At 44.6% G+C, this 72,089-nt stretch overlaps 1 protein-coding gene and 1 pseudogene across 2 annotated transcripts in view; one reads left to right on the top strand and one right to left on the bottom strand.

The window, feature by feature from the left end:
* Positions 1 to 19,214, bottom strand: part of LOC120036073 (myelin-associated neurite-outgrowth inhibitor-like) — an 85,811-nt gene extending 66,597 nt beyond the window's left edge. For both annotated transcript variants that reach the window (XM_038982529.1, XM_038982530.1), the window contains exon 1: positions 19,082 to 19,214. The gene's annotated coding sequence lies outside the window, so the exon portion shown is untranslated. The remainder of the gene's footprint in view (positions 1 to 19,081) is intronic.
* A 23,192-nt stretch (positions 19,215 to 42,406) lies between these two features.
* On the top strand, positions 42,407 to 50,195 carry LOC120036059 (annotated as a pseudogene).
* The last annotated feature ends 21,894 nt before the right edge of the window (positions 50,196 to 72,089 follow it).

Below are 72,089 nucleotides of genomic sequence, written 5' to 3'. Positions count from 1 at the left end.
ACCTACCTCCACCTCTCCTCTCACTTCTCCACCTCTCACTTCTCCACAGAAACCTCCCTCCACCTCTCCTCTCACTTCTCCACAGAAACCTACCTCCACCTCTCCTCTCACTTCTCCACAGAAACCTCCCTCCACCTCTCCTCTCACTTCTCCACAGAAACCTACCTCCACCTCTCCTCTCACTTCTCCACAGAAACCTACCTCCACCTCTCCTCTCACTTCTCCACCTCTCACTTCTCCACAGAAACCTCCCTCCACCTCTCCTCTCACTTCTCCACAGAAACCTACCTCCACCTCTCCTCTCACTTCTCCACAGAAACCTCCCTCCACCTCTCCTCTCACTTCTCCACAGAAACCTACCTCCACCTCTCCTCTCACTTCTCCACAGAAACCTACCTCCACCTCTCACTTCTCCACAGAAACCTACCTCCACCTCTCACTTCTCCACAGAAACCTACCTCCACCTCTCACTTCTCCACAGAAACCTACCTCCACCTCTCACTTCTCCACAGAAACCTACCTCCACCTCTCACTTCTCCACAGAAACCTACCTCCACCTCTCACTTCTCCACAGAAACCTACCTCCACCTCTCACTTCTCCACAGAAACCTACCTCCACCTCTCACTTCTCCACAGAAACCTACCTCCACCTTTCCTTTCACTCATTTAGTACACATGAACAGAACACACAATAATCATCCCTTCACACACACACACACACACACCCACCCACCCACCAGTGGACAGGACAGGTGGCTAAACTAGCTCTGGGGGTCCCATCCTAGGCCCCCATGGTACCTCCCAGCTGTCACCCCCAAAGACGGGTGAAGTGTGTGTGTCAGAGTATGACTATGAGTGTGTGTGTGTGTGTGTCAGAGTATGACTGTGTGTGTGTGTCAGAGTATGACTGTGTGTGTGCCAGAGTATTACTGTGAGAGTGTGTGTGTGTGTGTGTGTGTGTGTCAGAGTATGACTATGAGTGTGTGTGTGTCTGGGGCAAGGGAAATGGGAGTGTCTTCATCGAACAGCCCTTAGTTTTAAAATGGTTGATGTTGAGTGTTTTTGGTCCCTTGGTTGTGAAAAGCCCATTCTTCCCCTAAGCCCTCCATTCAGCAGACCACTACCTCCATTTGTAAAGACTATTCTTCACAGGACAATCACACTGAACCAACACAGCAAAAACAGATGGAGATCTTTAAATTCCTACAGGCATCATGAGTGATCGACACCTTTCTTTGTGTCAGAGCTCTAATTCACACAACTACAATGTCACAGAACCACACGATTGGACATATGAGGGGGTCACGATTAAGTGTAACACACCTGATCCCAGACTCAGCAGTGCGGTGGCCCTCGGGGAACAACAATAACAGAGAGAGCAGCTGTTCCTAGCCTGGTGATGTGCATAGCTACATGCTAACAGCTACCACTGGAAGAAAAAACACTTAGAGGTTAAGGTTTGTGTGTGTTGGGTTTATGTGTGTGTGTGTGTGTGTGTGTGTGTGTGTGCGCAGGAGCAGATGTTTTTTTTGTTTAAACTGGCCTACGGTTCTCTAGTGGACCTAGTTGGTAGCTATGGAAGGGGAGGGTGAAGAGGGTAGTTGGAAGGGGTGATTATGGTGAAAGGATATAAACCTATCACGTACAATTCTCCCCCCTCCTCCTCACCTATCTGGGCACAATGACGTACTACTATTCACATCCACTCCTCCCTCTCAGAAATAACCCGAGAGCGTCAGTAGCACTGTACTACAGTTATGTTACAGACACACTTTCTTGTTCATCCATCAAGTGGATTAAGAGAGATGATTATTACAAACGTGATTACGTTTCTGATCCAGAGATAGATATTAACTTTATAGTCTAGCTGCTTACATTCTGTTCCAAGTGCCATGTTCAACAATATGTCCAAATTACAATAAGGTGCCGACAGTATTTTTGGGGTTTTGTTATTTCTTATATTATTTGCTAAGAACATTTCTTGTATTATTACCTACAGATGAAAACAACTTTTGGACATTAGATTGGCGGTCACTCACCAGTAATTCAAGCAGAAATTCAACTTCCCTGACCTGGATCCTGTTTGAACTACCCAAGCCAGCTCTATTCATCCCGGGGGCTGTACCAAAACGCTGACACCGGAGAAGAGGAAGAAGTGGGGCCCTAGTCAGACTCAGGCGATTTGCAAACCATCCACCGCATATTACTCGCTAAAGTTCAGTCCCTGGACAATAAAGTACACAAGCTCAGGGCGAGGATCTACTTCCAGAGAGACATCAGAGACTGTAACATACTCTGTTTACGGAATCATGGTTCTCTCAGGATATTTCGTCCCTGTCCATTCAGATAGCCGGGTTCTCTGTCCATTGCGCAGAATACCTCACCATCAAATGCTGACCACATTACCTCACTAGAAAATGTTCTTAGGTCATTGCCACTACGTTGTAGATTTCCCAGTCTGTGATTGAAGCGATGTTCCTGGTCGCCTCAGAATAGTATCGATGTATACACTGACCCGGTTCATCAGGAAGTGCATAGACTATGTTGTTCCCACTGAGGTTTAAAACTTACCCAAACCCAAAAATAATGGATAGATTGCAGCATTCATGCCAAACAAAGCGCGAACCACAGCTTTTAACCATGGTAAGGTGACTGGAAACATGGACGTGCACAACAGACCAGCTATGTCCTCCAAATAGCAGAGGCAAAACAGCAGTACAGGGAAGTGGAGTCGCAATTCAAGGGCTCAGACACGGGACGTATGTGGGAGATCGTGGACTGCAGGAGACTGCAGAGAGAGCACGCCCCCATCCACGGGGCTGGAGGGGAGAGGGTCAAAGGATTCAAATTTCTTGGCATGCACATAACTGATGACCTAAAATGGTCACTTCACACACAGTGGAGACGGCGGCGCAACTCTAAGGACAATTCAAATAAAAAATCCTTCGACATCATGGCTTGGTTTTCGTTATTATGGGGTATTGTCTGTAGATTGATGAGGGGAAAAAATGGAATCCATTTTACAATAAGGCTGTAATGTAACAACATGTGGGAAAAGAGAAGGGGTCTGAATACTTTCCAAATGCACTGTTTGTATGCATGTATGTAGAGTTGAAGTCGGAAGTTTACATACACCTTAGCCATATACATTTAAACTCAGTTTTTCACAATTCCAGACATTTAATCCTCGTAAAAATCCCCTGTCTTAGGTCAGTTAGGATCACCACTTCATTTTAATAATGTAAAATGGCAGAATAATAGTAGAGATTTATTTCTTTCTTTCATTACATTCCCAGTGGGTCAGAAGTTACATACACTCAATTAGTATTTGGTAGCATTGCCTTTAAATTGTTTAACTTGGACGAAACGTTTTGGGTAGCCTTCCACAAGATTCCCACAATAAGTTGGGTGAATTTTGGCCCATTCCTCCTGACAGAGCTGGTGTAACTGAGTCAGGTTTGTGGGCCTCTTTGCTCGCACACGCTTTTACAGTTCTGCCCACAAATGTTCTGTAGGATTGAGGTCAGGGCTTTGTGATGGCCACTCCAATACCTTGACTTTGTTGTCCTTAAGCCATTTGCCACAACTTTGGAAGTATGCTTGGGGTCATTGTCCATTTGGAACACCCATTTGCGACCAAGCTTTCACTTCTTGACTGATGTCTTGAGATGTTGCTTCAATATATCCACATAATTTCCCTCCCTCATGATACCATCTACTTTGTGATGTGCACCAGTCCCTCCTGCAGCAAAGCACCCCCACAACATGATGCTGCCACCCCCGTGCTTCACGGTTGGGATGGTGTTCTTCGGCTTGCAAGCCTCCCACTTTTTCCTCCAAACAGAACGATGGCCATTATGGCCAAACAGTTCTATTTTTGTTCCATCAGACCAGAGGACATTTCTCCAAAAAGTACAATCTTTGTTCCCATGTGCGGTTGCAAACCGTAGTCTTGCTTTTTTATGGCGGTTTTGAAGCAGTGGCTTCCTCCTTGCTGAGTGGCCTTTCAGGTTATGTCGATATAGGACTCGTTTAACTGTGGATATAGATACTTTTGTACCCGTTTCCTCCAGCATCTTCACAAGGTCTTTTGCTGTTGTTCTAGGATTGATTTACACTTTTCGCACCAAAGTATGTTCATCTCTGGGAGACAGAATGCGTCTCCTTCCTGAGCGGTATGACGGCTGTGTAGTCCCATGGTGTTGATACTTGCGTACTATTGTTTGTACAGATAAACGTGGTACCTTCAGGCATTTGGAAATTGCTCCCAAGGATGAACCAGACTTGTAGAGGTCTACAATTTTTTTTCTGAGGTCTTGGCTGATTTCTTTTGATTTTCCATAATGTCAAGCAGAGGCACTGAGTTTGAAGGTAGGCCTTGAAATACATCCACAGGTACACCTCCAATTAACTCAAATGATGTCAGTTAGCCTATCAGAAGCTTCTAAAGTTATGGCATAATCTTCTGGAATTTTCCAAGCTGTTTAAAGGCACAGTCAACTTAGTGTATGTAAACTTCTGACCCACTGGAATTGTGATACAGTGAATTATAAGTGAAATAATCTGTCTGTAAACAATTGTTGGAAAAATGACTTGTGTCATGCACAAAATAGATGTCCTAACCGACTTGCCAAAACTATAGTTTGTTAACAAGAAATTTGTGGAGTGGTTGAAAAAGGAGTTTTAATGACTCCAACCTAAGTGTATGTAAACTTCCGACTTAAACTGTATGCGCATATATATATATATAGATATATATATATATAGGGTACCTGTCAAAAGTTGACACACCTACTCATTCAAGGGTTTATTTTAATTTTTTATATTTTCTACATTGGAGAATAATAGTGAAGACATCAAAACTATAAAATAACACATATGGAATCATGTAGTAACCAATTCAAAATATATTTGCCTTGATGGCAGCTTTGCACACTCTTGGCATTCTCCCAACCAGCTTCATGAGGTAGTCACCTAGAATGCATTTCATTTAACAGGGTGTGTCTTGTTAAAAGTTTGTATGTATACAGCTCTGTAAAAAATTAAGAGACCACTGCAAAATTACTATTTGGGTAAAATGAAAATTTTTGTTCATCCTCCACCAATTTTCACAGTGGGTGCGAGACACTGTGGCTTGTAGGCCTCTCCAGGTCTCACACCCACTGTGAAAGTTGGTGGAGGATCGGTGATGATCTGGGGGTGCTTCAGCAAGGCTGGAATCGGGCAGATTTGTCTTTGTGAAGGACACATGAATCAAGCCACGTACAAGGTTGTCCTGGAAGAAAACCTGCTTCCTTCTGCTCTGACAATGTTCCCCAACTCTGAGGGTTGGTTTTTCCAGCAGGACAATGCTCCATGCCACACAGCCAGGTCAATCAAGGTGGGGATGGAGGACCACCAGATCAAGACCCTGTCATGACCAGCCCAATCTCCAGACCTGAACCCCATTGAAAACCTCTGGAATGTGATCAAGAGGAAGACGGATGGTCACAAGCCATCAAACAAAGCCGAGCTGCTTGAATTTTTTTGCCAGGAGTGGCATAAAGTCACCCAACGTCAATGTGAAAGACTGGTAAAAGCTGTGATTGAAAATCAGGGTTATTCCACCAAATATTTATTTCTGAACTCTTCCTCAGTTAAAAAAATAGTATTGTGTTGTTTAAAAATGAATATGAACTTATTTTCTTTGCATTATTCGAGGTCTGACAACACTGCATATTTTTTGTTATTCTGACCAGTTCTCATTTTCTGCAAATAAATGCTCTAAATTACAATATTTTTATTTGGAATTTGGGAGAAATGTTGTCAGTAGTTTATAGAACAAAACAAAAATCTTAATTTTACCCAAACACAGACCTATAAATAGTAAAACCAGAGAAACTGATAATTTTGCAGTGGTCTCTTAATTTTTTCTAGAGCTGTATATATATTCCGGTGCTCACTCTGATATTTCTTAATTTCCTTCTTTTTACTTCCTTCTTGGATGATGTGCATATTGTTTTGTATTGGTCTTCACTTCCGGGTTGGAGCGAGTAGTCGCATTCCGCATTCCGCTTCGCTCCACAGGTAGTATTACCATTTCATTTTCATTTTCATTACAGTACAACGGTTTGATTTGTTTGATCTTAGCTGGCTACATAGCCGTCTTTGTATCAAAGATAATTGTGTAGTTATTGAGGTTCGCTAGCCAGCTATTTTCGTCCTAACGTAACGTAACGTAGTCAACACTGCTAGCTAGCCAGCTAGCCACCGAATAGCAGCACTGTAGAAACGATTACATTACAACGGAACGACTTGATTAGTGTAGTGTTAGCTAGCTACACAGTTGTCTTTGCTATCTTTGATTTGTTTGATCTCTACATAGCCGTCTTTGTATCAAAGATAATTGTGTAGTTATTGAGGTTTGCTAGCCAGCTATTTTCGTCCTAACGTAACGTAACGTAGTCAACACTGCTAGCTAGCCAGCTAGCCACCGAATAGCAGCACTGTAGAAACGATTACGTTACAACGGAACGACTTGATTGCGTAGTGTTAGCTAGCTACATAGTTGTCTTTGCTGTCCTTGTATCCAAGATAATTGTGTAGTTTAGAGAAATTTAGAGAAATTGTCGAGGTTACCTAGCCAGCTACACTTTCAAACAAAGTCAACAACGCAGCCACTGCTAGCCAGCCTACTTCACCAGCCAGCAGTACTATATCATTTTAGTCAATAAGATTTTATCTTTTTTTGCAACGTAAGCTTAACTTTCTGAACATTCGAGACGTGTAGTCCACTTGTCATTCTAATCTCCTTTGCATTAGCGTAGCCTCTTCTGTAGCCTGTCAACTATGTGTCTGTCTATCCCTCTTCTCTCCTCTCTGCACAGACCATACAAACGCTTCACACCGCGTGGCCGCCGCTACTCTAACCTGGTGGTCCCAGCGCGCACGACCCACGTGGAGTTCCAGGTCTCCGGCAGCCTCTGGAACTGCCGATCTGCGGCCAACAAGGCAGAGTTCATCTCAGCCTATGCGTCCCTCCAGTCCCTCGACTTCTTGGCACTGACGGAAACATGGATTACCACTGATAACACTGCTACTCCTACTGCTCTCTCCTCGTCTGCCCACGTGTTCTCGCACACCCCGAGAGCTTCTGGTCAGCGGGGTGGTGGCACTGGGATCCTCATCTCTCCCAAGTGGACATTCTCTCTTTCTCCCCTGACCCATCTGTCTATCGCCTCCTTTTAATTCCATGCTGTCACAGTTACCAGCCCTTTCAAGCTTAACATCCTTATCATTTATCGCCCTCCAGGTTCCCTTGGAGAGTTCATCGATGAGCTTGACGCCCTGATAAGTTCCTTTCCTGAGGATGGCTCACCTCTCACAGTTCTGGGTGACTTTAACCTCCCCACGTCTACCTTTGACTCATTCCTCTCTGCCTCCTTCTTTCCACTCCTCTCCTCTTTTGACCTCACCCTCTCACCTTCCCCCCCTACTCACAAGGCAGGCAATACGCTTGACCTCATCTTTACTAGATGCTGTTCTTCCACTAATCTCACTGCAACTCCCCTCCAAGTCTCCGACCACTACCTTGTATCCTTTTCCCTCTCGCTCTCATCCAACACTTCCCACACTGCCCCTACTCGGATGGTATCGCGCCGTCCCAACCTTCGCTCTCTCTCCCCCGCTACTCTCTCCTCTTCCATCCTATCATCTCTTCCCTCTGCTCAAACCTTCTCCAACCTATCTCCTGATTCTGCCTCCTCAACCCTCCTCTCCTCCCTTTCTGCATCCTTTGACTCTCTATGTCCCCTATCCTCCAGGCCGGCTCGGTCCTCCCCTCCTGCTCCGTGGCTCGACGACTCACTGCGAGCTCACAGAACAGGGCTCCGGGCAGCCGAGCGGAAATGGAGGAAAACTCGCCTCCCTGCGGACCTGGCATCCTTTCACTCCCTCCTCTCTACATTCTCCTCTTCTGTCTCTGCTGCTAAAGCCACTTTCTACCACTCTAAATTCCAAGCATCTGCCTCTAACCCTAGGAAGCTCTTTGCCACCTTCTCCTCCCTCCTGAATCCTCCTCCCCCTCCTCCCCCCTCCTCCCTCTCTGCAGATGACTTCGTCAACCATTTTGAAAAGAAGGTCGACGACATCCGATCCTCGTTTGCTAAGTCAAACGACACCGCTGGTTCTGCTCACACTGCCCTACCCTGTGCTTTGACCTCTTTCTCCCCTCTCTCTCCAGATGAAATCTCGCGTCTTGTGACGGCCGGCCGCCCAACAACCTGCCCGCTTGACCCTATCCCCTCCTCTCTTCTCCAGACCATTTCCGGAGACCTTCTCCCTCACCTCACCTCGCTCATCAACTCATCCTTGACCGCTGGCTACGTCCCTTCCGTCTTCAAGAGAGCGAGAGTTGCACCCCTTCTGAAAAAACCTACACTCGATCCCTCCGATGTCAACAACTACAGACCAGTATCCCTTCTTTCTTTTCTCTCCAAAACTCTTGAACGTGCCGTCCTTGGCCAGCTCTCCTGCTATCTCTCTCAGAATGACCTTCTTGATCCAAATCAGTCAGGTTTCAAGACTAGTCATTCAACTGAGACTGCTCTTCTCTGTGTCACGGAGGCGCTCCGCACTGCTAAAGCTAACTCTCTCTCCTCTGCTCTCATCCTTCTAGACCTATCGGCTGCCTTTGATACTGTGAACCATCAGATCCTCCTCTCCATCCTCTCCGAGCTGGGCATCTCCGGCGCGGCCCACGCTTGGATTGCGTCCTACCTGACAGGTCGCTCCTACCAGGTGGCGTGGCGAGAATCTGTCTCCGCACCACGTGCTCTCACCACTGGTGTCCCCCAGGGCTCTGTTCTAGGCCCTCTCCTATTCTCGCTATACACCAAGTCACTTGGCTCTGTCATATCCTCACATGGTCTCTCCTATCATTGCTATGCAGACGACACACAATTAATCTTCTCCTTTCCCCCCTCTGATAACCAGGTGGCGAATCGCATCTCTGCATGTCTGGCAGACATATCAGTGTGGATGACGGATCACCACCTCAAGCTGAACCTCGGCAAGACGGAGCTGCTCTTCCTCCCGGGGAAGGACTGCCCGTTCCATGATCTCGCCATCACGGTTGACAACTCCATTGTGTCCTCCTCCCAGAGTGCTAAGAACCTTGGCGTGATCCTGGACAACACCTTGTCGTTCTCAACTCACATCAAGGCGGTGACCCGTTCCTGTAGGTTCATGCTCTACAACATTCGCAGAGTACGACCCTGCCTCACACAGGAAGCGGCGCAGGTCCTAATCCAGGCACTTGTCATCTCCCGTCTGGATTACTGCAACTCGCTGTTGGCTGGGCTCCCTGCCTGTGCTATTAAACCCCTACAACTCATCCAGAACGCCGCAGCCCGTCTGGTGTTCAACCTTCCCAAGTTCTCTCACGTCACCCCGCTCCTCCGCTCTCTCCACTGGCTTCCAGTTGAAGCTCGCATCCGCTACAAGACCATGGTGCTTGCCTACGGAGCTGTGAGGGGAACGGCACCTCCGTACCTCCAGGCTCTGATCAGGCCCTACACCCAAACAAGGGCACTGCGTTCATCCACCTCTGGCCTGCTCGCCTCCCTACCTCTGAGGAAGTACAGTTCCCGCTCAGCCCAGTCAAAACTGTTCGCTGCTCTGGCACCCCAATGGTGGAACAAACTCCCTCACGACGCCAGGTCAGCGGAGTCAATCACCACCTTCCGGAGACACCTGAAACCCCACCTCTTTAAGGAATACCTAGGATAGGATAAAGTAATCTTTCTAACCCCCCCCTCCCCCTTAAAAGAGTTGGATGCACTATTGTAAAGTGGTTGTTCCACTGGATATCATAAGGTGAATGCACCAATTTGTAAGTCGCTCTGGATAAGAGCGTCTGCTAAATGACTTAAATGTAATGACTTAAATGTAAATGTATTGCTAGGGTACAGCTAGAAACAAGCATTTCGCTGCACCTGTGATAACATCTGCAAATGTGTGTACGCAACCAATAAACTTGGATTTGGTTTGATTCAAGAGGTGAGCTAATTTATTCCTGTTTGGAAAAGCAGGGAGCCTGAAGCTGTCATATTCTGGGAAGGACAGCTAAAGAAGATGACATGGAGCTGCACTAATCAATTATAAATCAAACAGGCCCCTAGATGGCTTCCACTTAGACCTGCCCAGGGCTGGGCCTGTGGGCCTGCTAAAAAACTACTGGGAGCCAACATGGCTCCACCAGGGAACCTGAATGAGGGTCGGACAGAAGCGTGTGAATCAATTATTAACTCTTGGGGTTCTTTAAAAACAGGGGCCTAGACTAACATCAATATTCATATTCTTTACGCTTATGGGGTGTCCTGATTCAGGGTTTCCGTTAGGCGGTAATTGACGGCCGTTAAATGAACATTTGATAAATTGTATCCGGCCCGGGAGGAAAAACATCATTAGATAGGCCATCAGCGTTTCACCCAACACTTTACAATATGAGCTGGAGACAGTATGCATTTTGAAAACATACTTAATTGTTTGAATATCCGACCATAGAAAGGTGTACGCAATTATTTTATAAAGACTTCATAGGCGGCGGGTGAGTTTCAAGTTTGGGGAAGCATACAACTTATCCTACCATTTCTACCAGTCTGCGTGTCAGTTATGATTTTCATATGTGCATTTTTGTGGAACAGTTTCATTTCAATAATAAAGTTTTTCGATCCTCAAAATCATTGTCACGTGGTTAATCCTAAAAATCTTAATTAAATGATAAAAATATAAACGCTAACAATCAACTAAAGCACCAGCCTCTGCCATATGGACACATTGATACGCCGTAATCATTTTTTATTTTAGTAGGCAAGTCAGTTAAGAACAAATTCTTATTTTCAATGACGGCCTACTAGGGAACAGTGGGTTAACTGCCTTGTTCCGTGGCAGAAGGACAGATTGTTACCTTGTCAGCTCGGGGGTTCGATCTTGCAACCTTTCGGTTACAAGCCCAACGCTCTAACCACTAGGCTACCTGCCGCCCATTGGCGGGCTAAATAGCATAAATGAGCGCATGGTACTCAGAGATGGTACTCAGAAATAGGCCTACTGTGAGGACCTTTTAGGAGGTCATTCGCAATGGATGTTAAAAAAACAGACTTCGTTGACTTTGTGAGGTGAAGAAATAATAAGTGAGAATCTCAGCTTATTAGTGGTGGATGTGGTGACTAAGCCAATCAGAAATCAAACATCCCAAAATGGGCACTTTCCTACATTTGTGAGCAGTAGGCCAGGTAGGCTATGCGTGCTCAGGGGCGTGCACTCATTATTCATCCTTAACCAGACAGAGAAACCAGACTCATGCTCATATGGAGCTCTACAAACAAAAGACAAGGAGAAAATGGACAACTCGTAAATGATGGTATGAATAAATAAACCAAAACTCACGTTGTCACAAGTGTAGCAGGTTGTGAACTGTGCAAACAACATTTCCACTCCGAGAACACTACAATGACTGTAGGCCTAATTAATAATACAAATAAATTAACAAAAATGTATGTAACCAAATGACAGGGATTAACAGTACATTTACGACTGGTGACATATGTAATGGGGAATTGATCAAAAACAATAAAAGGGCTAAAAATTCACATGAAACAACAAATGCGCAAGAATTGGCGGGAGACACCTGAGTGGATTCTGGAGAGCTGAGCTCATGCATTCTGCAACGAGACCCGCCTATAGGCTATCTTCGCCACACACCCCTCTTCTTCTTGGGTCAACATTTTAAATTATACTCAAGACACATTATCTTCTCTGCAACTCAATAATCAGCTAGGCCTTTTGCCACGCGTCATCTTCAATTAATATTTTTGCAGGAATCTCCTTGCAAATGATTTTGCCGAAGATTGTATCTCTGACTTCCTCACATGCCATTCTCTCCTGTTAATTTATTTTCATACCAACTTTCTTTCGTTGTCCAGAAGCCAAATGCTAGAGCTGTCGCCGACAAAAAAATTATAATATTGGTCAACCAATAGTCTTCTGTTGTTTTCGACCAATCAACTGGGCGAAATTTTAAAACGTGTATTTTTCCCAAAAATAGACACCCTATATGTTTGAATAAAATCAACAATTAGTAGGCTACTGAGATTGGCTGATGCTTTAAGCACTGCGATGACAAATTTAAACACACAAATTACGAAAGAGGGAGCCAGAGATTAATATAGCCTAACCAGATTTATTTGTATTTTTAATAACCTGTTCCCAAACCTCCTCCTTCCACTGCTGGTGGCCTTCACAGATTCTGCCAAGTTATCTTACCATTTCTACCTATCTACGTGCCAGTTATGACTTTCATATGAACATTTCCCGTTGAACAGTTTTTATTTATTTCATAATAAAGTCTTCGTATATCATTGTCATGTGATTATTAAAAATTATATGTAAATCTAAATGAGAATTATACAAATCTAAAAGTAACTTCTATTGCCGACTAAAAATAGCCTACACTTGTAAATGGAATGAAATAACCAAAACGTGTTTCTCACAAGTGTAGCCTAGGTTAATTTATGTATTTACTATGGATCCCCATTAGCTGCTGCCTCTTCCTGGGGTTTGGCTAAATGAAGGCAGTTTTACAATTTTAAAAACATTAGAATACATTCATTACAGAATTCACAGCACACTAAATGTGTGCCCTCAGGCCCATACTCCACTACCACATATCTACAACACAAAATACATGTGTACGTGTGTGTATAGTGTGTATTTTATCATGTGTGTGTATGCATGTGTCTGTGCATTTTTGTGTTGCTTCACAGTCCCTGCTGTTCTATAAGGTGTATTTTTACCTGCTTTTTAAATCTAGTTCTACTGCTTGCATCAGTTTCCTGGTGTGGAATAGAGTTCCATGTAGTCATGGCTCTATGTAGTACTGTGCGCCTCCCATAGTCTGTTCTGGAATTGGGGACTGTGAAGAGACCTCTGGTGGCATGTCTTGTGGGGTATGCATGGGTGTCTGAACTTTGTGCTAGTCGTTTAAACAGACAGCTCGGTGCTTTCAACATGTCAATACCTCTCACAGATACAAGTAGTGATGAAGTTAATCTCTCCTCTACTTTGAGGCAGAAGAGATTGACATCCATCTTATTGTTTGCTCTCTGTGTACATCCAAGGGCCATCCGTGCTGCCCTGTTCTGAGCCAATTGTAAGGTGCCACACCTGAACAGTAGTCCAGGTAAGACAAAACTATGGCCTGTAGGACCTGCCTTGTTGATAGTGCTGTTAAGAAGGTAGAGCAGCGCTTTATTACAGACAGACTTCTCCCCATCTTAGCTACTGTTGTATCAATATGTTTTAACCATGACAGTTTACAATCCAAGGTTACTCCAAGTAGTTTAGTTACCTCAACTTGCTTAATTTCCACATTATTTATTACAAGATTTAGTTGAGGTTTAGGGTTTAGTGAATGATTTGTCCCAAATACAATGCTTTTAGTTTTTGAAATATTTAGGACTAACTTATTCCTTGCCACCCACTCTGAAACTAACTGCAGCTCTTTGTTAAGTGTTGCAGTCATTTCAGTTGCTGTAGTAGCTGTATAGTGTATAGTGTTGAGTCATCCGCATACATAGACATACCATCTTTACTCAGCCTAGACAGCAACCCTGGGGAATTCCTGATTCTACCGGGATTATGTTGGAGAGGCTTCCAATATATAACACCCTCTGAGTTGTCTTATTTTTTACCCCTTTATCTCCCCAATTGGTAGTTATAGTCTTGTCCCACCGCTGCAACTCCCGTACAGACTCGGGAGAGGCGAAGGTCTAGAGCCATGCGTCCTCCAAAACACAAAACGCACTGCTTCTTGACACAATGCCCGCTTAACCCGGAAGCACCAATGTGTCGGAGGAAACACCGTACAACTGGTGACAGTGTCAGCATTGCGCCCGGCCTGCCACAGGAGTCGCTAGAGCGCGATGGGACAAGGACATCCCGGCTGCCCAAACCCTCCCCTAACCCGGACGACGCTGGGCCAATTGTGCGCCGCCTCATTGGTCTCCCCGTCTCAGCCGGCTGCGACACAGCCTGGGATCAAACCCGGATCTGTAGAGACGTCTTAGACCACTGTGCCACTCGGAAGGCCCCTCTGTGTTCTGTTAGACAGGTAACTCTTTATCCACAATATCACAGGGGGTGTAAAGCCATAACACAAGTTATTCCAGCAGCAGACTATAATCAATAATGTCAAAACCACACTGAAGTCTAACAGCCCCCCCACAATATTTGTATTATCAATTTCTCTCAGCCAACCATCAGTGCTGTGCTTGTTCCCTATGAGCATGCTGTAAGTCTGTTGTCAATTTATTTGTTATAAAATAGCATTGTATCTAGATTGTGCACTCTGCAAACAACATATCCACTCTGACAATGAGAACTGTAAAAGATTAATAATAATAATATATTGAATGATTCAACAGAAATTACAGTAACCAAATAAACATTGTAGATGAGAAATTATGGGAATGAACAGTACATCTACTACTGGTGATACTGGTGAACCATCCCGCGGTCTCCACAATGGATTAGTCCACTCAGACGGGTCTCCACAATGGATTAGTCCACTGAGACAGGTCTCCACAATGGATTAGTCCACTGAGACAGGTCTCCACAATGGATTAGTCCACTGAGACAGGTCTCCACAATGGATTAGTCCACTCAGACGGGTCTCCACAATGGATTAGTCCACTGAGACAGGTCTCCACAATGGATTAGTCCACTCAGACGGGTCTCCACAATGGATTAGTCCACTCAGACAGGTCTCCACAATGGATTAGTCCACTGAGACAGGTCTCCACAATGGATTAGTCCACTGAGACAGGTCTCCACAATGGATTAGTCCACTGAGACAGGTCTCCACAATGGATTAGTCCACTCAGACAGGTCTCCACAATGGATTAGTCCACTCAGACAGGTCTCCACAATGGATTAGTCCACTCAGACAGGTCTCCACAATGGATTAGTCCACTCAGACAGGTCTCCACAATGGATTAGTCCACTGAGACAGGTCTCCACAATGGATTAGTCCACTGAGACAGGTCTCCACAATGGATTAGTCCACTGAGACAGGTCTCCACAATGGATTAGTCCACTGAGACAGGTCTCCACAATGGATTAGTCCACTGAGACAGGTCTCCACAATGGATTAGTTCACTCAGACAGGTCTCCACAATGGATTAGTCCACTCAGACAGGTCTCCACAATGGATTAGTCCACTGAGACAGGTCTCCACAATGATTTAGTCCACTGAGACAGGTCTCCACAATGGATTAGTCCACTGAGACAGGTCTCCACAATGGATTAGTCCACTGAGACAGGTCTCCACAATGGATTAGTCCACTGAGACAGGTCTCCACAATGGATTAGTCCACTGAGACAGGTCTCCACAATGGATTAGTCCACTGAGACAGGTCTCCACAATGGATTAGTCCACTGAGACAGGTCTCCACAATGGATTAGTCCACTGAGACAGGTCTCCACAATGGATTAGTTCACTCAGACAGGTCTCCACAATGGATTAGTCCACTGAGACAGGTCTCCACAATGGATTAGTCCACTCAGACAGGTCTCCACAATGGATTAGTCCACTGAGACAGGTCTCCACAATGATTTAGTCCACTGAGACAGGTCTCCACAATGGATTAGTCCACTGAGACAGGTCTCCACAATGGATTAGTCCACTCAGACAGGTCTCCACAATGGATTAGTCCACTGAGACAGGTCTCCACAATGGATTAGTCCACTCAGACGGGTCTCCACAATGGATTAGTCCACTGAGACGGGTCTCCACAATGGATTAGTCCACTGAGACAGGCCTCCACAATGGATTAGTCCACTGAGACAGGCCTCCACAATGGATTAGTCCACTGAGACAGGCCTCCACAATGGATTAGTCCACTGAGACGGGCCTCCACAATGGATTAGTACACTGAGACAGGTCTCCACAATGGATTAGTCCACTGAGACAGGTCTCCACAATGGATTAGTCCACTGAGACAGGTCTCCACAATGGATTAGTCTACTGAGACAGGTCTCCACAATGGATTAGTCTACTGAGACAGGTCTCCACAATGGATTAGTCCACTGAGACAGGTCTCCACAATGGATTAGTCCACTGAGACAGGCATCACTCAAGACAGGCGTCAATCAAGACATGTGCCATACATTTTGTATAATTTTTTTGTTGTTGCAACTGCTCGACTAAAAAGTGACTGGTCGACCAACAGCCAATCGACCAGTCAACTACATGGGGTCAGCCCTACCAAATGAGCAACCCATCCTAGTCGTTGCATCCTTAGATCCACCATCTTTCTCTAACATCTACCGTGCTGTTTAGAATGGTGGTTTTCCCTGCCAATTACATTTTGGCAAATGTTTGAAAATGACGTTTCATTGGCTGCTTCATTACAGGAGTTGCATGTTTTTGTTCAGATTAATTACCATAATCTACATGTGATTTCTGTCATTGTGATCACTGTGGGTGGATGCACTAATGGGTTACACACCCGATGAATACGTGTCTGGTACATTTCTCAAATGGCCGGTAAATTAAAAATGTTCTCGTCATGTTGTCCAGCGCCACATTTTCCTAAGGGATGTACCAGAATGTAGTTGGTGTTACTAGAGAAAATAGAGGGAGTCCCTAGACACACACCTCTCTGTAGTAGTGTCTCAGAGATCAGACTAAACAGATGACAAGCCAACTGGTCACAGCATGGTTGGACAGCATGACTGACTCACAGAACCTGGCCTTGGACTTCAGCACTTCTGTCCGTCTGGTCGGACAAGCTCACCTTTTGGGGATACCACAGAGAATATGGTCTAGGCCAGAACTAACCTCTCACAAGGTAAGAGGACATAGAGGAATTTTCCATTAAAACTCTGATTTGGCAGACACTACACAGGCCGATGAGTGATTGTCACCAAGAAGAAGCAGAAGCAGCACTGTCAGGTAGGGCAAGAGATAACAAGGCACAGAGGTGGGCCAGCACACGTTGTGACACCTGACGGGACTAGCCATGGGTTTATTTACAGGTGTAAAAGGAATAACACAGGAAACAAATGATCCTGGATCAGAACTAGGGCCACACACACAGATTGTTGAGAGTGAGACCACAGAGAAATGCACTCATGGCCCAGCTTCCAGTTTCCACTCTGGCATCTCCGCCACGAGAACAGAAAGACACACAGGATTGTTTGATCCTGGCACACACACACACACACACACACACACACACACACACACACACACACACACACACACACACACACACACACACACAGGGAGAGATGTTTAACACACACAAACAACGAGTCAAGAAGCACACACATCTTGCACTACAACAAATGATGCTGAGGGCACTGACACCCAATGACAGCATCGTCTCACCTAAAGATTAACAAGCAGTCAAAGGACATAACTGAGATAAACTGGAATAACATTCTTTCAACACTTCTGTAAAATAACTAGCCTATTTCAACATCGACCTGCCACTGTAATATCAAAACACACAACCCTAGAGATCAAAACAAGACATCAACAATAATGTTCTGAAGTCAGGAAGCTGTTCAAATACACATCTTTCAGTCCTTGACAGCTGAGCATTCATTCAATACACAAAGAGGACTAAGAGATGATGCTGCCTCTGACGGGACGATTCCTCCTGAATTGAGAGTAAATGGCCTGTACTGATCCACTGGTCCTATTCACAAGCAGAACGATCAGACAGCAGTACAGTCTATTCCCTCTGCAGTCCTGTAGGCCTGTATCCTTCTCCCTCCCTGTGACAGTTTTATGGCTGCATTGTTTGAGCTGCCTACCATTCAAGCACACAACAGTTTATAACTCACGCACACAAAGGTAGGCCTACACGTGGTTTCAGGCTTTATCGGGTTAAATCATTGTAGTTTGAGTGCCGTCCACTTTCTCTATAGCGCATATTTTAATGGCTGTTAATACAGGGTCTTTACTTTGTGTCGAGGTATGCAGTTATGAATAAAAGGGACAATGACATTAATTGTCCCACTTACTTTGCGATAGCTAGACGCCTGTGTTGTCAATACTGCTTGGGCCATGAATGATTTTCAGTGTTAAGTAATACTGTTATAACACGGCATAGTTATTAAACCATATATAGACAACATTTACATATCCTAATTATTATGACTGTCGTGATTGATTGCACAAATTCACACACGGGTTATAACGCCAGCCAGTAGTCACAAAACCAGCGATAAATCCCTATTATAAACCGGATAATCCGAAATTCGCAGATTAGGCTCACATCAATAGAATAATCCAGAAAGGATTCGGGCTGTTAACGATTCTCTTTTAACACGCATCTGAAATTGCTGATTGCCTTGTAAAATCTAAACAACACCAGGTTAAATGAGAACAACGCAATGGCCACTTCAGTTATTGCTGGTTTGAGAACGGTAAACAAAAATTACATTTCATTTTTGACAAAGCGCTTTGGGAAAGTGATTTAGTTTAAACCCACATCCACGGCAATGGTTTAAGCGAGTTACATTCCAACATTATTAAACAGAACAGAGATGGTTTGACAAAAATGGGCACATAAGCTTTAGACACCATTTTGAAAAACCACTCTGTTCTTTACTGCGCTGCGTGGAATGAAAAATGCGTGACTAGCGAGTTATTGAAAACTAGCTAGGCACTAGACAATTCCAACGCGATCATACTGTATCCCATCACGTTTACCAACATAGTTGCATCAGTCACACACTGTCCCTTCTCTTACAATCTGTCAATCGATAACTAGATTGACTAGCTATTTTATCTCAAACGATGGAGGAAATGCATTACATTTCGTCACACCAAGTAGCTAGCTATCAAGTCCATCACTGAAATGTTATTTTTGTCCACCAACTAGGCTAGCTAGCTCGCTAATGCTAGCTATCCTCCATCATCATTGTATTTTCCGAGTACCATGCCATATCCGTGTCGGACAATTGACAGGAAAAGGGGGAAAGAGTATAGATGACACAACAACAATATTTAGCGGGTGATCCTTACCAATGTCTGATTGACAAATGTGGCTCTCTAAATTCCTTATTTTGTTCAGGTATCTTCAAACTCGCTGGCACTGGCAATGTAAACGGTGTCGGCGCTCTAGCTTCTCACTACAGCGATTTCGAGCTTGCAGCGGCGTTGGGAACACCGCGGAATGGGGGATGGGGATGCCGAGAGAGGGAGGGATGGGGGACTGGGGGGAGGGATGGGGGACTGGGGGGAGCGAGGGGCCAGCAGCAGGCAAACATTGGACGTTGATGGGCTTTTCAGGCTCGCAAAATTACACCGCCTCTAGAACTACAACTTCAGCTTTAAAGTGAGTATAACTATATTAGTTTGGAAGTAACTAATTTTGAAGACAAGTTCAACCTGCCTCTCTCGCACAGGACATTTCTGATCCCCAGCGCCCATGGGCACCCCTACAATTAACACATACCACTACTTTCCCCAATGCTACACATTCCTTTGTCTCATGCCCTTCTGCACACTTCCCACACCTAGGATCCTCCCTCCTACACATTACTGCCACATGCCCATAAACTTGACACTTGTCACAACATAATGTATTCGGCACAAAAGCTCATATGGGCTAACTTATATATCCAAACAATTATCACAAGACCACTTCTGGTTAACCTCACCGATTCCACAACACCCAACTCCGTTTTCATCCACCCAGAAACCACAAATAGGTCAGTCAAAAGGCAAGGGTCCACTTTTTCCAAAAACTTCACTCCTACTGTCATAGACTCATCTTTATCCTGACCCCTGGTGCAAGCCTCGGGCTTCGAGCACTTCACCACACCTACCACCTCCGATACTTCGATATCATTCACTTCCATTTCTCCTCCTGTCTTCAGCTCCCTCTGCTTACACTTTCTACCATTCTTCTTTAGCAAACCATCTCCCTTTTTTCTGCCATTTTCCTCCCTCTCTCCCTCTGCCTCACTTTTTTCCTCCATTCCTCCTCTGTATTCCAAATATACGTCTCCTTATGCTAATACTGCACTTCTCCTGACATACATCTTGTTCTTGCCTTCTCAAGGGATGCCATTTAACCGGCTGTCACAATCTCTGTACAATCAGCATGAACACCTCGGGATGTAGCGCTCAACAGTGCATCCCACTTATAAAGCAGCTGCTTCGTCTTGATGCTCTTCTTTTCCTGACCACGGTTCTTGCTTTCTTCTTCTTCTTCTTCCTTGGGTAGTTAGTTAGATAGCAGACACGTAATATACCGCCTGGCAAGTTTGATGTGTTAGTAGGCAACTAACGTTAGGTAACCAGCTAACATACCAAATAAAATTGGATTTGTCATATGTACCCAATACAACAGGTACCGTGAAATGTTTACTTACCAAGCCCTTAACCAACAATGCAGTTTTAAGAAAAGTAAGTGTTAAGTAAAAAATATAAGTAAAAAAATAAAAGTAACAAATAATGAAAGAGCAGCAGTAAAATAACAATAGCAAGACTATATACAGGGGGTACCGGTACAGAGTCAATGTGCGGGGGCACCGGTTAGTCAAGGTAATTGAGGTAATATGTACATGTAGGTAGAGTTAAAGTGACTATGCATAGATAATGAACAGAGAGTTTCAGCAACGTAAAAGAGGGGGAGGGGGGGCAATGCAAATAGTCCGGGTAGCCATTTGATTAGCTGTTCAGGAGTCTTATGGCTTGGGGGTAGAAGCTGGACCTAGACTTAGCCTTTTGGACCTAGACTTAGCGCTCCGGTACCACTTACCGTGTGGTAGCAGAAAGAACCATCAATGACTACAGTGGCTGGAGTCTTTGACAATTTTTACGGCCTTCCTCTGACACCGCCTGGTATAGAGGTCCTGGATGGCAGGAAGCTTGGCCCCGGTAAATGTACTGGGCCGTATGCACTACCCTCTGTAGTGCCTTGCGGTCGGAGGCCGAGCAGTTGCTATACCAGGCAGTGATGCAACCAGTCAGGATGCTCTCAATGGTGCAGCTGTAGAACTTTTTGAGGATCTGAGGACCCATGCCAAATCTTTCAGTCTCCAGTTACATACTGCTGTAATGCTATGCAGTTCGTAAGGATAGCGTAGCTAACAAATTGAAAACTTATTTGATAAGTCATTACTTTATTACATTGCTCCACATTTTTTTTTAAATTTGTCATAATTAGTTAAAGCAATGAATTTGGATCCGCTCTCGTCAGACTTTAGCAGCATATTTTCCGCCATTTTCTTCAAATCTGAAAACGTTTTCTGAAGAATTGCATTATGGGCCCTAAAAGGACAGAAATAGTGTCCACTGCATATATACTTCGTATTTTGGCGAATTTAGTACGACATCCGGGAACCTTTGGCATACTAACTATATCCATACATACTATGACCAATAAGCATAGTATATACTCAGTTCACATCACAAATAGTACAGTTAGTGCAGTTACTATGAGTATTTGAACACAGCTTTTATCTACTGTATGTGAATGATGGAAGAATCTTACCCCAGCTGTAGGTCTATTTGAGTGAGGGTGGTCACTTAGGCCTGCACATCAACCAGTACTGGGACCATTGGAGACTTGGGATACTTGTCGAGTGCTGCTTGAATGTCTTTGGGGTTGCATCTACAAAGGTCAATTACAAAATGGAGGAAGTTGACAATCTGTGATTGAATTCAAAGTTGACACAAATGATTAACTAAGCAATACGATGCAACAAACTACTACACAGTTGAAAGACTGTGCCACACAGGCCAGTACAATAGCCTACACATGGAGAGGAACCTAAAGGCATATACAGTACCAACCAATACTACTCACCCGACAGACAGGGCAGGTGTGGACCAGTGCTGCCTTGGCTGCAGTCTTGTGGTTCACAGCTGCTCCCTTCTTGGCAGCCGCTGCCATGTCATCAGTCAACAAGTTCAACTTTAACTTGAGAGTGGAGCAATGACATAAACAGGTGGATAACTCCAGATCTGAATGGCAGGAGTGTGTATAAACTTTAGTTCCAGCTCATACCGGATTACAAATAATAGTCCATCGCTGTGATTCGGTATGTTGTTTATTTAAGTCAGGTGTTAGAGCTGGGCTGGGACAAAACCCTTCATACACTCCTGCTCTTCAGGACTTCCTGCAATGACTGACCAGACCAAAGGAGGAGAATAGTGCTCCAGGTTGAAACAGCTGACCTAGTTGAAAGGTGATAAGACTCGGGCACACCTATTGGTTCTGGAATAGAGAAGGTGCAAATAAATGTTGTAATTTGGCATCAATAACATGACAGTAATTCTACCTCAAAAACAAACCAATACCTCTGAATTTAAAACCCACCATAGTAGGTAGGACTAAATAAGGTTACATAACATTGCCTACTAGCTATAGCGGACTAAGGCACTGCATCTCAGTGCTTGTGGCATCACTACAGACACCCTGGTTCGATTCCAGGCTGTATCACAACCGGCCGTGATTGGAAGTCCCATAGGGCGGCACACAATTGGCCCAGCGTCGTCCGGGTTTGGCTGGTGTAGGCCGTCATTGTAAATAAGAATTTGTTCTTAACTGACTTGCCTAGTTAAATAAATGTTAAATAAATAAATATAAAATACTATGTTATCAATGTACATATCAATGTTTTCCCACAGTAAAGTAAGCACACTGTTGACTCAAGAGAGGATGATAATCAGTCCATCTCTGAAACCTCTCAAAAAGCCAGACTGAAATAATACAGCTATCTAGGGTAGCTACAAGTCAAGTAGCTAGTACTTGAATTAGGCTACCCACCCCCCAACCACAGACACAAACAGACATTATCAAGAACACCTAGCCCTAGCTTCATCATCTAAGTTAGCTATCTAGTTAACTAGCAAGCTAGACTGTTAGTGTGTAAAAGGCAAAGAAAGTGAAACTAGTTTTTTTCTTCTTCTCATGCCTTTAAATGTCTAGACAAATAGATGGCTAATGTAGCCATCTAGCCAGGCTAATGCTGTTAACTAGCTAACCATGAGCTAGCTAGCTAGAAAACAGGCATTTTCAATTTAAAACTTGCCCAAGACAGTTCACACAATTGTCAATTTAAACAACTTTAGCCAATGTATTATTGACAAAATTTAGCTAACATTAGATAGTTAATCCAGAGATTCTTAAGTTTGCCTCGATTCTGCAGTCTTGTCCAGATCATAATGGCCCTGGTGAGTGATGTGAATCTTGAGACAGGCATTTGTAGCTTTGCATGATAGCCACATTAGCACCTAATTAGCATTTCATTTGGGGGGGGGGGGGGGGGGGGTAAATACAGGTGAAAATATTGATACAATTCACCTTGTCCTAGAGAGATTTACATGGTTATCAAAACGTCACGCCAGGGTTAGCCTGCACGAAACACAGCCCTTATTTTAAGTGTTTCTAAAATCTACAATGGATAAAATGAATGGTGTAAAAACGATTTGAACCATTTCCGTTTTTGACCGCTAGGTTTTATGGGTATTATGTCTCATACTGTGGTAGACTATATTACTAAGTAAGCTAGATCTCCTTAGGGTTTTCTAAAGCTAGCCAGCTTCAGTAAGCTTCTCATTCCAGCTCAGGTTTCATCCATACTGTTACGGTGGATATTGCTCTAGCAGGCTTGTAACTGTGTGTGCATGTCGCACATGGCTAGCATTGATGCTAAAACAATCCATGGGCAAGTCAGTGCCACATTTTAATTTGTTTCAAAATCTAAACTAAAGAATTATTGCAAATTCAACCAGTCAGACGAGGACGGTGAGGACCATCCTCCTCAGTGAATTTCATAACAAATAAATAGTATAACATTTAAAAAGTTATACTTTTTAGATAAAACTATACTAAATATAATCACGTCACCAAATAATTGATTAAAACACACTGTTTCGCAAACAAGGTCTACAGTAGCCTCAACAGCAATCTGTAGTGTAGCACCGTGGTGTAGCCGGAGGACAGTTAGCTTCCGTCCTCCTCTGGGTACATTGACTTCAATACAAAACCTAGGAGGCTCATAGTTCTCAACCCCTTCCATAGACTTACACAGTAATTATGACAACTTCCGGAGGATGTCCTCCAGCCTATCAGAGCTCTTGAAGCATGAACTGACATGTTGTCCACCCAATCAAAGGATCAGAGAATTAATCTAGTACTGAAAGCATAAGCTACAGCTAGCTAGCACTGCAGTGCATAACATGTGGTGAGTAGTTGACTCAAAGAGAGAGAAAGACGATAGTTGAACAGTTTTGAACAAATTAATTTCTTCCAAAATGATGGAGAAGCAACAGAGAAATAGAGAGAGAGATTGTCGTTTTTCTCCACTTTCAGTTTCACTTAATTAGCTAGCAAATGCAGCGAGCTAGTTTAGCCTACTGAAACACCTCACTCAAACAGAGGGATGCTATGTTAGCTAGATGGCTATGACTTAGCAACAGAACACTGGAACTCTTCCAAGTCAAGGTATGCTTTTGGTATTACTAATTTATTGCCACAGGGACGCGCCGGTGTAACTGTTTACTGACTGTACACTGTAACCTTACTGCATTATTGTAGGGGGTTTACTAACGTGTTAGTTCTATTAGCTATGCTGACTATGACTAATTTGGTGACAACGATGTAGGATGTGTTTAGCGGTTTGGCTTGGAAAGTTTTTTTCGCCTGGTCACATACAGCTGATGTGTTGTGCATTGAAGTGGTGAGAGGAGGAGAGATGCTAGAAGGAATACAACTTGGCTGCTATGAAAGTGAACTGTGATCAGGGGTGTATTCGTTTCGCTGATTCTGTTGAAAAACATTTCTTAAATTAAAGCATACGGAAACAAAACGGGGAAAAACATAAATGAATTTGTCCAATAGAAACTCTCGTTGGCAACTGTTGGACTATGATTTCAACCTAGATCAGCTGGACACAGGCAAAAGTGTGCAAGGCGGTATTGAATGTCACTGTTTGTCCATGTGTCACTGTCTGTCACCTCAAATGTGTCTCTCGACCTGTGTGCACCTACGTTGTAAACTTTCATTTATGGCTAGGTTGTAGCAACCTCATGATGGGTATAGGGAAAAGTAGAGTATCATGTAGTAGCCTAAACCGATCAATGTTACATTGAACTGGGTGAATGGATTATGAATGACAGTCATCCAATATGCTGTAATAGCAATAAGGCCATGCAGGCCTCCCTAGTGGCTCAGTGGTCTAAGGCACAGCATCGTAGTGCTAGCTGTGTCACTAGAGATCCTGGTTTGAGTCCAGGCTCTGTCGCAGCCGGCCGTGACCGGGAGAGCCATGGGGCGGCGCACAATTGGCCCAGCGTCGTCTGAGTTAGGGGAGGGTTTGGCCGGCAGGGATGTTCTTGTCCCATTGTGCACTAGCGACTCCTGTGGCGGACCGGACGCGATGCACGCTGACACGGTTGCCAGGTGTACTGTGTTTCCTCCGACACATTGGTGCGGCTGGCTTCCGCGTTAAGCGAGCAGTGTGTCAAGAAGCAGTGCGGCTTGACTGGGTTGTGTTTCGGAGGACGCACGGCTCTCAACCTTCGCCTCTCCCGAGACCGTACTGGAGTTGCAGCGATGGGACAAGACTGTAACTACCAATTAGATACCACGAAATTGGGGAGAAAAAGGGGATTTATTTTTTTAATAACAAATGTAGAAATAAGGCCATGCTCATGAAAAAAAAAATGATCCTCCTTCATCTTAAACGGCACTGACCGCCACTGAATTCAACAGACTATTGTGTGAAATAGACTTTCAGTGTGCTTTGGTGTGGTTACCTTTTCCCCACTCCTTTAAAATTATTTATTATTAAGTCAAAAGTTTTAGTGTGCGTGAGTTTTAAATGCATTTGACATTACCAAAAGTAATGTAATGTGATAGGAATTAACATAAAATACACGCAAAACAAATTTGATTAATAAAACATTTAATCAGTTGTCTTCCTCAAGTAAAGTGGAGGAGGATTCAATCTTTGCAAGAAGGAGGGAATCTGATTTCGTTGTTCCTCAGCTCGCGGTTCAGACACTTCATTGACAATCTACAAATCATCTTGCGCCATAAATAACTACTCATTATTTTTTGTAGATCAGTCACCATTTACCCACAACATCATAGCTTTGGTTGTCTCGAACACAGCTTATTATTTGTGTGAAGGCAACCATTTTGTGGACCATGCAGTCTACCCCATTTGCTCTTATGTCCTGACCAACTTAACATGCATGTTGTTTTTGCTGTTGACTTTACATTAAAAAGAGCAGGTTTCTTTTGGCGTAGGCTACGACCAAAAAAGTAGCCTGTGGTTAACAAATAGTCTGTTTAATTCGAGAATTCTACAACACGTTCTGGACCTTCCTTAATTCCTGCGTTTATGGATTACTGAGGTCAATACAAGAATAAATGTTTTTCTATGAGTCAGGTAATTCTTTCACATGAAATGATTGGATGGAAACCTGGTTATTGTTCCTTTTTAAATTGACAGTGGTTGTCATGGTAATGTCAGGTCATGTGCAAAAACACCACTTCAGAGCAAATAAATCTGATCTGAGCATCCAGAAAGAGGTTGCATATTGAGATTGGGTTTGTATCAGGATTCAGATCCACAATGGCTGCGTTTACACAGGCAGCCCAATTCTGATATTTTTTCCTCTACTTGGCCTTTTACCAATCACATAATATTTTTTCACATCAGATCTTTTTCAGAGCTGATTGGTCAAAATACCAATTACTGAAAAAAATATAAGAATTGGGCAGCCTGTGTAAACGCAGCCGTATGGAAGTGGTATTAAACAGGAAGTTAATACAACATCAGATTCCCCATGTGTTTTTTTGCTGTTTACACATTAGGTATTAGATCAGATTGATTTCAGATATGCAAATAATTGGCAAAATATCTGAATTAGGCTGCCTGTGTAAAGGCAGCCGTTGTTACACAGTAGTTGAATTTATTTATATGCTGCACCACCTAGCGTATTAGGTATGACATGAGAAGTATTGCTATTGCGTGTGTCACTTCCTCCCTCTGGTGGATGTCAGCATTCATTTCAGAAATACATTTTCAAACAGGGAATCTGAGTGCTAAACAATTGTGTGTGTGTGTTGTTTGTGTGTGTGTGTGTGTGTGTGTTGTTTGTGTGTGTGAAGAAATACAAGCCTGTTTAGACTATTGAGGTGCACCACGAGTCTGCTGTTGAATGTAGTGATGAATCTGATACAGGAGCAGGTCTGTTGCTGCTTTGATGCAGAGTCTCCTCTAGAGGGCGATGTGACTCCACAGCACCTCAGACGGACAGACACATCTCCCTGGGGACCACCCTCTCAGTGAAGCCCGGAGGTTTGCATGGCATCAGTAACACTGACACACTCACAGCTGAGCATGCCCATGTGGGTGGGAGAGTTAGTCTTGACAAAGAACAGGTGTTCTCTCTCATAGTTTAAAGGGGCTCCCGAGTGGCACAGCGGTCTAAGGCACTGTGTCTCAGTGCTAGAGGCATCACTACAGACTCTGGTTTGATTCCAGGCTGTATCACAACCGGCCATGATTGGGAGTCCCATAGGGCGGTGCACAATTGGGTTAGGGTTTGGCCGGGGTAGGCCGTCATTGTAAATAAGAATTTGTTCTTAACCTACTTGCCTAGTTAACTAAACATTTGAGTCAGGACTCCAGAGAACTGTTGACTATCAGGTAAATGTACTTCATAGGGGATAGTTGAAAAAGAAAGATCATGGATTTTCTCTGCTGTCCAGTTCTTTCATGACCATGCAGACGAAGGAGGCGAGACAAGGGAAGAAGCGTCCTTATACTTTGTCTCCTTTCCTGACCAGTCTGTCTTTAGACAAGGGCAGATTCATCTAGCAGACACTCCGAGGAATCCCACAACCTCTGCATCTGTTGCACTGTGCTGCAATCCAGTAGTGAACTGCTACTCCACTCTGTGCACAAGGGGCACAGACGTATCTTCGTCTAGCCAAGGGGCACAGACGTATCTTCGTCTAGCCAAGGAGCACAGACGTATCTTCGTCTAGCCAAGGGGCACAGACGTATCTTCGTCTAGCCAAGGAGCACAGACTTATCTTCGTCTAGCCAAGGGGCGCAGACGTATCTTCGTCTAGCCAAGGGGCGCAGACGTATCTTCGTCTAGCCAAGGGGCGCAGACGTATCTTCGTCTAGCCAAGGGGCGCAGACGTATCTTCGTCTAGCCAAGGGGCGCAGACGTATCTTCGTCTAGCCAAGGAGCACAGACGTATCTTCGTCTAGCCACGGGGCAGAGACGTATCTACGTCTAGCCACGGGGCACAGACGTATCTACGTCTAGCCACGGGGCACAGACGTATCTTCGTCTAGCCAAGGAGCACAGACGTATCTTCGTCTAGCCAAGGGGCTCAGACGTATCTTCGTCTAGCCAAGGGGCTCAGACGTATCTTCGTCTAGCCAAGGGGCTCAGACGTATCTTCGTCTAGCCAAGGGGCTCAGACGTATCTTCGTCTAGCCAAGGGGCTCAGACGTATCTTCGTCTAGCCAAGGGGCTCAGACGTATCTTCGTCTAGCCAAGGGGCTCAGACGTATCTTCGTCTAGCCAAGGGGCACAGACGTATCTTCGTCTAGCCAAGGGGCTCAGACGTATCTTCGTCTAGCCAAGGAGCACAGACGTATCTTCGTCTAGCCAAGGAGCACAGACGTATCTTCGTCTAGCCAAGGAGCACAGACGTATCTTCGTCTAGCCAAGGAGCACAGACGTATCTTCGTCTAGCCAAGGAGCACAGACGTATCTTCGTCTAGCCAAGGAGCACAGACGTATCTTCGTCTAGCCAAGGAGCACAGATGAGTGTGTGTTCTGTCTTTGTGCTGTGATCTTGCTTGGCTTCCGTCTGAAAAGTCAGTGTTGTTTCTGCTCATCATGGCATGGTAAATGTGACTGAGGCAAATGGAATGGGTGTTTCTATGGTGACCAGCTCATCATGGCATAGTAAATGTGACTGAGGCAAATGGAATGTGTGTTTCTATGGTGACCAGCTCATCATGGCATAGTAAATGTGACTGAGGCAAATGGAATGTGTGTTTCTATGGTGACCAGCTCACCATGGCATGGTAAATGTGACTGAGGCAAATGGAATGTGTGTTTCTATGGTGACCAGCTCACCATGGCATGGTAAATGTGACTGAGGCAAATGGAATGGGTGTTTCTATGGTGACCAGCTCATCATGGCATAGTAAATGTGACTGAGGCAAATGGAATGTGTGTTTCTATGGTGACCAGCTCACCATGGCATGGTAAATGTGACTGAGGCAAATGGAATGTGTGTTTCTATGGTGACCAGCTCACCATGGCATGGTAAATGTGACTGAGGCAAATGGAATGGGTGTTTCTATGGTGACCAGCTCATCATGGCATAGTAAATGTGACTGAGGCAAATGGAATGTGTGTTTCTATGGTGACCAGCTCATCATGGCATAGTAAATGTGACTGAGGCAAATGGAATGTGTGTTTCTATGGTGACCACCTCATCATGGCATGGTAAATGTGACTGAGGCAAATGGAATGTATGTTTCTATGGTGACCAGCTCATCATGTCTTCCACTCACGTCCCTCTTCTTGTCCCTCTCTTCTGGCTGACTGACACCCCAGGCACTTTGATCACTCTTCATGTTTGTACTGTTCTGTAGAGACTGGTAATGACAGTGTGGGGGAGAATGAGAGAGAGGCAGAAAAAGAGAAAAAACCCATCCCTGCCTTTGTTTTCTGTGAGCGTCATGGCTCACAGAAAGGGGAATCTGATGTCTGCCAACCCTCGGGACCACCACAGTCTCTCTCTGACTTCTAAAAGTCCTCCAGCGGTCTCACACACACACACACACACACACACACACACACACACACACACACACACACACACACACACACACACACACACACACACACACACACACACACACACACACACACACACACACCGCAGTGCTCTTAACCAGACATACACACCAAGCTACCAATGGAAAAGTAGACGGGGAAAGACAAAGTGGGAAACCTAAGGATGAGAAGAGAGGGAAAACTTGAGAGGGGTGGGAGAGGAGAGAGAAAATAAAGGACAAGGAGAGGCAGAGATGGTGAGAGAAAGGGAGGGAGAGAGAGTGAAACCAAAGACAGAGGAGGATGGGGGGATAGAGAGGGGGAGAGAAAAAGAGAGATAATAAAGGGAGGATAGAGATGTACTTTGGAAGAACAAGACAGACATGAGACAGCTGTCAAGGTGACAACAAGTACAGATGGCAGCTCTCTTCAGAAATATGCGTGTGTTTGTCGTTTGACGTATGGCTGGGTTGAGACTGAAGTTAAACGCATAGGTAAGTAGAGGGAACAGCCACACTGTACATGCCTCAGGTAGTTCCCGGAAACATCAAGGACTAATTACTGCTTGCATCAGCAAAAGTCGCCTGCTTTAGAAGACATTGGACAGATCTTAATGGTCTACAGTGCCTTCCTTGCCTCACTTCCTTTCCTTACTCTCCACTCACATGAAAACATAGGATAGGTGAAAGCAACATGGATGCCTACCAGTATATGCTCCAGTCACCTGTTGAAAGATTTCACATTAGTAATGAAAAGAGAAGTTTCAAGGACTCTCAATGAGAGGAAGTCACCATATCCTACTGAGATTGTCACACCCTGATCTGTTTCACCTGTCTTTGTGATTGTCTCCACCCCCCCCCCTCCTCCAGGTGTTGCCCATCTTCCCCATTATCCCCTGTGTATTTATACCTGTGTTCTCTGTTTGTCTGTTGCCAGTTTGTTTTGTTTTGTCGAGCCTACCAGTATTTTCCCCTCTGTTCCTGTCTCTCGATTGTTCCTGTTTTCCCAGTTTTGACCTTTTCTGCCTGCCTGCTGTCCTGTACCTTCACCCCACCTCTCTGGATTACTGACCTCTGCCTGCCTTGACCTGTCTATTGCCTGCCCCTGTTGGATTAATAAACTGTTGTTAATTCGACGTTGTCTGCATCTGGGTCTTACCTGAAACGTGATAGAGATGCGTCATTAGTGTCCTGTCCTCCCAAACACAAACCCGTAGACTTTATCAGAAGTGTTAAGATACAACTGGGATTTGAACAGGCAACCTTTCTCCTGGTCTCCTCCTGTTAAAGAGGAGGATGTTACTGGATCAAACAACTCCAGTCAGCTAACCCGTTGCATCATTAAAGATGAAAGCCAGAAGGAATGCCCCCTTCCTGAGGGAACACACACACATGCACCACGTGAACACACACACACACACACACACACACACACACACACACACACACACACACACACACACACACACACACACACACACACACACACACACACACACACACACACACACACACACTCGCACAGACGGAAACACCCCACTCACACTTCGACCCTCACATTTCTGATTGAAGCAGGGCGGTTCAGAAACAAGTGAAAGACCAAACTGATTGGTGTGTGTGTGTGTGTGTGTGTGGGGGGGGGGGTGGGGGGTTGGTTAGCATTGTGTATGGAAAACTTTAAGGTTGCGACCTGACTTGAAAAATTTGACACAGACACCATAAACTCTCTCTTATATAACACAACGAGACACTCACAGATCTGACAATCAAAAGAAATGAAGAGGTTCTGCTCTCTCTTTCTCCCTTTCACTTCCCCCATTTCTCTTTCTATTCTCTGTCTGTTGGTCTCTCTCCTCTGAGCGCAGGCGGGACATCAAAGGGGTCAGTCGAGAAATGAGAGCTATCTAAATGGAAAACATAAGAGCATTGAATGAAGCTGTACTGTCTGTCCCTGTCTCCCTGCACTGTAATGATGTGGTCAGAAGTGAGGAGATGGTGCTCTCAGAAAGAGCCATTTAAACAGATAAAAGAAGCTAGTGTGTCGGTAAAAATACATATTTTCTTTGTTCAAGCATGATGAAGACCTGCAGTGGTGGAAAACGTGACTTATATCATGACCAGGCATAGCCTTTACGGAGTACTAAGAGAGAGAACTTCAGACACCTCCACTGGGTTCTGAGAGAGACTGATAGAGAGAACTATGGACACCTCCACTGGGTTCTGAGAGAGACTGATAGAGAGAACTATGGACACCTCCACTGGGTTCTGAGAGAAACTGAGAGAGAGAACTATGGACACCTCCACTGGGTTCTGAGAGAGACTGATAGAGAGAACTATGGACACCTCCACTGGGTTCTGAGAGAGACTGATAGAGAGAACTGTGGACACCTCCACTGGGTTCTGAGAGAGACTGATAGAGAGAACTATGGACACCTCCACTGGGTTCTGAGAGAGACAGATAGAGAGAACTATGGACTCCTCCACTGGGTTCTGAGAGAGACTGATAGAGAGAACTATGGACACCTCCTCTGGGTTCTGAGAGAGACTGATAGAGAGAACTATGGACTCCTCCACTGGGTTCTGAGAGAGACTGATAGAGAGAACTATGGACACCTCCACTGGGTTCTGAGAGAGACAGAACTATGGACACCTCCACTGGGTTCTGAGAGAGACAGAGAGAGAGAACTATGGACACCTCCACTGGGTTCTGAGAGAGACTGATAGAGAGAACTATGGACTCCTCCACTGGGTTCTGAGAGAGCCTGATAGAGAGAACTATGGACACCTCCACTGGGTTCTGAGAGAGACTGATAGAGAGAACTATGGACACCTCCACTGGGTTCTGAGAGAGACAGAACTATGGACACCTCCACTGGGTTCTGAGAGAGACTGATAGAGAGAACTATGGACACCTCCACTGGGTTCTGAGAGAGACTGATAGAGAGAACTATGGACACCTCCACTGGGTTCTGAGAGAGACTGATAGAGAGAACTATGGACACCTCCACTGGGTTCTGAGAGAGACTGATAGAGAGAACTATGGACACCTCCACTGGGTTCTGAGAGAGACTGATAGAGAGAACTATGGACTCCTCCACTGGGTTCTGCCGTTCATCTCCCAATACACACACACACACACACACACACACACATACACACATACATACATACATACATACATACATACATACATACATACATACATACATACATACATACATACATACAGGCATGCTTTCAAATTAACCTACACACCTTCCTCACCAAACTCCACAGCAGGAGACACCACAGCAGACACCGCAGGAGACACCGCAGGAGACACCGCAGGAGACACAGCAGGAGACACAGCAGGGGACACCGCAGGGGACACCGCAGCAGACACAGCAGGAGACACAGCAGGAGACAAAGCAGAGGACACCGCAGCAGACACAGCAGGAGACACAGCAGGAGACACAGCAGGAGACACAGCAGGAGACACAGCAGGAGACACAGCAGGAGACACCGCAGGAGACACCACAGGAGACACCGCAGGAGACACCGCAGGAGACACAGCAGGAGACACCGCAGGAGATACAGCAGGAGACACAGCAGGAGACAACGCAGGAGACAACGCAGGAGACACCGCAGGAGACACAGCAGGAGACACCGCAGGAGACACCGCAGGAGACACCGCATGAGACACCGCAGGAGACACCGCAGGAGACACCGCAGGAGACACTGCAGGAGACACTGCATGAGACACCGCATGAGACACCGCATGAGACACCGCAGGAGACACAGCAGGAGACACAGCAGGAGACACCGCAGGAGACACCGCAGGAGACACCGCAGGGGACACAGCAGGGGACACAGCAGGGGACACAGCAGGGGACACCGCATGAGACACCGCAGGAGACACAGCAGGAGCTGGGTAGCACTCATATTTGTCATCTCTCTCTGTCTGTTTTTTCCTCGCCTCTTTTTTTATATTTCAAGGAGACAGGATTCAAGAGGCGACAGTCAGAGAACACCTCCTCTACGTTGAGAACTCTTTACAACGGTTTAGTGTTCATAACTGTTCATAACTGTTCATAAGTACAGTCGTACGTACAGTAGTGTAAGGGAATAGATCAGTGAATAATCTCCCTCATTCACTTTCTTTGCTTCCTCCCTTCCTCTTTTGCTCCATCGCACTCTTTCTCTGCTCCCTCTCTTCTTCCCTCTCTTCTTCCTTTCCTCCCTCCTCCTTTTTTCTAAAAGCTACAAATCTGAAACAACGTGAGCTAGGTCAAATCGTCTGTTTAATGAAGTCCGTTCATTTACTTTGTTAATGACTGCATTACACCGGCTACTGACACGCAGGCACAAAACACACACGCACGCACGCACGCACGCAATGCTCTTAGATCAGAAGGACATGGGGTCAGACAGCAATTAAAATGGTGTTTGTGCTCAGGGTGGTGAGACTACTGACATGTGTTACCCTGAACAGTTTATAATGAGGGCTAAAGATATTTTAAAAGACTGGGTCTAACCCTCTGGAACTTCCTGTTTGTAACTTATTAAGGGCCCACTAGGCTACCAAACACTACATGCATTTCATCAATGTGTTGTTTAACTGAGTCGATTCCTAAATGTTCTGCACTGTGACCCACCTAAAGGATTTAGTGTCATTGTGACCCACCTAAAGGATTTAGTGTCATTGTGATCCACCTAAAGAATTGAGAGTTCTGTTGTGACCCATCTAAAGGATTTAGAGTTCTGTTGTGATCCACCTAAAGGATTTCGAGTTCTGTTGTGACCCACCTAAAGGATTTAGAGTTCTGTTGTGATCCACCTAAAGTATTTCGAGTTCTGTTGTGACCCACCTAAACGATTTCGAGTTCTGTTGTGACCCACCTAAAGGATTTAGAGTTCTGTTGTGACCCACCTAAACAATTTCGAGTTCAGTTGTGACCCACCTAAACGATTTAGAGTTCTGTTGTGATCCACCTAAAGGATTTAGAGTTCTGTTGTGACCCACCTAAAGGATTTAGAGTTCTGTTGTGACCCACCTAAAGGATTTAGAGTTTTGTTGTGATCCACCTAAAGGATTTAGAGTTCTGTTGTGACCCACCTAAGGGATTTAGAGTTCTGTTGTGACCCACCTAAGGGATTTAGAGTTATGTTGTGACCCACCTAAGGGATTTAGAGTTCTGTTGTGACCCACCTAAAGGATTTAGAGTTCTGTTGTGACCCACCAAGGTAACAACTTATACAGTATATGTTTCTAGTCAGGACACAGTCTGTAGCAGTGACATACAGCCTACTGAACAACAGGTGCCAACTATACCACAGTACAAAAACAGACTTCTGTCTCGACGAGACACTGGTCAAGTAAAGCTTAGAGCGAGAAAGTGACATTTTAATGATCCACCACCTTGAGAGTGTTTGGGAGGTGGGGAACACTGAATCATTTGTTTTTCCTAGATAGGGAAGGAAACGTGACAAGAGGGAACGGACTGATGGGATGTGACTTGGCAAGTAGGCATCGGTATCAGGCCAAACAACTGTGACAACAGTGTGTGTGTGTGTGTGTGTGTGTGTGTGTGTGTGTGTGTGTGTTAATTAGTTCTGGAGTAATTCTGAGTGCCAATACTGTGCCCCATATTCACATGTCACTGGAGCAGATGCCATGTGTTCCTCCACACATGTCACTTTTACTTTCAGCTCCCTTTTAAAGGAGGGAGAGAAACATTGAAAAATGAACAGATTTTCCCCAAGACGTCTCTCCTCATGGGCCTCTGTATTCACAAGCCAAGAAAATGGAGTGAGGATTTGAAAGGGAAAAAATGAAGAAAAAAACCCAACATTTCTTTACAAATGTCAGAAGGACATTTTCTAAATGGATTCCCAAACACAATATTAACATTTTTTAACACTCTTTTCGCATCTCTTTCCAAGAGTGTATTTCCATATGAAGAAGGCTGGCTGCTGGCATACACACTTTAGTCTTTATAGCAAGCACACACAGACACAATTGGTTCTTGGCATCTTTTCAGCAGGCAAAAACCTGATTTTATATTTCTTTGTTTGCTGCATTGATTAAGATGCAGGTGCATATGTGTGAGAGGGGGAGGGAAAGAGAGAGGAAGAGAGACAGTGACAGAAAGTGACACACACCATATGTCAGGGAAGACGGGGGTAGGCACAGCATCAGGTGCTAAAACAGAGACCATCCACTGCAAGAACAAGGACAAGACCATCCACTGCAAGAACAAGGACAAGACAATCCACTGCAAAACAAGGACAAGACCATCCACAGCAAGACCAAGGACAAGACCATCCACTGCAAGACCAAGGACAAGACCATCCGCTTCAAGAACAAGGACAAGACCATCCGCTGCAAGAACAAGGACAAGACCATCCGCTGCAAGACCAAGGACAAGACCATCCGCTGCAAGAACAAGGACAAAACCATCCGCTGCAAGACCAAGGACAAGACCATCCGCTGCAAGAACAAGGACAAGACCATCCGCTGCAAGACCAAGGACAAGACCATCCGCTGCAAGAACAAGGACAAGACCATCCGCTGCAAGACCAAGGACAAGACCATCCGCTGCCAGACCAAGGACAAGACCATCCGCTGCAAGACCAAGGACAAGACCATCCGCTGCAAGACCAAGGACAAGACCATCCACTGCAAGAACAAGGACAAGACCATCCGCTGCAAGAACAAGGACAAGACCATCCACAGCAATACCAAGGACAAGACCATCCACTGCAAGACCAAGGACAAGACCACCCACTGCAAGACCAAGGACAAGACCATCCGCTTCAAGACCAAGGACAAGACCATCCGCTTCAAGAACAAGGACAGACCATCCGCTGCAAGACCAAGGACAAGACCACCCACTGCAAGACCAAGGACAAGACCATCCGCTTCAAGACCAAGGACCATCCGCTTCAAGAACAAGGACAAGACCATCCGCTGCAAGAACAAGACCATCCGCTGCAAGAACAAGGACAAGACCATCCACAGCAATACCAAGGACAAGACCATCCACTGCAAGACCAAGGACAAGACCACCCACTGCAAGACCAAGGACAAGACCATCCGCTTTAAGACCAAGGACAAGACCATCCGCTTCAAGGACAGACCATCCGCTGCAAGAACAAGGACAGGCCATCCGCTGCAAGACCAAGGACAAGACCACCCACTGCAAGACCAAGGACAAGACCATCCGCTTCAAGACCAAGGACAAGACCATCCGCTTCAAGAACAAGGACAAGACCATCCGCTGCAAGACCAAGGACAAGACCATCCGCTTCAAGACCAAGGACAAGACCATCCGCTGCAAGACCAAGGACAAGACCATCCGCTGCAAGACCAAGGACAAGACCATCCGCTTCAAGACCAAGGACAAGACCATCCGCTGCAAGACCAAGGACAAGACCACCCACTTCAAGAACAAGGACAAGACCATCCGCTGCAATACCAAGGACAAGACCACCCACTGCAAGACCAAGGACAAGACCACCCACTGCAAGACCAAGGACAAGACCATCCGCTGCAAGACCAAGGACAAGACCATCTGCTTCAAGACCAAGGACAAGACCATCCACTGCAAGACCAAGGACAAGACCGTCCGCAGCGTCATTGACCCCAGCAAGGAGAAGTGTAGCGGTGAAAGGTAAGGTGAAAGACATTGTGAGTCAGAAGGGCAGCAGGATTCTACCGACTCTGGTAGACTAGGTAGTAGTGTGCTGTGGTCGGCAGCACTAACCCCTGGACCACACAGGCCACAGTTGCTAACAATTTTGCAATCAGCAATATGAGGGCACATGCACTCACAGGCAGCACACACACATGACCTGTACTTTCCTTCCTCTACTCCACAGGCATCCCGAACCTGGAGATCTGTCTAGCTCCTTGCATATGACAGAGAAACAAGCAGATGTATCCATCTATAACGAGACGTCTTATTATTTCCAGTGTATGATTGATATATCTCTATTCTGTCAGCTGTTCTACAAACACATCAGTCTACTTTGGGCTTGGATGTTGGATGCTTGTCCTGAATCACATGCACATATATATACACATCCTGTCATACTCTAGGCAGGTAGCCAAGAGGTTAGAGAGGCCGGCCAGCAAGTCAGCTTAAATCCTGGGTCTGTCATCATGTGAGTCAGCAACCAGAGGTATTGAATCCTACACGTCGTCTCCTGTCGTTGTGCTTTTGAGCAAGACACTTACCCCCTAAACTGCTCAAGGGGCGCTGTGCCATGGCTGATCCTGCTCCAGGGGTGCTGTGCCATGGCTGATCCTGCTCCAGGGGCGCTGTGCCATGGCTGATCCTGCTCCAGGGGTGCTGTGCCATGGCTGATCCTGCTCCAGGGGTGCTGTGCCATGGCTGATCCTGCTCCAGGGGCGCTGTGCCATGGCTGATCCTGCTCCAGGGGTGCTGTGCCATGGCTGATCCTGCTCCAGGGGCGCTGTGCCATGGCTGATCCTGCTCCAGGGGCGCTGTGCCATGGCTGATCCTGCTCCAGGGGCGCTGTGCCATGGCTGATCCTGCTCCAGGGGCGCTGTGCCATGGCTGATTCTGCTCCAGGGGTGCTGTGCCATGGCTGATCCTGCTCCAGGGGTGCTGTGCCATGGCTGATCCTGTGTTTTAACCTCTACAGCCTCAGTGTGTAGGTGGGGTTTGGGATGAAGCAGAAGACACATTTTCTCTTCCTCTGGATGATAAAATGATGTTCTTCATCTTCAGTCACATGGGGGAGTGGAGTTATGTTCTCTTTAGGTAATATTGTTACATCAACTGTGTGTACGTCATGAAATGAACATGAATATATTCCTGACTGTGTGTTTTATGTCATCTCCCCCACTATCCTAGCTCAGACTGGAAAGCTTGTCAACATTCATTCATTATCAATATGAGAACAAACAAATGATTTTGTCTGAGTGCCTATGTGTGTGTGTGTGTGCACACGTGTGTGTATATGTGTGTGTCTGCAAGTGTGCATGGATGATGGTTTGTGTGAGTGTGTGTGAGATCAGGATGAATGAGTTCTGAATAGGAGAATAAAAAAGTGTTTGTTGGTGAGAGAGAGAAACCCTATGGGTGTTTCAGTGTGTATATATGTGTGTGTGTGTGTGTGTGTGTGAGAGAGAGAGAGAGAGAAAGAGACAGACAGATTATGTGTATGTTCAGTATAAGTGTGTGGACACAAACATAACTTCCTTAGTATCGTGAGTGTGTTTATGTGTGTGCGTGTCGGTGCAAGTGTGTGTGCGTGTGTGCATTTGTGAGTGTGTGTGTGAATAGAGGAATTACATTGTAACCAGAAGCTGTCAGACACTCCTCTCTTAAGGCACTGGGCTCATTAGAGTGTCTGTCGGCATTACGTTACATTGTTAAATCCCAAATCCCATTCCAATCCTGCCTGACACTACACAGGGATTTACAGTTGATTGATTCAACTATGGGATAAGAGGAATGGGAATGTGTAGGAAATCCAGGACAATCCATGGGAATATGTGGGAGTTTCATATGATTTGAAGATTGCACGGGGAGCAACCTTGTTGATTGGCAATGCTAGACAGCAGTGAGATTTCACTGGATCTGTGGAGAGGAGAGTGGAGGGGAGAGGACAGGAGAGAAGAAGAGTGGAGAGTAGAGGAGAGTAGGGTAGAGGAGAGGAGAGTAGGGTAGAGGAGAGGAGAGTAGGGGAGAGGAGAGGAGAGTAGGGTAGAGGAAAGGAGAGCAGGGTAGAGGAGAGGAGAGTAGGGTAGAGGAGAGGAGAGTAGGGTAGAGGAGAGGAGAGTAAAGGAGAGGAGAGTAGGGTTGAGGAGAGGAGAGTAGGGTAGGGTAGAGGAGAGTAGGGTAGAGGAGAGGAGAGCAGGGTAGAGGAGAGGAGAGGAGAGTAGGGTAGAGGAGAGGAGAGTAGGGTAGAGGAGAGTAGGGTAGAGGAGAGGAGAGGAGAGTAGGGTAGAGGAGAGGAGAGTAGGGTAGAGGAGAGGAGAGTAGGGTAGAGGAGAGGAGGGTAGAGGAGAGGAGAGTAGGGCAGAGGAGAGGAGTCGAGTCTACTGGGAGTAGTCCTGCATGGCTTATTTGGTAGAGCATGGCGCTTGCATCTCCAGGGCTGTGGGATTGATTCCCAGGGCTACCCACTTTGGATAAAGGCGTCTGCTAAATGGCTTACACCGAGTATACAAAATATTAAGAACACCTGCTCTTTCCATGACATAGACTATCCAGGTGAAAGCTATGATCCCTTATTGATAACACTTCAATCAGTGTAGATGAAGGGGAGGAGACATGTTAAAGAAGGATTTTCAAGCCTTGAGACAATGGATTGTGTATGTGGGTCATTCAGAGGGTGAATGGGCAAGACAAAAGATTTAAGTCCCTTTGAAGGGGGTATGGTAGTAGGGGCCAAGCAAACCAGTTTGAGTCAAGAACTGCAACGCTGCTTGGTTTTTCACTCTCAACAGTTTCCCCGTGTGTATCAAGAATGGTCCACCACTCAAAGGACACTCAGACAACTTGACACAACTGTGGGAAGCATTGGAGTCAACATGTGCCAGCATCCCTGTTGAATGCTTTTGACACCATGCCCCGCCCCCGAGGGCGGGGCAACTAAATGTAGACAAGATCCCACAAACACAAATGAGGAAATGGCTACCTAAATATGATCCCCAATCAGAGACAACGATAAACAGCTGTCTCTGATTGGGAACCATATCAGGCCAACAGACATACAAAAAACCTAGATGACCCACCCTAGTCACCATCACGCCCCAACCAACATAGAGAATAAACAGCTTACTATGGTCAGGGCGTGACAGTGGAGAGAGACAGCACAGTGTTGGGGAAGCTACTCTGAAAATATAGTTTACCAAGCTATCAATTACTTCTCACTGGAAGAAGTTAATCTACACTAAAGTGACCCTTAAGAAAAATCTAGATAATTTAACTAAAGTTACTTTGATAAATTATCGTATATAAATCTGAAATGTCATAGACTACAAATTGCAAGAACAGATCACTCTGGAGTCAGATGTTAACAGAATGTGTAATTTAGCCTATTAAACAAAAACGTAATTAACTACACAGCAAATTGGCCAGTGTTAACCTCTACTTCCACACAATCCCGGATCCGGGAGCACCCCCATCAGTAAAAAAGCTGACTAGCATAGCCTAGCATAGCGTCACAAGTAAATACTAGCATCTAAATATCATTAAATCACAAGTCCAAGACACCAGATGAAAGATACACATCTTGTGAATCCAGCCATCATTTCTGATTTTTAAAATGTTTTACAGGGAAGACACAATATGTAAATCTATTAGCTAACCACGTTAGCAAATGACACAACTTTTTTTACTCCACCATTTTTTTCCTGCATAGGTAGCTATCACAAATTCGACCAAATAAAGATATAAATAGCCACTAACCAAGAAACAACTTCATCAGATGACAGTCTGATAACATATTTATTGTATAGCATATGTTTTGTTAGAAAAATGTGCATATTTCAGGTATAAATCATAGTTTACCATTGCAGCCACCATCACAACTCTCACCAAAGCGACTAGAATAACTACAGAGAGCAACGTGAATTACCTAAATACTCATCATAAAACATTTCTGAAAAATACACAGCGTACAGCAATTGAAAGACAAAGATCTTGTGAATCCAGCCAATATTTCAGATTTTTTAAGTGTTTTACAGCAAACACAATATAGCATTATATTAGCTTACTACAATAGCCAACCACACAACAGCATTGATTCAAGCAAAAAATAGCGATAACGTATAAACCAGCAAAATATATAAATTTTTTCACTGACCTGCTCAGAATTCTTCAGATGACAGTCCTATAGCATCATATTACACAATACATAGAGTTTGTTCGAAAATGTGCATATTTAGCGGCACAAATCGTGGTTATACAATATGAATAGTAGCCAAAATGCAAACAAAATGTCGGGAGAAATCTTGGGAGAGGCACCTATTCTAATCGATAACTAATCATAAACTTGACTAAAAAATACAGGTTGGACAGCAAATGAAAGATACATTAGTTCTTAATGCAATCGCTGTGTTACATTTTTAAAATTAACGTTACTACGACATACAGCGTGCGTTAAAGCGAGACCGCACCGAAATTAATGGCGGATTATGCATTTTACATTTTTCAACAGAACAACGAATTAACAGCATAAATAGTTCTTACTTTTTGATGTGCTTCCATCAGAATCTTGGGCAAGTTGTCCTTTTTCCAAAATAATCGTTGCTCGGTTGCAGAATGTAGTCTTCAACGTTGGAATTAGCAGTAAACATTAGCCATGTGGGCCAGACGTGCCCAACTCCCTAGAACGCAACACAAATAAATACCCGAAAATCGCAATATACTGACATAAACTGATATAACTCGGTTTAAAATAACAACATTATGATGTCTTTAACAGCTATATCGAATAAAAACAGAGCCGGATATATCTAAGAGCTATAACCGGAGCTTTCTAGTACGACATGCCAAGGTCCTTCCTGCGTCATGGCGAAAAGGGGAAAGAGGGTACACCACGTTGCCAGCCTATTTATAGGCCTTCAGATCTGCCTAGAGACTCCATTTCAATTCTCACTATTCGCTGACATCCAGGGGAAGGCGTATGCAGTGCATCTCAACCAATAGAAGACAGGCAAATTAATAAACTGACCTGGGAACAGCTTGCAGAATTCAGCATTCTCACATCCTCATAGGAAAAAGGCTCCAACTCGAGTTCTGTTTTACTCACAGATATAATTCAAACGGTTTTAGAAACTAGAGAGTGTTTTCTATCCAATAGTAATAATAATATGCATATTGTACGAGCAAGAATTGAGTACGAGGCAGTTTAATTTGGGAACGAAATTATTACAAAGTGCAAACAGCACCCCCTATTGAGAAGAAGTTTTAACAAGTGTTCATTTTTTTGGTGTTACATTTTTAGTGTTAAGAGGTGTTGTTTTTACACCATCTGTGCTACTATAACTCCCAGGTGAGAGTTCTGTACAGAGGCTGGTGTAATAAATACCATTTAAAATAACACAAGCATATTGCTATTACATTGTTATAACTAACTTCTTTCTAAGCAGGGTTTCTCACAAACTCATAAACAGATACAGAGACCCACACACACACCCAAGGACAGAGGGCTGACGTAAACCTTTCATAAACACTGATAAGAAAAGGGTGCTTGGGTCCGCATTTCACGAGATAATAAGACACACACACACATACCCAAGGAAAGAGGGCTGACTACGCACACACAAAATCTCCTGCTTAGCTGAACATTTGATAACAAAGAACTTTTGCTATAAGACTCAGAAGGATGACGCCCAGCTCATCAGGACCAATCTGAGAAGACAACAACCTGTCCAGAACCAACCAAAGGACCAGAACTTCCAGACTCAACCTACTTTCTGTGTTGTATAAAATGTCTATGCATTCTGTTATCTGGGCTTTTTCTCGAGGTTCTCTATGAGCCGAAGGAACGAGACCGTATACGCTTGTACCAGATATCTTTACTCATAATTAAACTGTCGCTTGTCATACAATTTATCACCTTGTCTGAATCGATCCTTGACCGGCTCACCCTTCTCCATATCCAATTATCAACACTGGGCGGTGGCACTGAGCAGTGTTGATTGAGCTTCCGTTTTTAACTTGAAACTTCCTTTTCATCTAATTGCAGACGGTGCAAAGGCAGCTGGAATTGCACAGCAGTGAACGGTAAGTAACATGTTCATGTTTTAATATATTTTTTAATAAGTTAGCTGGTGGCCAAACTTGTTATATCTGCTAAGTGAATGGTCGAGATCTTTATTTGTAGATATAGCTACATCTCTGAAGTTTAGATTAAGCAGGTTGCTAGCTAGCTAACTTGGGTAGTTAACGTTAGCGCTCGATTAATTAACTATCTAGCTAAATGTTAGTGGGAACTTTGTCTCAACTTCACTAGTTCGCTAAAATTAGCAACCAATTAGATTTGAGAAAATGAATTGAAATCCAAAAGGATCGAAGTTAGGTTTTACCATCAGGGGTTTTCAAACATGTGTGTGTTGAGTTCACGAGGCCAACTAACATTAGCGCTGCAGCTCGGTGTAAATTGGGGTGTGACCTAGTGTGATAAATTTGAGCCTCATTTGGTGCAGCATGTAGCTAGCCAGGAAGTGAAGGTAACATGGCTAATATCTTCAAAACGCATATAACTAGTTCTTCAAAACGCATATAACTAAGAATATTTGTCTGGACAAAAATGGTTAGATACAGTTGCAGTCAGAGGTTTACATACACTAAGGTTGGAGTCATTAAAACTCATTTTTCAACCACTAAACAAATGTCTTGTTGTCACGATCGTCTTCGTGAGAGAGAGTGGACCAAGGCGCAGCGTGTGCAAAATACATCTCTTTTATTTTAGAGAAGGAAAAAACAAGTAACGAACACAATTACAAAACGAAACAAAACAACCGTGAAGCTAAAGACGTAAGTGCAAACCCAAGCTACAAACGTACAACATAGACAACTACCCACAAAAGCCTACTGCCTATGGCTGCCTTAAATATGGCTCCCAATCAGAGACAATGAATGACAGCTGTCTCTGATTGAGAACCAATCTAGGCAGCCATAGACATAACTAGACAACTATACTCTACTCTGCCCCATACACATACAACACTTCATAGACACTACAAAACACATACATTCCCCATGTCACACCCTGACCTAACTAAAAAACATAAAGAAAACAAAGAATACTAAGGCCAGGGCGTGACACTTGTGAACAAACTATATTTTTGGCAAGTCGGTTAGGACATCTACTTTGTGCATGCCACAAGTAATTGTTCCAACAATTGTTTACAGACAGATTATCTCACTTATATTTCACTGTATCACAATTCCATACATACACTAAATTGAATGTGCCTTTAAACAGCTTGGAAAATTCAAGGAAATTATGTAATGGCTTTAGAAGCTTCTGATAGGCTAATTGACATAATTTAGTCAATTGGAGGTGTACCTGTGGATGTATTTCAAGGCCTACCTTCAAACTCAGTGCCTCTTTGCTTGACATCATGGGAAAATCAAAAGAAATCAGCCAAGACCTCAGAAAAAAAATTGTAGACCTCCAAGTCTGGCTCATCCTTGGGAGCAATTTCCAAAGGCCTGAAGGTACCACGTTCATCTGTACAAACAATAGTACGCAAGTATAAACACCATGGGACCATGCAGCCGTCATACCGCTCAGGAAGGAGATGCGTTCTGTCTGCTAGAGATGAACGTACTTTGGTGCGAAAAGTGTAAATCAATCCCAGAACAGCAGCAAAGGACTTTGTGAAGATGCTGGAGGAAACAGGTACAAATGTATCTATATCCACAATAAAACGAGTCCTATATCGACATAACCTGAAAGGCCGCTCAGCAAGGAAGAAGCCACTGCTCCAAAACCGTCATAAAAAAGCCAGACTACGGTTTGCAACTGCACATGGGGACAAAGATTGTACTTTTTGGAGAAATGTCCTCTGGTCTGATGAAACAAAAATAGAAATGTTTGACCATAATGACCATCGTTATGTTTGGAGGAAAAAGTGGGAGGCTTGCAAGCCGAAGAACACCATCCCAACCGTGAAGCACGGGGGTGGCAGCATCATGTGGAAGGCAAATTATTTGGATATGTTGAAGCAACATCTTAAGACATCAGTCAGGAAGTTAAAAGCTTGGTCGCAAATGGGTTTTCCAAATGGACAATGACTCCAAGCATACTTCCAAAGTTGTGGCAAAATGGCTTAAGGACACCAAAGTCAAGGTATTGGAGGTGCCATCACAAAGCCCTGACCTCAACCCTATAGAAAATTTTGTGGGCAGAACTGAAAAAGCGTGTGCGAGCAAGGAGGCCTACAAACCTGACTCAGTTACACCAGCTCTGTCGGGAGGAATGGGCCAAAATTCACCCAACTTATTGTGGGAAGCTTGTGGAAGGCTACCTGAAAGTGTTTGACCCAAGTTAAACAATTTAAAGGCAATGCTACCAAATACTAATTGAGTGTATGTGAACTTCTGACCCACTGGGAATGTGATGAAAGAAATAAAAGCTGAAATAAATCAATCTTTCTACTATTATTCTGACATTTCACGTTCATAAAATAAAGTGGTGATCCTAACTGACTTAAGACAGGGAATTTTTACTAGGATTAAATGTCAGGAATTGTGAAACTGAGTTTAAATGTATTTGGCTAAGGTGTATGTAAACTTCCAACTTCAACTGTAGCTAGCTAGCTAGCTATATATTTTGCTACAACACCAACCTCAACATCTTGTTGCTTAGCCCTAACGTTAGCTACCTAGCGCACATGGCCAGACGTGATAAGGTTGTCCTCAGTTATTTAGATTAACATGTCTATGGTGTGTGCTTGTTGTTATTAATCACAGATCAGACATTGTGTTCAAGCCAATATGGCTTGAAATGTATTGGCCAGTTTCTTTCCTATTGTCACGACTTCCGCCGAAGTCGGGTCCTCTCCTTGTTCGGGCGGCGGTCGGCGTCGCCGGTCTTCTAGCCATCATCGATCCACTTTTAATTTTCCATGTGTTTTGTCTTGTTTTCCTCACACCTGGTTTCAATTCCCTCAATCATTTGTTGTGTATTTAACCATCTGTTCCCCCCCATGTCTTTGTGTGGGATTATTTATTGCAAGTGCTTGTGCACGTGTTTGGTGCGCGATGGGTTTTTGTACCCAATTATTCTTGTTATTTTTATGCCGTGAGTTTTGCTATTAAACTGCTCCGGCTATTAACAAGTTTTGCTCTCCTGCGTCTGACTTCCCTGCCACCGATTACGCACCCCTTACACCTATAGATTTGAGTGGTGGTTGTAACTGTTTGGAGCTCGTTAGATAGATAGCTAGTTTGGTTGGTTGATTTCACTGGAATATTACCTTGCCAAGCCCCAGAACCGCAGGCAGACAGACACCTGTTACGTCATTAAAGTGGCAATTGGAACAAATGATTGACCCACTGCAGGGAAGACACAAGGGTAGAGGGTATAAGGGTCATTTTGTGTGATTGTTTCTATATGTACAGCTACACCATAAAATGTTTGCAACCAAATTTAACTTAAATATGACGTGCGTAATTGCAATTTGCAGGAGTGCAGTGCAACATGTTGTTGAAGGTCCAATACCAAACATGCAAGAAGTTCATGAAGTTGCAGTTTTCTGATGGAGATTTAATCAATCACGGAGAATATATGAACTGATGTATTTTCTTAATTGAACCATTGGACTTGATTTGGGTCGGATTTGATTTGGGTCTGTTGCCCCCTAGGTATTTTGTAGTCCAAAATAGGTTTGGACTGCTCACTGCAGCACAAATACAATTTTTGAATATTCCCAAACTGAGGTGGAGGAGGATGTCCTGCTAGACCTGGTTGAGGCCAATCCAGACCTGTTCCTCACAATCAAGGATCTTAATGAAGGTATCTTTCTACAGTCTCACATAATGATGTCAAATAACATGAATGTATAGATTGGTTTGATCTGTTGTTTGTGCTCAGATGTTTCTCCTGCAGGCTGTTATACACCTAATTCGTGCACAGACACATTATCCCTCTCATCAAGTGATTTAGACCTGAGATCTCCAGAAAGACTGTCTAAAAAGGCCAACACAACCTCAGGAGATGAGGCCATCGACTCCTCAGCAGCAAAAGAGGTATGATGATATTGGATGTTGATAATCCCATTTCTGTGTTTGCTCTTCATGGAGATTCCGACAGCATAAACCAACCCTAAATAGTTTAACTTTTCTCTTGTCTTAATAGATGCTTCTAGAGGACATGACTAGCAGACCTGGTGGGGCAAGACGTATTAGAAGAGCACCAGACAACCATCACATTGGACCACAGAACCAGGAGAGAGATGATTGCCATCTTAGTCAGCCACATGAAAGAGATGCGTGGGTAAGCGTCTCGTTAGCCAATCTGACCACCAACAATGGATCAAAACAATCAAACTATACATTAATGTTATTTGGCATCATTATGAGACTGTAGACAGATACAGTACCTTCATCAACAAAACTTTGGTTAAACATATTTGGCGCGTGTATGCTTTCTTGTTTTTGAGCGGGAAGCTTCCCACTCGACAGAGAGAACTTTATGCTCTTGGAATTGTGACCCTCTTTCCTTCGTTGAGAGATCATTTTCCCCCAAAGGCTATGTAAATGCTGGCAGATCATGCTTGCTTTAATATTTTTACATTTGTTCTGGGGCCTGAAAGGGGCATCAAACAGTCATAGAATCAAGTCTAAAAATAATTACCATTTGACTACCATGTTGGTCACCTTTTCCCATATCTAAATCAAATCAAATTATATTTGCACATTGCGCCAAATACAACAGATGTAGACCTTACAGGGAAATGCTTACTTACAAGCCCTTAACCAACAAAGTAAGAATAAGAAATAAAAGTAACAAATAATTAAAGAGCAGCAGTAAAATAACAATAGCGAGGCTATATACAGGGGGTACCGGTGCAGAGTCAATGTGCGGGGGTTAGTCAAGGTAATTGAGGTAGTATGTACATGTAGGTCTAGTAATTAAACTGACTACGCATAGATAATAACAGAGTAGCAGCAGCGTAAAAGACGGAGGGGGGGGGGGGGGGGGGCAATGCAAATAGTCTGGGTAGCCATTTGATTAGACATTCAGTCTTATGGCTTGGGGGTAGAAGCTGTTTAGACTTGGCGCTCCAGTACCGCTTGCCGTGTGGTAGCAGAGAGAACAGTCTATGACTACGGTGGCTGGAGTCTTACACAATTTTTAGGGCCTTCCTCTGACACCGCCTGGTATAGACGTCCTGGATGGCAGGAAGCTTGGCCCCAGTGATGTACTGGGCCGTATGCACTACCCTCTGTAGTGCCTTGCGGTTGGAGGCCGAGCAGTTGCCATACCAGGCAGTGATGCAAACAGTCATGATGCTCTCAATGGAGCAGCTGTAGAAGCTTTGGAGGATCTGACCCATGCCAAATCTTTTCAGTCTCCTGAGGGGGAATAGGTTTTGTTGTGCCCTCTTCATGACTGTCTTGGTGTGCTTGGACCAACCTGCTCCACTACAGCCCCGTCGATGAGAATTGGGGCGTGCTCGGTCCTCCTTTTCCTGTAGTCCACAATCATCTCCTTTCTCTTGATCGCGTTGAGGGAGAGCTTGTTGTCCTGGCTCCACGTGGCCAGGTCTCTGACCTTCTCCCTATAGTCTGTCTCGTTGTGATCAGGCCTACCACTGTTGTGTCATCGGCAAACTTAATGAAGGGGTTGGAGTCGTGCCTGGCCATGCAGTCATGAGTGAACAGGGAATACAGGAAGGGACTGAGCACGCACCCCTGAGGGGCCTCCGTGTTGAGGATCAGCGTAGCGGATGTGTTGTTACCTACCCTCACCACCTGGGGGCGGCCCGGAACACTTTAATGATCCTGACACGGGCAAAGGATATCGGAATTATTGCCTGAAGACGGTATCAAGGAAGACCTCACGTCGACCCTTCAAGAGAGTATTTCACCCCAGTGGACTTTGTTGTAGGTGAATCAGGACCTTTTGCTGATTTTCGACGATGAAATCCTCTAAGCTCCTTGAAAAGTGTGACACTGTATTGAAGCCTAAAGTCATGAAACTGGCAAAATTCCTGACCACGACCACCGATTTGCATTGCCTCCTGAAGTCTGCAGAAAAACTGCCAGAGAATGACAGCGAAAGTTGATTATCTCGTGGATCGTGCAATGTTTCAAACTCAGCAATATTGTTTTATGTGATTTGGGGTGTTTGCCTTTTATTGCCCTCAGACTGGGACAACGATATGTCCTCCCTGTTGCTGCTGCTTCATCTCATCCCACAACCAGCAGGAGGGAAGAGGATCAAGATCAGTGCCAGTAATGCTGTGGGCAGACTAGTGCACTTTCATAAGGTAAGTGACTTTAAAAGAGTGACTTAAAAAAGATCCTTTGTGTGCTGTAGTCATGCTGCAGCATTAAAGACCATCTTGCTAGGAGCCATGGTTGACAGACATACCTCCTTGCCGTCGGAACTACTACATCGTGGTGGACAAGAGGCTTGTTCCCTGCCAGGCAACTAGTGGTTTGTGTGCGTTTGATGAACTGTTCAAAGCTTTTTTCTTTAACCTGACGTATGATGATGCTCTTGTCAACTTCTACACATTTGTGCAGACAACCTTCTACAACGTTGATGTAGGCAAAACAAGAGACGCCCCTAGAGTAGAGGACAAAACGTCTTAACTAGATAAATGTATGTTACTGTGCACAGAAACAGCCAGTCATTGATATCTCATTTGAGAATAGAGCATAGCTTCCATCCCTCCACCAGGATTAGATTGGTCTGTGCTCAAGATGGTTGTAGATGGCAGTTTTAAACATACTCAGGTTTCAGAAAACATTTGAATATTATTCATAAGGATGTTGGTCAAGTAGTTGATGCATTAAGCTTAGAAGGCCCCGCTCATGTTGCTGATTTCTCCAGTCCAGTCAGAAGCTCCACAAATGGGTGGTGAAGTTGGTGTCCCACATGATAACCCTCAAAGTGATTGTTTTGAGAAGAGTCTTGCTAAAATATGTGTGCCTCCATAATTGCCAAGTTGCAAGCTAGTGGTGTTGCAAGTAGTGTTGTGTCAACAGTAGTGTGTGATTTAGAAGAGCTTACTACTGGGCTACAAATTAAACAAGATATTCTGTCAGTTATGCCTATGGATAAACCCTCTTTATCTGCTGTAAAGGATAGATTTGAGAACTTTGAAAACCCATATGGCAGTTTTAACACAGAAACCAAGAAAACAAAGTACTTCAACCAAAAATGGTGTGTTGTGGAGCCAGTAGAAGTAGTGTTGGGAGTTAGATATGATAGCCAGCGAAATAAACAAACAGGCATGTATGATCAAGTCCCAGTGAAAGACACTTTTGTATATATTCCTATACTGGAAACATTGACGTTCACGTGTCGCAATTCTGAAATCTGTACGTTTTTGGAAAATGCACCGAGGGATACATCTGTGGAAGACACTTATGAAGACTTTTGTGATGGAAGTTACTTTAAGACTCGGCCCTTGTTCTCAAAACATAGTACAATTGGATCTGTAAAGTATTTCTATGATGACTTTGAAACTGCCAACCCGCTTGAATCCAAGCGAGGTGTTCACAAGATATGCACCATTTATTTTGTCCTCAGGAATCTGCCACCCAAGTTTTACTCTGCTGTGATGAATATTCATTTAGTGTCATTATTTCATCATCAATATCTAAAGAAATATGACTTTGATGCCATTCTAGAGCCCTTGGTTAATGAGGCTTTGATGCCATTCTAGAGCCCTTGGTTAATGAGGCTTTGATGCCATTCTAGAGCCCTTAGTTAATGAGGCTTTGATGCCATTCTAGAGCCCTTGGTTAATATGGCTTTGATGCCATTCTAGAGCCCTTGGTTAATGATGTAAAAAAAACTGGAGAGTGATGGTGTAAATTTTCCCTTTCCCACTGATAGAATTTATGGCACGATCTGCCAAATAACTGGAGACAATTTGGGGATGCATGCAGTCTGGTTTCACAGAGTACTTCAGTGGTCATTACTTTTGCCGGTTCTGTTTGATAGAAAAGTCTAATGCTCAGATGGTTTACAGTGAAGATGACCCTAAGATTGTCTTGCGTGGTAAAGATACATTTGAAATGTATTTCAATCAGTTGCAATCAGAACCACAGCTCCCATCTGTGTAAGAAAAATTCTAAACTAAATAGTTTGCAGCACTTCCATGTTTGTAGTCATTTTTCTGTGGACATAATGCATGGCATTCTTGAAGGGGTGGCTAAGGTTGAGTTAAAATTGTTGTTTGAATATGTCTCCGAATAGTTTTTTTCTGAAACGTGCGCTTCTCTTTAGAATCTACTCGTTTGACGATGGGTACTTGGAGCGCAAAAAACGTCCAACTGAAGTCATCCTAAAGAATGGTGGAAACAGCAGAGCACTCTCTTCAAGCTCTGTGTCTTGTGAGAAACATTCCCTTGATTTGAGGTGATGCTGCTCCAGCAGGAAATGAGAACTGGAATACGCTGCTCATCTTACTGCAAATAATCAACATAGTCCCCCCCCCCATTTTCTTAGCCAGGGCATGACTGTTTATATGAAGCATTTGATAACTGAACATCACACACTTTTCAAACAGTTGTACCCACATAAAAACGTAATACCCAAACATAATTGTATGATATATTACATGCATAAAACAAATCAGTCCTTTATTACATATGTGGAGCATGAGGTTTGAGGCAAAGCACACACACTTTAAGAACACCCTCAACTTCAAGAACCTTACTAAGTCCCTTGCCAAAAAACACCAATTTGCTGTAGGCCATTACTGGGAGACATCACTGTTGGACCGGTGAAAGCATTTTCCCTGAGTCATTTTACTGGTGGTAAGGAGTTGGCAGTGTCACTTCAGGTCACTATGCAGAAAGCCATTTACTCTACCAGCTGGGATAAGATGGATGGCACGGAGTACAGAGAGGGACTGTTAGTCTTTTGTAAAATAACTAAGATCATTGTGGTTGACAATATTGTATACCTATTGCTGGACAAGTTGCATACAGATCATTTGAGTGAACATTACCATGCATTCATTGTGTTTGATGGTGTTGATGACAAAGTTGGTGATTTGAAATTTTATAAGCCTTTTATGTTCCTTTGTTTGACATGATTGAGTTATAGTCAGATTATTGGAAAATTGCATACCTAGTCTTACGAGGACTTCCACTCGTGTTAAATAGCAACTCTCTTGTTATAGCAAATACTCTTGTTCTCATAGCGTACATGTACTGAGGTGCCTGTCAGGCACTGATTTCATTCTGATGCTCCTGTGATGCACTGATTTCATTCTGATGTGCCTGTGAGGCACTGATTTCATTCTGATGTGCCTGTGAGGCACTGATTTCATTCTGATGCTCCTGTGATGCACTGATTTCATTCTGATGTCCTTGTGATGCACTAATTTCATTCTGATGCGCCTGTGATGCACTGATTTCATTCTGATGTCCTTGTGATGCACTGATTTCATTCTGATGCTCCTGTGATGCACTGATTTCATTCTGATGTCCTTGTGATGCACTGATTTCATTCTGATGTGCCTGTGATGCACTGATTTCATTCTGATGCGCCTGTGATGCACTGATTTCATTCTGATGCGCCTGTGATGCACTGATTTCATTCTGATGCGTCTGTGATGCACTGATTTCATTCTGATGCGTCTGTGATGCACTGATTTCATTCTGATGCGCCTGTGATGCACTGATTTCATACTGATGCGCCTGTGATGCACTGATTTCATTCTGATGTCCTTGTGATGCACTGATTTCATTCTGATGTGCCTGTGATGCACTGATTTCATTCTGATGTGCCTGTGATGCACTGATTTCAGTCTGATGTGCCTGTGATGCACTGATTTCATTCTGATGCGCCTGTGATGCACTGATTTCATTCTGATGTCCTTGTGATGCACTGATTTCATTCTGATGTCCTTGTGATGCACTGATTTCATACTGATGCTCCTGTGATGCACTGATTTCATTCTGATGCGCCTGTGATGCACTGATTTCATTTTGATGTCCTTGTGATGCACTGATTTCATTCTGATGTCCTTGTGATGCACTGATTTCATTCTGATGTGCCTGTGATGCACTGATTTCATTCTGATGTGCCTGTGATGCACTGATTTCAGTCTGATGTGCCTGTGATGCACTGATTTCATTCTGATGCGCCTGTGATGCACTGATCACTGATTTCATTCTGATGTCCTTGTGATGCACTGATTTCATTCTGATGTGCCTGTGATGCACTGATTTCAGTCTGATGTGCCTGTGATGCACTGATTTCATTCTGATGTGCCTGTGATGCACTAATTTCATTCTGATGCGCCTGTGATGCACTAATTTCATTCTGATGCGCCTGTGATGCACTAATTTCATTCTGATGCGCCTGTGATGCACTAATTTCATTCTGATGCGCCTGTGATGCACTAATTTCATTCTGATGCGCCTGTGATGCACTAATTTCATTCTGATGTGCCTGTGATGCACTAATTTCATTCTGATGCGCCTGTGATGCACTAATTTCATTCTGATGCGCCTGTGATGCACTAATTTCATTCTGATGCGCCTGTGATGCACTAATTTCATTCTGATGCGCCTGTGATGCACTAATTTCATTCTGATGCGCCTGTGATGCACTAATTTCATTCTGATGCGCCTGTGATGCACTGATTTCATTCTGATGCGCCTGTGATGCACTAATTTCATTCTGATGCGCCTGTGATGCACTGATTTCAGTCTGATGTGCCTGTGATGCACTGATTTCATTCTGATGCGCCTGTGATGCACTGATTTCATTCTGATGCGCCTGTGATGCACTGATTTCATTCTGATGCGCCTGTGATGCACTGATTTCATTCTGATGCGCCTGTGATGCACTGATTTCATTCTGATGCGCCTGTGATGCACTGATTTCATTCTGATGCGCCTGTGATGCACTGATTTCATTCTGATGCGCCTGTGATGCACTGATTTCATTCTGATGCGCCTGTGATGCACTAATTTCATTCTGATGCGCCTGTGATGCACTGATTTCATTCTGATGCGTCTGTGATGCACTGATTTCATTCTGATGCGCCTGTGATGCACTGATTTCATTCTGATGCACCCTCTTTTTGTGGCCTAAATAAATGAAACAAAGCAGAGTCACTCCTCTTGTAACAAATCATTTATTGTTCCTGTTTAACTCAACTACAACTTGCAGGCTTGTTTTGTGAGTGGGAAAGAACCAGGCAAAAATGTTTATTTCCTAGTGTGAATATTTAGCACTTCCTGGTGTCAATTCAGCTACAGGATGCCTTCTCTAGGCTTGATCCTCAACACTGAAACGTGTTGCTGCTTAATACTGAGGGTGTTGAAATAAACACTCCCATGGGTCATTTAAACAACATCTGAAGTGTTATATTTTAACACTAAGTGTTTCAATATGAACACTACCAAAAGTGTTAAATTAATACTCAGAACCTAAATACATTTTATGGACACATATTTCACATTATTTATCTTATTTTCAGTCCCCCCTTCAGCTCCACTCAATGTTAGCTACGTTTACTATGCATAAATTGGCAAAATTGGCAAAACTGTCTTGTGCAAATTTTTTATTGACTCAATACCTGTTAGCAAAGGTGTCAGCTAGAGATGACGTGCAGGAGCTTGCAGGGATTTGTAGTCTTGCATGATGTCTACTTTGATGCTAATTATCATTTTCGAATCTGAGTGTAAATAGAGCCGTATATATTGATAAAAGTCACCTTATCAAAACATCATGTCAGGGTAAGCCTACACGAAACACAGCCCTTATTTGAAGTGTTTATCAAATCCCCTATGGGAAAAATAAATGCTAGGCTTTATGAGTATTATGACACATCCACTATGGGGCTCTATATCTTCTTTGAGAAGCGATGTGGTGGGGGAGCTATGGAGAGAGAGAGAGAGAGGGGTGGGCTGTTTGTACAATATGTACCATTTAGCAGACACTTTCATCTGAAACAACGTAGTCATGCATGCAATAGTTTTACGTATAGGATGGCCTCAGTGGGAAATAAACCCATGAGCCTTCGCGTTGCAAGCGCCATGATCTACCGACTGAGACACAGAAGACCGAGCATGTGTGTGAGCATGTGTGTGTGTGTGTGGTTGTGTAAACATTCTGATTGGCTCTCCTAAACTGAAGGGATGAGGAACAAACAAGGAAATCTGTTTGACAGAGTGAGGGGAGGACAGCTGATTGTCTGTTATCTGTTTGACAGAGTGAGGGGAGGACAGCTGATTGTCTGTTATCTGTTTGACAGAGTGAGGGGAGGACAGCTGATTGTCTGTTATCTGTTTGACGGAGTGAGGGGAGGACAGCTGATTGTCTGTTATCTGTTTGACGGAGTGAGGGGAGGACAGCTGATTGTCTATCTGTTATCTGTTTGACGGAGTGAGGGGAGGACAGCTGATTGTTAATCTGTTATCGGTTTGACGGAGTGAGGGGAGGACAGCTGATTGTCTGTTATCTGTTTGACAGAGTGAGGGGAGGACAGCTGATTATCTGTTATCTGTTTGACAGAGTGAGGGGAGGACAGCTGATTGTTAATCTGTTATCGGTTTGACGGAGTGAGGGGAGGACAGCTGATTGTCTGTTATCTGTTTGACGGAGTGAGGGGAGGACAGCTGATTGTCAATCTGTTATCTGTTTGACAGAGTGAGGGGAGGACAGCTGATTGTCAATCTGTTATCGGTTTGACGGAGTGAGGGCAGGACAGCTGATTGTCAATCTGTTATCTGTTTGACGGAGTGAGGGGAGGACAGCTGATTGTCTGTTATCTGTTTGACAGAGTGAGGGGAGGACAGCTGATTATCTGTTATCTGTTTGATAGAGTGAGGGGAGGACAGCTGATTGTTAATCTGTTATCGGTTTGACGGAGTGAGGGGAGGACAGCTGATTGTCTGTTATCTGTTTGATGGAGTGAGGGGAGGACAGCTGATTGTCAATCTGTTATCTGTTTGACAGAGTGAGGGGAGGACAGCTGATTGTCAATCTGTTATCGGTTTGACGGAGTGAGGGGAGGACAGCTGATTGTCAATCTGTTATCTGTTTGACGGAGTGAGGGGAGGACAGCTGATTGTCAATCTGTTATCTGTTTGACGGAGTGAGGGGAGGACAGCTGATTATCTGTTATCTGTTTGACAGAGTGAGGGGAGGACAGCTGATTGTCTGTTATCTGTTTGAAGGAGTGAGGGGAGGACAGCTGATTGTCTGTTATCTGTTTGACAGAGTGAAGGGAGGACAGCTGATTATCTGTTATCTGTTTGACAGAGTGAGGGGAGGACAGCTGACTGATTATCTGTTATCTGTTTGACGGAGTGAGGGGAGGACAGCTGATTGTCAATCTGTTATCAGTTTGAAGGAGTGAGGGGAGGACAGCTGATTGTCAATCTGTTATCTGTTTGACGGAGTGAGGGGAGGACAGCTGATTGTCAATCTGTTATCTGTTTGACGGAGTGAGGGGAGAACAGCTGATTGTCAATCTGTTATCTGTTTGACGGAGTGAGGGCAGGACAGCTGATTGTCAATCTGTTATCTGTTTGACGGAGTGAGGGGAGGACAGCTGATTGTCAGTCTGTTATCTGTTTGACGGAGTGAGGGGAGGACAGCTGATTGTCTGTCTGTTATCTGTTTGACGGAGTGAGGGGAGGACAGCTGATTGTCAATCTGTTATCTGTTTGACGGAGTGAGGGGAGGACAGCTGATTGTCTGTTATCTGTTTGACAGAGTGAGGGGAGGACAGCTGATTATCTGTTATCTGTTTGACAGAGTGAGGGGAGGACAGCAGATTGTCTGTTATCTGTTTGACAGAGTGAGGGGAGGACAGCTGATTGTCTGTTATCTGTTTGACAGAGTGAGGGGAGGACAGCTGATTGTCTGTTATATGTTTGACAGAGTGAGGGGAGGACAGCTGATTATCTGTTACCTGTTTGACAGAGTGAGGGGAGGACAGCTGGTTGTCTGTTATCTGTTTGACAGAGTGAGGGGAGGACAGCTGATTATCTGTTACCTGTTTGACAGAGAGAGGGGAGGACAGCTGATTATCTGTTATCTGTTTGACGGAGAGAGGGGAGGACAGCTGATTATCTGTTACCTGTTTGACGGAGAGAGGGGAGGACAGCTGATTATCTGTTATCTGTTTGACAGAGAGAGGGGAGGACAGCTGATTATCTGTTATCTGTTTGACAGAGTGAGGGGAGGACAGCTGATTATCTGTTATCTGTTTGACAGAGAGAGGGGAGGACAGCTGATTATCTGTTATCTGTTTGACAGAGAGAGGGGAGGACAGCTGATTATCTGTTATCTGTTTGACAGAGAGAGGGGAGGACAGCTGATTATCTGTTATCTGTTTGACAGAGAGAGGGGAGGACAGCTGATTATCTGTTATCTGTTTGACGGAGAGAGGGGAGGACAGCTGATTATCTGTTACCTGTTTGACAGAGAGAGGGGAGGACAGCTGATTATCTGTTATCTGTTTGACAGAGAGAGGGGAGGACAGCTGATTATCTGTTATCTGTTTGACAGAGAGAGGGGAGGACAGCTGATTATCTGTTATCTGTTTGACAGAGAGAGGGGAGGACAGCTGATTATCTGTTATCTGTTTGACAGAGAGAGGGGAGGACAGCTGATTATCTGTTATCTGTTTGACAGAGTGAGGGGATGAAGGCTTGATTCTCTTGTCAGTTGAATGCTGTGAATTATTATTTGAGCCACTGCTGATGGCCCACACTCAAAGGTCTTATCAGCCATTCGCACATTCAGATGTGTTTTTCTCTGACAGGTTTTTAACATTGGCAATGAAGTGCTCAGCTCAATGCAGATTTAGATTAGGAACAGAAAGGTCAAGTAGGCTTCAATCTGAGCAAAGTCCTTCATTACAGAAGTTAAGCAGCCTCTAGTCTGCTTTCCCTGAAGGAGCCAGTATAAACAGGATAAGCCCCACCTACTCTGCTCTACAGGAACCAATCCCTGAAGGAGCCAGTATAAACAGGATAAGCCCCACCTACTCTGCTCTACAGGAACCAATCCCCGAAGGAGCCAGTATAAACAGGATAAGCCCCACCTACTCTGCTCTACAGGAACCAATCCCTGAAGGAGCCAGTATAAACAGGATAAGCCCCACCTACTCTGCTCCACAGGAACCAATCCCTGAAGGAGCCAGTATAAACAGGATAAGCCCCACCTACTCTGCTCCACAGGAACCAATCCCTGAAGGAGCCAGTATAAACAGGATAAGCCCCACCTACTCTGCTCCACAGGAACCAATCCCTGAAGGAGCCAGTATAAACAGGATAAGCCCCACCTACTCTGCTCTACAGGAACCAATCCCTGAAGGAGCCAGTATAAACAGGATAAGCCCCACCTACTCTGCTCTACAGGAACCAATCCCTGAAGGAGCCAGTATAAACAGGATAAGCCCCACCTACTCTGCTCCACATGAACCAATCCCTGAAGGAGCCAGTATAAACAGGATAAGCCCCACCTACTCTGCTCTACAGGAACCAATCCCTGAAGGAGCCAGTATAAACATGATAAAACCCCACCTACTCTGCTCTACAGGAACCAATCCCTGAAGGAGCCAGTATAAAAAGGATAAGCCCCACCTACTCTGCTCTACATGAACCAATCCCTGAAGGAGCCAGTATAAACAGGATAAGCCCCACCTACTCTGCTCTACATGAACCAATCCCTGAAGGAGCCAGTATAAACAGGATAAGCCCCACCTACTCTGCTCTACAGTAACCAATCCCTGAAGGAGCCAGTATAAACAGGATAAGCCCCACCTACTCTGCTCTACATGAACCAATCCCTGAAGGAGCCAGTATAAACAGGATAAGCCCCACCTACTCTGCTCTACAGGAACCAATCCCTGAAGGAGCCAGTATAAACAGGATAAGCCCCACCTACTCTGCTCTACAGGAACCAATCCCTGAAGGAGCCAGTATAAACAGGATAAGCCCCACCTACTCTGCTCCACAGGAACCAATGCAGAAGATCAATGAAGGACTGAGCGTCAGCAGGCAATGATGAACCCTTTATGGCTCAATTTAATACAAATAAATAACTAACAGATATGTGTGTCGTGTCACAAAAAAATTGAAGATTCCTATAATGTTTTATCTGAACCAGAGTTAATCAGTCAGACTACATCGCTTAGGAACGTGTAAGAAATCAAGACATCCTTCTTCTCACCTCTCAAAACAACACCATTATAATGAGTGGGGGGAGCAAGAAAAAGTGAGAGAGAGCGAGGGGAAGAAAGAGGAGAGAGTGGGAGAGAGAGACATGTATAGACAGAGGTAGAGAGAGAGATAAAGAGAGAGAGATGTAGAGAGAGAGATTATCTACCTCACTTGCTTTGGCAATGTTAACATATGTTTCCCATGCCAATAAAGCCCATTGAATTGAATTGAATTGAGAGAGAGAAAGAGAGATATGTAGAGACGGAGGTAGAGAGATGTAGAGAGGTAGAGAGACGGAGGTAGAGAAAGAGAGAGATAAAGAGAGAGATCCACAAAGAATTTGAAAACAAATCCAATTTTGATAAACTCCCATATCTACTGGGAGAAATTCCACAGTGTGCCATCACAGCAGCAAGATTTGTGACCTGTTGCCACAAGAAAAGGGCAACCAGTGAAGAACAAACACCATTGTAAATACAACCCATATTTATGCTTATTTATTTTAACTTGTGTGCTTTAACCATTTGTACATTGTTACAACACTGTATATATATAATATAACATTTGTAATGTCTTTATTGTTTTGAAACTTCTGTATGTGTAATGTTTACTGTTAATTTGTATTGTTTGTTTCACTTTTGTGTATTGCTACCTCACTTGCTTTGGCAATGTTAACACATGTTTCCCATGCCAATAAAGCCCCTTGAATTGAATTGAATTGAATTGAATTGAGATGTAGAGACAGAGGTAGAGAGAGAGAGGGGGGGAGAGAGAGAGGGGGGAGAGAGAGAGAGTGATAAAGTGATTTAGAGACAGTAGGGAGAGACTATGAGTTTGATTGAGTGTGGCATACTTAATAACTCATCTCAGTGAGTTAAATAATCTCTCAGGTAAATGGAAGGACACTGTCACACACAGCCTCTAGGAGTCACTGTCACACTGTGGGCCTGAGCATGGGTGGTGTGTTTGTTGTGTTTTGAGCCTGAAATAGTCTACACTCCTTTGGGAGTGAGGCAGCATAATGTTACAACACAGGTACATCTCTTCTTTTAGACCCACAGGAGAGAGGGAGTGAAAGAGAGAGGGAGGGGAGAGACAGAGAGAAGGAGGAGAGAGAAAGAGAGGAGGAGAGAGAAAGAGAGAAGGAGAGAGAAAGAGAGAAGGAGGAGAGAGAAAGAGAGAAGGAGGAGAGAGAAAGAGAGAGGGAGGGGAGAGAAAGAGAGACAGAGAGAAGGAGAGAGAAAGAGAGAGGGAGGGGAGAGAAAGAGAGACAGAGAAGGATGAGAGAGAAAGAGAGACAGAGAAAAGGAGGGGAGAGAAAGAGAGACAGAGAGAAGGAGGAGAGAGAAAGAGAGAAGGAGGAGAGAGAAAGAGAGAAGGAGAGAGAAAGAGAGAAGGAGGAGAGAGAAAGAGAGAAGGAGGAGAGAGAAAGAGAGAGGGAGGGGAGAGAAAGAGAGACAGAGAGAAGGAGAGAGAAAGAGAGAGGGAGGGGAGAGAAAGAGAGACAGAGAAGGATGAGAGAGAAAGAGAGACAGAGAAAAGGAGGGGAGAGAAAGAGAGACAGAGAGAAGGAGGAGAGAGAAAGAGAGAAGGAGGAGAGAGAAAGAGAGGAGGAGAGAGAAAGAGAGAGGGAGGGGAGAGAAAGAGAGACAGAGAAATGGAGGGGAGAGAAAGAGAGACAGAGAGAGGGAGGGGTGAGGAAGAGAGAGGGAGAAGGAGGGGTGAGGAAGAGAGAGGGAGAAGGAGGGGAGAGAAAGTGAGACGGAGGGAGGGGAGAGAAAGAGAGACAGAAGGAGGGGAGAGAAAGAGAGACAGAGAGTGAGGGGAAAGAGAGTGTCATTGTATTCTCTCTTGAACTTTTATTCTAAGCACAGGAGCTCTTCCAAAAGCCAGTTGTTCTGTCATCTAAACACAGGCAGTACTAACCAGCTGATGAGGTGGTGGAGCATCGGTCCTATGGGGATTGACCAGGAAGCTGTACACACCAATCAGCAGAGCTGTGATGAAACAGTAGTTTGAAGAGAGGCTGACACAGCAGTGGATTACGGATGATGCATTAGCTATGTATTACTGTCTAATTCAGGGATTTACCTGTGGCATGCAGTAAAAGCTATGCTGTCATTGTTCTGTGAGTGGTCTACTGTTGGTCTGCTGTTGCCATGGCTCCCTGAACAATCCCACTGCTAGACTACATTTCATTTCAAAACAATGTTCTCTGTCCTCAGTGCATCTGGGACAGCTGGGTGAGCAGTAGATTCACTGTGGTTCTGACAGAATTTGAAAGGGAGTGATGAGCGGGGGTGGGGGCGAGGGGGGTTAATGTTTTGGATATAAATACAGCCCGGGTCTAAAAGTGCCACGCTGACTCATATCAAACTAGGGCAGTGGGGCTTTTAACAATGACATTTTGCCACAGAGCGCTTCACAGTGAGATCAGACTGCTAACTACAGTATACTTCTGGGAGCACCATAAGTATAATGGCCTTCTAAAAATGTTGCCACAACTAAGATGTAGCTAGCGAAGCATGATGAGGAGGATGTGGCACATACTGCAGGATCCACATCAACCACATTGCTGCTGCCTTTTCATGTCAATCTTTACAAATGTTTGATCCTGATCAAAACTTTTCACCATTAACATCAGACAGGTACACTCACCATCAAAGACTGGACTATCTCTCCCTCTCTCTATCTCTCTATCTCTCTGGTCTAATTTACACCATCAAAGACTGGACTATCTCTCTCTCTCTCTCTCTGGTCTAATTTACACCATCATAGACTGGACTATCTCTCTCTATCTCTCTGGTCTAATTTACACCATCATAGACTGGACTATCTCTCTCTATCTCTCTGGTCTAATTCACACCATCATAGACTGGACTATCTCTCTCCCTCTCTATCTCTCTGGTCTAATTCACACCATCATAGACTGGACTATCTCTCTCTATCTCGCTGGTCTAATTCACACCATCAAAGACTATCAATTCAATTCAATTCAATTCAAGGGGCTTTATTGGCATGGGAAACATGTGTTAACATTGCCAAAGCAAGTGAGGTAGACAATACACAAAAGTGAAACAAACAATACAAATTAACAGTAAACATTACACATACAGAAGTTTCAAAACAATAAAGACATTACAAATGTCATATTATATATATACAGTGTTGTAACAATGTACAAATGGTTAAAGCACACAAGTTAAAATAAATAAGCATAAATATGGGTTGTATTTACAATGGTGTTTGTTCTTCAGTAGTTGCCCTTTTCTTGTGACAACAGGTCACAAATCTTGCTGCTGTGATGGCACACTGTGGAATTTCACCCAGTAGATATGGGAGTTTATCAAAATTGGATTTGTTTTTGAATTCTTTATCTGGTCTATCTCTCCCTCTCTCTATCTCTCTATCTCTCTGGTCTAATTCACACCATCAAAGACTGGACTATCTCTCTCTCTCTATCTCTCTGGTCTAATTCACACCATCAAAGACTGGACTATCTCTCTCTCTATCTCTCTGGTCTAATTCACACCATCAAAGACTGGACTATCTCCCCTTCTCTCTCTCTGGTCTAATTCACACCATCAAAGACTGGACTATCTCTCCCTCTCTCTCTCTGGTCTAATTCACACCATCAAAGACTGGACTATCTCTCTCTCTCTATCTCTCTGGTCTAATTCACACCATCAAAGACTGGACTATCTCTCTCTCTCTATCTCTCTGGTCTAATTCACACCATCAAAGACTGGACTATCTCTCTCTCTCTATCTCTCTGGTCTAATTCACACCATCAAAGACTGGACTATCTCTCTCTCTATCTCTCTGGTCTAATTCACACCATCAACGACTGGACTATCTCTCCCTCTCTCTCTCTGGTCTAATTCACACCATCAAAGACTGGACTATCTCTCCCTCTCTCTCTCTGGTCTAATTCACACCATCAAAGACTGGACTATCTCTCTCTCTCTATCTCTCTGGTCTAATTCACACCATCAAAGACTGGACTATCTCTCTCTCTCTATCTCTCTGGTCTAATTCACACCATCAAAGACTGGACTATCTCTCTCTCTCTATCTCTCTGGTCTAATTCACACCATCAAAGACTGGACTATCTCTCCCTCTCTCTCTCTGGTCTAATTCACACCATCAAAGACTGGACTATCTCTCCCTCTCTCTCTGGTCTAATTCACACCATCAAAGACTGGACTATCTCTCCCTCTCTCTATCTCTCTATCTCTCTGGTCTAATTCACACCATCAAAGACTGGACTATCTCTCTCTCTATCTCTCTGGTCTAATTCACACCATCAAAGACTGGACTATCTCTCTCTCTCTATCTCTCTGGTCTAATTCTCACCATCAAAGACTGGACTATCTCTCCCTCTCTCTCTCTGGTCTAATTCACACCATCAAAGACTGGACTATCTCTCCCTCTCTCTCTCTGGTCTAATTCACACCATCAAAGACTGGACTATATCTCCCTCTCTCTCTCTGGTCTAATTCACACCATCAAAGACTGGACTATCTCTCCCTCTCTCTCTCTGGTCTAATTCACACCATCAAGGACTGGACTATCTCTCCCTCTCTCTCTCTGGTCTAATTCACACCATCAAAAACTGGACTATCTCTCCCTCTCTCTCTCTGGTCTAATTCTCACCATCAAAGACTGGACTATCTCTCCCTCTCTCTCTCTGGTCTAATTCTCACCATGAAAGACTGGACTATCTCTCCCTCTCTCTCTCTGGTCTAATTCTCACCATCAAAGACTGGACTATCTCTCCCTCTCTCTATCTCTCTGGTCTAATTCACACCATCAAAGACTATATATATCCCTCTCTCTATCTTTCTGGTCTAAATCACACCATCAAAGACTGGACTATCTCTCCCTCTCTATCTTTCTGGTCTAAATCACACCATCAAAGACTGGACTATCTCTCCCTCTCTCTATCTTTCTGGTCTAAATCACACCATCAAAGACTGGACTATCTCTCTCTCTCTCTCTCTATCTCTCTATCTCTCTGGTCTAATTCACACCATCAAAGACTGGACTATCTCTCTCTCTCTATCTCTCTGGTCTAATTCACACCATCAAAGACTGGACTATCTCTCTCTCTCTATCTCTCTGGTCTAATTCACACCATCAAAGACTGGACTATCTCTCCCTCTCTCTATCTCTCTATCTCTCTGGTCTAATTCACACCATCAAAGACTGGACTATCTCTCTCTCTCTATCTCTCTGGTCTAATTCACACCATCAAAGACTGGACTATCTCTCTCTCTATCTCTCTGGTCTAATTCACACCATCAAAGACTGGACTATCTCCCCTTCTCTCTCTCTGGTCTAATTCACACCATCAAAGACTGGACTATCTCTCCCTCTCTCTCTGGTCTAATTCACACCATCAAAGACTGGACTATCTCTCCCTCTCTCTATCTCTCTATCTCTCTGGTCTAATTCACACCATCAAAGACTGGACTATCTCTCTCTCTCTATCTCTCTGGTCTAACTCACACCATCAAAGACTGGACTATCTCCCTCTTTCTATCTCTCTGGTCTAATTCACACCATCAAAGACTGGACTATCTCTCCCTCTCTCTATCTCTCTATCTCTCTGGTCTAATTCACACCATCAAAGACTGGACTATCTCTCTCTCTCTATCTCTCTGGTCTAATTCACACCATCAAAGACTGGACTATCTCTCTCTCTCTATCTCTCTGGTCTAATTCACACCATCAAAGACTGGACTATCTCTCCCTCTCTCTATCTCTCTGGTCTAATTCACACCATCAAAGACTATCTCTCCCTCTATCTTTCTGGTCTAAATCACACCATCAAAGACTGGACTATCTCTCCCTCTCTCTATCTTTCTGGTCTAAATCACACCATCAAAGACTGGACTATCTCTCCCTCTCTCTATCTTTCTGGTCTAAATCACACCATCAAAGACTGGACTATCTCTCCCTCTCTCTATCTTTCTGGTCTAAATCACACCATCAAAGACTGGACTATCTCTCCCTCTCTCTCTCTGGTCTAATTCCCACCATGAAAGACTGGACTATCTCTCCCTCTCTCTCTCTGGTCTAATTCCCACCATCAAAGACTGGACTATCTCTCTCTCTATCTTTCTGGTCTAACTCACACCATCAAAGACTGGACTATCTCCCTCTCTCTATCTCTCTGGTCTAATTCACACCATCAAAGACTGGACTATCTCTCCCTCTCTCTATCTCTCTATCTCTCTGGTCTAATTCACACCATCAAAGACTGGACTATCTCTCTCTCTATCTCTCTGGTCTAATTCACACCATCAAAGACTGGACTATCTCTCTCTCTCTATCTCTCTGGTCTAATTCACACCATCAAAGACTGGACTATCTCTCCCTCTCTCTCTCTGGTCTAATTCACACCATCAAAGACTGGACTATCTCTCCCTCTCTCTCTCTGGTCTAATTCACACCATCAAAGACTGGACTATCTCTCCCTCTCTCTCTCTGTTCTAATTCACACCATCAAAGACTGGACTATCTCTCCCTCTCTCTCTGGTCTAATTCACACCATCAAAGACTGGACTATCTCTCCCTCTCTCTATCTCTTTATCTCTCTGGTCTAATTCACACCATCAAAGACTGGACTATATCTCTCTCTCTATCTCTCTGGTCTAATTCACACCATCAAAGACTGGACTATCTCCCTCTCTCTATCTCTCTGGTCTAATTCACACCATCAAAGACTGGACTATCTCTCCCTCTCTCTATCTCTCTATCTCTCTGGTCTAATTCACACCATCAAAGACTGGACTATCTCTCTCTCTCTATCTCTCTGGTCTAATTCACACCATCAAAGACTGGACTATCTCTCTCTATCTCTCTGGTCTAATTCACACCATCAAAGACTAGACTATCTCTCCCTCTCTCTCTCTGGTCTAATTCACACCATCAAAGACTGGACTATCTCTCCCTCTCTCTCTCTGGTCTAATTCACACCATCAAAGACTGGACTATCTCTCCCTCTCTCTCTCTGGTCTAATTCACACCATCAAAGACTGGACTATCTCTCCCTCTCTCTCTGGTCTAATTCACACCATCAAAGACTGGACTATCTCTCCCTCTCTCTATCTCTCTATCTCTCTGGTCTAATTCACACCATCAAAGACTGGACTATCTCTCTCTCTCTATCTCTCTGGTCTAATTCACACCATCAAAGACTATCTCTCCCTCTATCTTTCTGGTCTAAATCACACCATCAAAGACTGGACTATCTCTCCCTCTCTCTATCTTTCTGGTCTAAATCACACCATCAAAGACTGGACTATCTCTCCCTCTCTCTATCTTTCTGGTCTAAATCACACCATCAAAGACTGGACTATCTCTCCCTCTCTCTATCTTTCTGGTCTAAATCACACCATCAAAGACTGGACTATCTCTCCCTCTCTCTCTCTGGTCTAATTCCCACCATGAAAGACTGGACTATCTCTCCCTCTCTCTCTCTGGTCTAATTCCCACCATCAAAGACTGGACTATCTCTCTCTCTATCTTTCTGGTCTAAATCACACCTTGAAAAATGCATATGTTGAACCGCTATTACCTACTTTCACCTTATGTTTCCTTGCTAACAGGGTTGGGAGATAGTGGGGGTTGTGGGTAAGGGTTGCCGGCGTAGACCCAGCAGGAAGTTGTCAAAGAGCAGGATCAGTGTGTGGTGCTGTGAGCCTGGCGGAGATGGGACTGTTTTGTTGTTGTCGATAAAGATGTTCCTGTTTTGTATTTCATCATTTGTTAAAGGTTTTAGCAGTATAACCAGACACAGGACTGTTGAGGGGAAACAAGGACTATAATTTTGGGGGAATTTTTTTGTCTCCCGTCTTTATGTCCATCCTCCGCATGTTGTGTGTAATCAGTGCCTGCTGTTAGGATGTGATCATGTCCCAGTGTGTCTGGTTACTGGCTGCATCAGATGATGCGCTCTTTCAGGAAGCAAACAACATCTACAGATTGCAGGCGTTCAGAATGGGATAGTGAATACATTACCTACACCCACATTGACCTCACCTCTTTCCACTGTTAACTTGACATGACACTGACAACATGTATTTGACAGTGGTCTAAAGTACTTAAGTAAAAAATAATTTAAAGTACAACTTAAGTCATTTTTTGGGGTATCTGTACTTTACTATTTATATTTTTGACTACTTTTACTTCACTACATTAATAAAGAAAGTATTGTACTTTTTACTCCATACATTTTCCCTGACACCCAAAAGTACTCGATACATTTTGAATGCTTAGCAGGACAGAAAAATGGTCTAATTCACACACTTATCAAGAGGACATCCCTGGTCATCCCTACTGCCTCTGATCTGGAGGACTCACTAAACAGAGAACATCCCTGGTCATCCCTACTGCCTCTGCTCTGGAGGACTCACTAAACAGAGAACATCCCTGGTCATCCCTACTGCCTCTGCTCTGGAGGACTCACTAAACAGAGAACATCCCTGGTCATCCCTACTGCCTCTGCTCTGGAGGACTCACTAAACAGAGAACATCCCTGGTCATCCCTACTGCCTCTGCTCTGGAGGACTCACTAAACAGAGAACATCCCTGGTCATCCCTACTGCCTCTGCTCTGGAGGACTCACTAAACAGAGAACATCCCTGGTCATCCCTACTGCCTCTGCTCTGGAGGACTCACTAAACAGAGAACATCCCTGGTCATCCCTACTGCCTCTGCTCTGGAGGACTCACTAAACAGAGAACATCCCTGGTCATCCCTACTGCCTCTGCTCTGGAGGACTCACTAAACACAACCTTTGTTTGTAAATGATGTCTGAGTGTTGGAGCGTAACCCTGACTATCCGTCAATAAAAAAGAAAAGAAAATGGTGCCGTCTGGTTTGCTAAAAATAAGGAATAATAAATGATTTCTGCTTTTACTTTTGATACTTAAGTATATTTAGACCCAAATACTTTTAGACTTTTACTCAAGTAGGATTTTACTGGGTGACATTTACATTTACTTGAGGTTACATAACAAACACACTACATTATGTTCTGCAGAGATCCAGATCTCTTGACAGGGGTACTTTAACTCTTGTTCTTTCCCACTGTTGGCACAGAGCACCACTCCTGACTGAAGGCACAGAGCACCACTCCTGACTGGAGGCACAGAGCACCACTCCTGACTGGAGGCACAGAGCACCACTCCTGACTGGAGGTACAGAGCACCACTCCTGACTGGAGGCACAGAGCACCATTCCTGACTGAAGGCACAGAGCACCACTCCTGACTGGAGGCACAGAGCACCACTCCTGACTGGAGGTACAGAGCACCACTCCTGACTGGAGGCACAGAGCACCATTCCTGACTGAAGGCACAGAGCACCACTCCTGACTGGAGGCACAGAGCACCATTCCTGACTGGAGGCACAGAGCACCATTCCTGACTGGAGGCACAGAGCACCACTCCTGACTGGAGGTACAGAGCACCACTCCTGACTGGAGGCACAGAGCACCACTCCTGACTGTTGGCACAGAGCACCACTCTTGACTGGAGGTACAGAGCACCACTCCTGACTGGAGGTACAGAGCACCACTCCTGACTGGAGGTACAGAGCACCACTCTTGACTGGAGGCACAGAGCACCACTCCTGATTGGAGGCAGTGAGCACCACTCCTGATTGGAGGCACAGAGCACCACTCCTGACTGGAGGCACAGAGCACCACTCCTGACTGGAGGCACAGAGCACCACTCCTGACTGGAGGCACAGAGCACCACTCCTGACTGGAGGTACAGAGCACCACTCCTGACTGGAGGCACAGAGCACCACTCCTGACTGGAGGTACAGAGCACCACTCCTGACTGGAGGTACAGAGCACCACTCTTGACTGGAGGCACAGAGCACCACTCTTGACTGGAGGCACAGAGCACCACTCTTGACTGGAGGCACAGAGCACCACTCTTGACTGGAGGCACAGAGCACCACTCTTGACTGGAGGCACAGAGCACCACTCCTGACTGGAGGCACAGAGCACCACTCTTGACTGGAGGCACAGAGCACCACTCTTGACTGGAGGCACAGAGCACCACTCTTGACTGGAGGCACAGAGCACCACTCTTGACTGGAGGCACAGAGCACCACTCTTGACTGGAGGCACAGAGCACCACTCTTGACTGGAGGCACAGAGCACCACTCCTGACTGGAGGCACAGAGCACCACTCCTGACTGGAGGCACAGAGCACCACTCTTGACTGGAGGCACAGAGCACCACTCTTGACTGGAGGCACAGAGCACCACTCTTGACTGGAGGCACAGAGCACCACTCTTGACTGGAGGCACAGAGCACCACTCTTGACTGGAGGCACAGAGCACCACTCTTGACTGGAGGCACAGAGCACCACTCTTGACTGGAGGCACAGAGCACCACTCTTGACTGGAGGCACAGAGCACCACTCTTGACTGGAGGCACAGAGCACCACTCTTGACTGGAGGCACAGAGCACCACTCTTGACTGGAGGCACAGAGCACCAGTCTTGACTGGAGGCACAGAGCACCACTCTTGACTGGAGGCACAGAGCACCACTCTTGACTGGAGGCACAGAGCACCACTCTTGACTGGAGGCACAGAGCACCACTCTTGACTGGAGGCACAGAGCACCAGTGCGTTCTGTGTTCTTTGTGGTGCATACATTGGGTTTTTTGGTATGCGTCAACAGGAAAAGGTGAATGATGAACTTTTGTAGCACACATATCCACAAACAATTTGGGATTACATAATGAAAATAGTTTGACTGCAGAATTTATTACATGGCTTCGACGCTGTCGGTCTGATCGAGGAATTTCATCTGGGTTCTGAAACAGAGCGCACAAACACACTCTCCTCCTAATGCTGCTACTGGCATATGAGTGACACACACACCATTGGGAGTGACCCTCTGCCAGCTTGTCTCTGACATCACTACAGAGGTGGATCCTTTTAGTCGATGGCACTTCCTGTTTAAATCCATCTCATTTTAACTCAAGGACAAGCTGTACCATGGAGAGCGGATGCTGATGTTTTAGCAGATGCTTTTATCTAGAGTGACTCAGTAGTCAGAGTACAAACATGTTTTGTGCTGGTCACCCGTGGGAATCAAACCCACAACCCTGGCATTGCAAGCTCCATGCTCTACCAACTGAGCCACATGGGATATCTTGACTGTATGCATCACTGCTAAGTACGGCAACTTCAAGGCGCCCGACTGCAAGGCGCTACAGATAGTGGTGAGTACGGCCCAGTACATCACTGGGGCCGAGCCCCCTGCCACCCAGGACCTCTATACCAGACGGTGTTCGAGGAAGACTCCAGCCACACAAGCCATAGACTGTTCTCTTTGCTACCGCAGTACCACTGCACCAAGTCTGGAACCAACCGGACCCTGAAAGCTTCTACCCCCCAAGCCTCAAGACTGATAAACAACACCCCAACACACACATGCACACCCCAAAACACTTTGTTGTACTAACTCTCCTGTGATGACTCTATGCACACACCCTGGACTCTACCCACACACTCACACATACTTACACTGACACCCCAACACACTACATACGCCCACACACACTTAACACGCGTACACATGCATACCGACAACACACACACACACACACACACACACACACACACACACACACACACACACACACACACACACACACACACACACACACACACACACACACACACACACACACACACACACACACACACACACACTTTCACCTTCACCACATACACTGCTGCTACTGTCTATTGTCTATCATGTTGCCTAGTCACTTTACCCCTACCTACAGTATACTGCTGTTACTGTCTATTATCTATCCTTTACCCCTACCTACAGTATACTGCTGTTACTGTCTATTATCTATCCTGTTGTCTAGTCATTTTACCCCTACCTACAGTATACTGCTGCTACTGTTTATTATCTATCCTGTTGTCTAGTCACTTTACCTCTACCTACAGTATACCGCTGTTACTGTCTATTATCTATCCTGTTGCCTAGTCACTTTACCCCTACCTACAGTATACTGCTGTTACTGTTTATTATCTATCCTTTACCCCTACCTACAGTATACTGCTGTTACTGTCTATTATCTATCCTGTTGCCTAGTCACTTTACCCCTACCTACAGTATACTGCTGCTACTGTTTATTATCTATCCTGTTGTCTAGTCACTTTACCCCTACCTACAGTATACTGCTGTTACTGTCTATTATCTATCCTGTTGTCTAGTCACTTTACCCCTACCTACAGTATACTGCTGCTACTGTCTATTATCTATCCTGTTGTCTAGTCACTTTACCC

This window comes from Salvelinus namaycush, unplaced genomic scaffold (assembly GCF_016432855.1).
Source record: "Salvelinus namaycush isolate Seneca unplaced genomic scaffold, SaNama_1.0 Scaffold12, whole genome shotgun sequence".
Lineage (NCBI taxonomy): Eukaryota > Metazoa > Chordata > Actinopteri > Salmoniformes > Salmonidae > Salvelinus > Salvelinus namaycush.
This window is presented reverse-complemented; position numbering and strand designations above follow the sequence as displayed.